General features: G+C 42.0%; 1 protein-coding gene across 2 annotated transcripts; it reads left to right on the top strand.

Moving 5' to 3' along the window:
* Positions 1–43,055: 43,055 nt before the first annotated feature.
* On the top strand, positions 43,056–61,745 carry Eri1 (exoribonuclease 1). 2 transcript variants are annotated; one of them, XM_051170065.1, is made up of 7 exons: positions 43,056–43,299; positions 46,941–47,119; positions 50,020–50,230; positions 53,103–53,186; positions 55,151–55,260; positions 56,984–57,098; positions 61,503–61,745. In XM_051170065.1, exons 1-7 carry the CDS (start codon positions 43,204–43,206, stop codon positions 61,743–61,745), a joined length of 1,038 nt encoding a protein of 345 aa, XP_051026022.1. In that variant the 5' UTR covers positions 43,056–43,203. The 2 variants fall into 2 exon arrangements, with proteins under 2 accessions (XP_051026022.1, XP_051026023.1); XM_051170066.1 differs by lacking the exon at positions 43,056–43,299 and adding an exon at positions 43,503–43,657.
* The last annotated feature ends 10,344 nt before the right edge of the window (positions 61,746–72,089 follow it).

Here is a 72,089-nt window from a genome sequence, read left to right as displayed (position 1 = left end):
AATGACCAAAATACTGAAAAAGAGATGCCCAGGAACTTCCAAAGAGGATTGAGGACTTAACTGAGATCTGAATTAGAGAGCGTTTCTGCTACATCCTGCCGAAGAAGAGTCTGGCTGCATTCAGCTGGCACCCTGAAACCTTAGGCGAGGCTGAATTCCACAATAATGAACAACTTTGTTTGGCAGAGGAAAATTGAAAACAATATAATATTCAGGCTGTGGTGTGGTTACTGCCTACTGATTTTAGTCAGATAGACTAAAAAGACACCTACTGGTTGTAGACATATATATATATATATGAGATTGAGCAATGATACAACTAGAAATGTCCTCCAAAGTCAAAGTTCCATGCACTAAAGGCTCCAATTTTTTTTTTTTTAAAGCAAACTAATTTGGGACAAAGAAAGCCTGGACTAAGAATGCTACTACAGCACAATGAATGAGAGACCTGTTTTCCTCCTATGGCTGGAATTTTTGAACTAAATAAAAAGGGGCAGGTGGGACCGCCAAGGGAGCACTTGATGCTTTGCTTCTGACTAAAGATGTGATGTGACCAGCTGTCCTTCTGCTCCAGCTTCTGTGCCCTCCTCATCACAACGCGCTGTGCCCAGTCTCAAAGTGTGACCCAAAGCAAAGAAAGAAACTTCTGAGACACAGTCAATGGGATGTAAGCTAAAGTGCTGCCTTGCCACTTGAGTCTAACTCCCGAGGGACCTTCCAGTTTGTTTCTGTGTCTGCTTGCTGAATGGCAACGATTCCGAGAATTCAGTCACATAGAGTCACATGGAAGGAACCGAGTACCCACATGAAAGATATCTTAGCAGCACCATTATTTGAGCAGGAACTTGAACTCATTAAGTGCATAAAGACATCAATTTATATTGTATGATCCCCTCAAAGGCTGGTTTTGGTCGATCACAATATTAACCTTGCCTGACTAATCCATTCTTACCTCTGATCTTTCCCTTCGGTTATGCTCAAAGGGCTTTTTATTATCTGGACATGTTTGGATTGGGTTTTGTGTTTCTGTTTAGAAGAAATGTGGTACCAGATCCTCTTCTGAACCCCACTTCTTAATTGCAGGGTGGCTTTTTGGCTGTACTGTTTATTCAGTTCATTCCTCACCCTCAAAGCCATCACACTGAAAGCCATCACTCTGAAAGATTGGATCTTGTTTGGTTAAGTGCTTAACCGGTGATTCTGATTGGATGGTTTTACCCATTTTCTTTATTCACTAAAATAATATGCTGTTTCACCACTGTAAATGTCTCTCCATTTAAGGATTGAGTATAATTGCCCGTGTGCCTATTCTGATCCTAGCTAATAACTTAATGCTTCCTGATTACTTACTAAAAGGTCTAGCAGCCAATTATGTTAAGTAATATTATAAGGTAAGAAAATGGATAAATTAGGCAAAAGTGCCTCATCGTTGTTTGGGAGGGGAATCATATTTCTGGATCAGAGCACTCATATTTCCTAGTCCCATAGTTCAACAGGGATTAGAAACTTGAGGAGCCAGTGATAAACGTTAATGAGACAATAAGGAATCTGACTTGGTATTTCGCAAAGCATTGTCTATTTAGAGCAAGTAATATCTTGCTTTATAAGGATCACACCCTTGTCATCATCGTATTCACAAGTAACTTAACATTAATGAAGAGTCAAGTGTGTTCATGAGCAAGCTCCAGGCCGAGTGTACGCCAACTGAACGCTCTGCCAAGCAGCTGGCCTTCCTTCTTTTTCCTCCCTTCTTTCCTTTTCCTTCCTTCCAGCCTTCTTCCTTCCTTCCTTCTTTTCTATGTGTGCACATGTGTGTGTGTGAGAGAGAGAGACAGACAGACAGACAGAGACAGAGAGAGACAGAGAGAGAGAGAGAGAGAGAGAGACTAGGTGCAGGTATATGTAATGTACTGCTAGCAGAGACTAGAGAACAACCTCAACTAGGGAAGTTTATGGTTACTTTTGTTTATGTTGTTGCTTAGATAAGATTTCTCAATGGTGCAGATCTCACTCACCAGTTTGGTTATCTGGTGTTCCGTATGGTTTAGAGAGTGATCTATGATAGCCATACTTTTCATTTTCAGTGGGTGAGTTTAACAAGTATAGAGTAAGCCAAAGTGGGAGAATAAATGATATGTAGATAGTTATATAGAGAGGCAGCAGAACAGTACCATGCCTGCCACTCAAAATACCCAGCAGAAGTCTGCTGAGGAGCTCCCTTCAAGGCCACCAGGTGACGTTCCTGATGGAGTCCTAGACAAAGCAAGTTTCCCCTTGGGGAAAGCTTCCAATACAAGAGCAAATAACAGCAGGAAGGGTAACATCACCAAATCAGGATCTTAGAGGCACGCAGAAGAAACTGACTGGGGAAGCCCTGTTAAAACGGTCAGCTGGAGCTCTCTGAGAGTTCCAGACAGAGCACAGTGTCCCACTGGGCGAGGGTCCAAGTGAAAGAACAAATGGCAACAAACACAGAAAACCTCACCGAATCGGGCATCTCACAGAAGCTGACTCGGCAGATTGAGTCAGTCAGCTGGAGCTGCTTTTTGAGCTTTTTATCCGTGAATGAGCTTCGTGTGTCTGAACTTTCATTTTCTCTTTCCCTCAGCAAACAGTTTTATAACATGGCATAAACAGTAATGTCTGTTGCAGATATTCTATGCTCCAGCTGCTCTCAAGGACAGCGGTTTGACTCCTGAGTCATTTGCTGTTCCATTTCCTCCCCGTCACAGAGTTAATGGGACCAGACCATGCCCAGATAAGGGACCTTGGAGGACGCTTTGAAACAAACATGCTTGGGTCTAAAATGAGATGGGATTCTGAGAATACCCTGTTTCTATAACCAGCTTTTTGGTGAACTCAAACAGCCCACGATAATTTGCCAATATAATATACATTACAACTGGCTAGCTGGCTAGCTGCAGTCTCCCACTTCCCACTTCTGGGATTACAAATGCCTGGCTTTTCTTACAAAGCTTCTGGGCATTGAACTTGGGTCTTTACGTTTCAAGACAAGTCTTTACCTACTGAACCACCTCTCCAGCCCACGCTCTTTTCTTTTCATGGTCTTCTTACTCACAGCCTATGTGAAGAAGCCTCCCAGTGCTACCTGCTTTGTCAGCCTTGATGTAGGACACCAATACCACACAGGCAGCTCTTTTAATCTACTAATCCTACTGCTCACGTTTTTCCTATCTCTGTTTCATGGGGCACTGAAAGTAGATAAATCATTAAGACAATATCTCTGTTTGCAAAGAACTTGAAGTCTCATGAAGGAGAAACATACACTTCAGTTTAACAGAGTAAGGAAGACTAAGAAAAAGTTATATTCCGGGTGCTATGCAAGGACTGTTAAGTTTGGAGTCCATAAACATCTTCAGAGGGAAAGTGGTGCCTAAGCTTGACCACAAAATGCTCAACAGTATTCGAACAAAAAAGCTGGAGGAAGGAAATGTTGGGATCTGGTGAGTGGGTTGATATAAAAGCATTATGGCAGAAGGCAGGAAGGTCAGGACTTAGAAGAGGCATCCAAGGGTGGGTCTGAATTATTCATTTCTATTAGAATTTAAGTTCTCTGAGTGCAGGAACATGATCTGTTTTGTCCATTAATGCACCTTCACTTCTGAACATAATTCTTGGCACGTAAATGTAAACAGTGGAAGCTGGGGCATAAATCTCACCAGATGTATAGCTTTGAGGCCACAGTTTGACAACTGTTAAGGAGTGGCAGTGAGACCAGGCCGAGCCTAATGCAATCATCCAGGTAGTAAATTCAGTACGATCTCCAAGTAGTTATAAGAGCAGGATCAGGGAAAATGGACATATTTGAGAATCAACAGTGGGAGAGAAAAGATTCCTTCCTCCCTCCCTCCCTCCCTCCCTTCCTTCCTTCCTTTATGTAAACCAGATTGGTCTTGAACTCATAGAGATCCACCGGCTTCTGCCTCCCAGGTGCTGGGCTAAAGCTGTATGCCACCACGTCTGCCCCTGGCAGTTGGATTTTTATCATGATTCCCTTCACTTTGCCCTCAGCATTGCCTACCTTTGTCCTTTGGGAACTCTCAATGCAGGTAATGTTCAGCTCACATTTGTATGGGTCTATTCATCCAAGTTACCTTTATATAATACTGAGATTATGATTTATGGCATCGTAATTTAAAATAGTTATATAGTCAGAGTAATTGTCCTATAATTGTATGTTAGTCACTTATTGGCTTTCCCATAACTCTATTTTTTTTTTTTTTTTGTATTTGCCATTTTTTACTTCTTTCTTTAATTTTATTTGATTTTGTTATCTTTTGGTTTTTCGAGACAGGGTTTCTCGGCGTAGCCTTGGCTGTCCTGGACTCACTTTGTAGATCAGGCTGGCCTCAAACTCAGTGATCGGCCTGCCTCTGCCTCCCGAGTGCTGGGATTAAAGGTGTGCGACACCACGCCCAGCAGTTATTTCGTTTACCAAAAACATCATGACAATATACACAAGTGTTCTCCTATACTTGTTTTGTCAAGTATAAAAATATAAAGAGGAGAAAGAAAAGTAGACTATCATATTTTGACCCAAGAGTGGCCATTATAGCCATGATGTAGTTTTTATATACATTTACAGAAATCATATTAAAGAGATCTGTTTGTATGACTTTGTATCAACTTGTTTTTCTCCATTTAACATAGGATTGTAAATATTTTCTCCCATTACTGTAAATATTCTCTTATTAGCTACAACATTACCCAATACATGATTACATAATTTTTAAAAACATTTGTTTATTTTGTTACATATATTTATGTATGCATATATACATGTATGTGTGTATATGTGTGATTTGCCTGCATGTATGCATGTGGAACACATGTTGGGAGAGGCAAAAAGTGTATGTAGATTCCTGGAACTGGAGTTGCAGTGGTTGTGAGCTGCCATGTGGGTGCTGAGAATGGATCTCAGGACCTTTACAAGAATGGAATATCTCAACTGCTGAGCCATCTCTCTGGACCCAAGCCACATCACTTTGTAAGGCGTGTGGGGAATTTCTAATTTTTCTATTATTAAAAATATTATGGTCTATTTCTTTGGCTCAAAGACTTTATTATTCGATACTTCTGAGTATTAGAATCACCAGACTAAAAAACAAAAAACAAAAAACAAAAAAAAAAAACCCCAAATACTTTAAGGATCTCAATGCCACCTTCCAGTCATCCAGCAATTAGTATTTTGTATTTGTTTTTTATGTCATCATCACCATTGTTATCATTTTAATACTAGGGGTTGAACTTAGGGTCTTTTGCATGCTACAAAACTGACTCTAATAGAAATCTACATTCCCAGGCCATAGTTAGTGCATGTGAGAACACTTCTCTTACAATGTTCTTAAAGCACAGATCTAATGATTATTTTGTTTTTAAAAGGAGTGCTATTCAGCTCACCCTTTTAGTCTGTTCCACACCTGTTGATAATAAAAAATAAATAAAAACATGTTACTCTTTAAGGCATGAGAGAAGAGTGTGATTGGAGAAGTTCACATCAGGTAGTTAACAGCGGTAGCAGCAGGGAGGGGGCATGTTAAGGGGTCTAACAGCTTCAGCCACAGTAGTTCAGAAGTGAGTCCCATGTGTCTGTGTGTAATCTCTCACAGGCATGTGCTCACAGCGCTTCGCAGGAGTGCAAGATGAGCACAGACTGTGGCTCTCAGGCCATTTCTGATGACGACAGTGTGCAGCTGGCAGCTGTTTCTGGAGATGGCCACACAGTGTGTCTAATTCCTTGGAAAGGAATCCGACTTTCTCCCTGGCCTTCCTTCTACCCTTTATCTTTCATTCCTTTCAGTTCACTCAACTATGTCCGGATGGTGCCTCTTGCTATTAACTGGTCTTGTAAATCCAGAAGTAGAGTCTTCTATTAATACTAAAAAAAAAAAAAAGTGCTCTTCCTCACCATCTCTTCACACACTGAATCTCCCTCACTCTTTTCTCACTTTCTGGGATGGTGATGATAGGTGACAGATGTACTGGACCAGATATCTGAGGAGATTAAGGAACTTGTAATTGTAATCGTGACTATGTGGCTATTTTGTTTTAAGAATCTTTACTGTTACAAACACACACTTTTTCTTTTTAAAGTACTCTCTTCTTTTTTAAAGGATGTATTATATTTTTTTAATATGCTAGACCTTTTCCCTGTTTCTTCCACATGTGCATCTCGCTCTCTCTCTCTCTCTCTCTCTCTCTCTCTCTCTCTCTCTCTCTCTCTCTCTGTATTACATACTTATGATACTCTTCATTTGAAATTCTTTTTGTTTTAGACTGGGTCTCACATAGCCCAGGTAGCTCAATTATCTCAATAGGTAGTTGAGGGTGACCTTGGTCTCTTCTGCCTCTTCCCTCCAAATGCTGGGATTTAACAAACAAACGTTCTGCTTTGTAATTAACAAAAGGTGAGATAACTCAAGAGGGTGTTTGGAGGGAATGCAGGTGCAGCTCGGTGGTAGACGGGAGCCTGAGAGCATAGGACCGCAGCCTCATGCCCAGGCTCCCCTCCTCCATGAGCTTTCCTTAGGGAATCTGCCAAACAAAAGGTGGCTTCTTGAGTCTATCACATAATGAATTATTTATTATTAATAATAGCAAATACTTTCAAGTTACATTCTTATTTATTACAGTGTGTGAAATGCCAACAAGTGCTGCTCCCAATCTCAGCAGCTGATCGTCTGTAGGCAAAGTGTCTGAACAGCTAGGGGCACAGATGGGGGCATCTACTAGAAGTCAGTCATCTGAACTTAGGCTTCCATTTTTCAAGCCTGAAATGAGAAGACTGAACTCTGGCCTCTGAAATGAGGAGGTCAACTTAGCTCAAGATTTAGTCTACCCTCTTTTAGAGCTAATAATCTGGGCTAATCATATTTCAGCTCCTGTCCCTGGAGAAAACAAAAACAGGCTTATCCAGTTATTAGAGTCGATCTTTTTTGTTTGTTTTTGATAAATTTTTTTCTTCGTCCAAAATAACAACAACACTAATAAAAGAGCTAGCAACAACATAAAAACATAAATCAATATAATGTTATTAAGCAACACATTGGGGATTTTAAAACAAAAGGAAAACAAGCGAGATATACATTCATGAATTATTCTGTACTATCTTTGGGCTGGGGGACAATGTCTATGCCAAACACTGCAGTGGCCCAAGAAAAAAGTAGAATTGATGAGCCACCAAACTCATATTTTCATCAGTTGATAGCAAACCAAAGAGCTTTCTTAGCCTTGCCTTAAGAAAATATTTTCATATTTAAACAATTTGTTTTTAACTCATCAATTACTTGTTTTGCACCACTGAGGGTCAATTTAATCCAGGTCATTGCACGTACTAGGCAAGCATTCTGCTACTGAGCTATACTGTCTTAGGATTACTATCTCTGTGATGAAACACTATGACCAAAAACATTATAGTCCATCATTGAAGGAAGTCAGGACAGGAACTCAAGCAGGCCAGGAACGTCAAGGCAGGAGCTGATGCAGAGGCCATTGAGGGGCTAAACTACTTACTGGCTTGCTTCATATGGCTTGTTCAGCCTGCTTTCTTACAGAACCTAGGACCACCAGTCCAGGGATAGAACCACCTACAATGGCCTAGGCTCTTATACGTTGATCACTAATTAAGAAAGTGCCCTACAGACTTGCCTACAACCTTATCCGATGGAGACATTTTCTCAGTTGAGGCTCCTTCTTCTTAGAGGACTTTAGCTTGTGTCAAGTTGACATAAAACTATCCAGCACATATATATCTTTTAAGTTGCTGGGGCTGGCCTTGAACTCCTTCTGTAGACCAGAATTTATAATGTCCCAGCCTCAGGCACCCAGTGCAGGGGTTATAGACCTATGGAACAAGGTTAAGCTTCTCCCACAGATTCTGATTTGTTTTCTAGGGTTGTTATGGCGACTATAACAAACAAAATTATGTAGAAACTTAAAAATGTGCCAGCAATGATGCTGAGGACCTGCAGTCTCAGCTCCTCAGAGGCTGAAGTAGGAAGATCTCTTGAGCCCAGGAATTCTCACCCATTGTAGGTAATGTAATCAAATTCCATCTCAATATCAGTGGCAAAGTAAGAGAACAGAGATAAAGCAAAATCATCAATGAGGAATGGAAACATGCTCTTTTCAGTTCATAAGGACTGGAGTCTAACATCAGGGTGCCTGATGCTCCTAGTGTAAGTCTGTTCCAGGCCTGAGCCTCACGAGGCTGCTAGGAGCCTTCAGGGCGCATTAGCTTGGAGTTGCATCACCCATTCTCTGCTTGTCGTTACATGACTTTACTCTGTGTTCATGTGTGTTTCAGTGTCAAATTTCCCTGCCCTTTCTCTTCCAGAGACTGCAGGTATGAGATTTAGGGCCCACCCAAAGCCAGTATGATCTCATCTGCAAAGAGGTATTGCCCATTTCCCAAAAGATCCCATTCACCTGTGTTGAGTTAGGACTTGAACAGATCTTTACAGGGCCTTGATTCCACTCACGGGAAGACTTTCTCAAAGCCTGAGGGATGCCCTGGAAGTTCTGTCTCATCCAGTTGCTCTGCCCCGAGAGGACCCATCCCTCCCCCATCCACTTCTCTGTACCCACTGTGCTAGAAGCAGGCTGTTTGGGGATGGGAACAAAGGTGGGGGTAAGGACAAGAGTGGGGGTGGGGCTCATCTTCTCACAAACACTCTGGATTGCCCTGGGGCATATTAATAAATAACAGTAACTGGATCGACAAGTTATGTGTAGAAGAAATAGAAAATATGCTGTCAGCATTTATTGCGAACCAAAGTTCCCTGGAAAAATACCAGGCTCATTATCGTGAGCAGCTCCTCTTGGCTGTCTGTGTACAAGGTTTTGGCGCGGGAACCTAGCTCCATCCATCCACTCTCTGGATGCTTCTTTGAAGGAGCTGCCATTTTTGCCTTTTGATTTTGACTAAAGCACATAGTGGAGCTGTTTTCTGTGCAGAACCCCAGAGAAGATGGTGAAATAACAGAGAGGCTGGTCCAGTGAGTTCCTGCTCCAAGTTCTTGGACTAGTGTTAAGCTCATGTGCATAAATGAGTTGGAGTCTATATCAGTCTGTCTGTCTGTCTTTCTTTCCTTTCTTCTTTGTTCCTTTTGTCTTCTTTCTTTTTGGTGATGGTAGGGGCAAGAGGTGATTATTACAACAAAATAATTGAGGCAGGACATTTCTAAAGAAAAGAGATATTTTTGTTGCTTGAAGGAAGTCCCGGTAGCATACAGCAGGCTCCCACAATCCATTTGTCCACGATGGCTGCATCGCAGTATTGTGAGAGCAGAGTGTATCTTATGTGTGCAGTCTCTCTTCCTCTCCTTAGAAAGCCACTTGAAATCAATTACGGTGGCTCCACTCTAGTGACCTCATCTAATCTAAGCACTTTTAGAAAACTCTCATAAGAGCTAGGGAGATGGCTCAGTGGGTGAAAGCGTTAGCCACACAAGCCTCGCAAACTGAGTTCGGGTGCCCAGAACCCACGTAAAAAGCCAGATGCAGTAGCACAACGCCTGCCACTCTAGTGTGACTCTATGGGGCGATGTTAGTGGAGACAGGAGAATCCCCAGAAGCCCATGGGCTAGCTAGCCTGGCTAATGCAGCGAAGAAGGGACCCTGTCTCTAACACAAGGTAGAAAGGTAAAGATCAACACTGGAGGGTTGACCTCTGACCTCCACATGCATGCAGTGGCATGAACACACCTTCACCTACACCCACAAACAAGCACATACTATACACATAAACACACACTATGCAAAGCACTCATAGTGGATCCTATTTGTATTGTTTCCACTTTTAAAAACACCATTAACCAAACATTAAGGATTAAAGTTTTGTTCAAGGGGATAAGATATTCAACCTATAGCAGAGCCAGAGGGTGTTGGGAAGAAACTCAAGCCTCTCAAGGCTCAGGCAAGTTTTGGACCCTGGTCTCTGGAACTGAGCACCAGAGATAGGTGTCTCTCTCCATTTCTCCTTGGAACACAGATTGGCTGTGGGTTAAAGAGGCCCGAAGGGGAGCCTGCATCATAGGGTGTGGCAGAGGGGTTTCAGCAAGGCCGTAGATAGAACAGATGCAGCCCTTGGTGTGTAGGTATGGGGACACTGGCAATCACAGCAGGGTACAAGTGCCACCTTAAAGAACTCCTGGGCTGAGGACTGACATAAGAAAGCTAAAGTGGATGAGCATGAATGGATTCATCTCTGAGCAAATGGGAGTCAATTCTGTTCCAGAAACAGATATGAGAATTTTTAAATATTTTTTATGGGCATTGGTGTTTTGCCTGCATGTACATCTGTTTGTGGGTGCCAGATCGCCTTGAACAGGAGTTATAGACAATTTTTGAGCTGCCATGTGGGAGTTGGGAATTGAACCCAGGTCCTCTGGAAGAACAGCCAGTGCTCTTAACCGCTGAGCCATCTTTCCAGCCCCCAAAGTAGTTTTTTTTTTTTTAATTGAGATTATAATTTTGAGATGATAATTGCAGCTTTTTCCTTTAATCCTTTTACTTCCTCTAGGCCAGTGGTTCTCAACCTGCGGGTTGTGATCCCTTTGGCAAAATTTCTATCTCCAAAAATATTTATATTACGATTCATAACAGTAGCAAATTCACAGTTATGAAACAACAACGAAAATAGTTTTATGGTTGGGGGCATGACAACATGAGGAACTGTATTCAAAGGTTACAGCATTTGGAAGGTTGAGAAGCACTGCATCCTCCTTGCTGTCTTCTAAATTTATCTCCCCTCTCTCTCTCTCTCTCTCTCTCTCTCTCTCTCTCTCTCTCTCTCTCTCTCTCTCTTTGTGTGTGTGTGTGTTTTTATATTTATATATATACATATACATATATGTGTGTGTACACACACACACACACATATATATAATACAACCTGTTCAGTCTGTATAATGTTATTTGTATGTATATACTTTCAGACCTGGTTGTTTAGTGTGTTCTTCCCAAGAGAAGACTATTTCTCCAGACCTCAGCATTCCTTAGTTGTCTATAATTTTTCTATGTGGAGTCGAGGCCTCATGAATTTGTCCCCACCCACTTAGCATGTCTACTGGTGTTGTCCTTGTTCAGTTCATATTTAGGTAGCCATGATGGTGAGCCTTCATAGGGGTAGCGTCTGACATTCATAGGAAACACAATCTCACAAACTTCCTGTCCCTCTGGCTCTTATAACCTGTTCACTCCCCCATACAAAATGACCCCAGAGCCATAGGTGCAAGAATTATGTTGCAGATATATATGCCAATTTAAAAAAATAACTATCACTATTTATTTTATTGTGATCAAATAAGTATAATACAAAATAAAAAACTGATGCACCTCAGAAGCAGAAGTAGGCAAATTGCAAGTTTGAGGTCAGCCTGAGCTACAAAGAAAGTCACAGGCCAGCTTGAGAACCCATCCTAAAACAACTATAAATACCAACCAACAAAATCCAAATGCCTGAGATAAAGCAACTTCTAAAGAAAAACAAGATTATCCAGGCTCACACAATTGGATGTTCAGTCTATAACCGGCTGGCCCTGCTGCTTTCGGGCTGTGGTTGGGCAGCACATTATAGCGAGAGTGTTCTGGGAAAAGATGTTTATCTTGTATCTGGGTAGGAAAAAGAGAAAGAAAAGAGCATCAATATAGCTTTCCAAGGGCATGACCCAGTTATCTAAGACCTCCAACTATGGCCGCCTCCTCCTCCTCCTCCCTCTCCCCCTCCCCCGACCTCCTCCTCCTCTTCCTCCTTCTGTCCTGGAACTCACAATGTAGACCAGGCTAGCCTGAAACGCACAGAGATCCACCTGCCTCTACCTCCTCCAAGGGCTAGGTCTAAAGGTGTATGCCATCACACCTGGCTTGCATCTACTTCTTAAAGTCCCTCATCTCCGTTTGTGCTAGGCTGGGGGCTAAGCTTTTAATAAACAAAGGACCAGCTTGCCTACATCACAGTAGGTGCTGTTTCCTCACTGACTGAAAATAGGCATGAAGTCTGCTTCTGCAGAGGATGGACAAGTGACCCTCTCCTCTACACCCTGCAAACAGAATCAGTGGGCCACTGCACCTAGTGCGGGGAAAGCTGACAGCCCTTTCTGTTAATAACCAAGTTGGTGGATGGCAAGCCTGTTCTATATTTGGGGTGTGTGTGTATGCATGTTTTCCTTTTCTTTAGGAATAGATCCTATTCTCCATAGAATGAACATCATCAGATTTACTTGTTTATGTTCTATCAATAGAATCCATAAATGGATCATCTGGCTGATGGAATATTGAGAGGCTGAGATCTCTATGTGCAGAAAAACAGCTGGAAAGCTTTGACATCAATGACAGGATTTCATTACTCTCCCTTGCCAATGAGAAGTGTGAAGATGTACGCCCATCAGCTGTCGATTGCTCGGGATGCTTTCTGCTTAGATTCTACCCCTTGATGCAATTTCACTGTCAAATTGAAAGGAAAATGACCAGAATGTTAACGGGAACAAATGTGCTTTTAAACTACCTAATAAAACAAGTAAGTAGTTGAAATATGACTGCCAGACTTCAATGAGGATGGTAGGCATTGCTTCTGTGATATTCAATGAAATGTTAAAACAAAAACAAAAACAAAAACAAAACCAGGGGGCTGGGGAAGACCCAGTCAGTAAGCTGCTTGCCATGCAAGCATGAAGACAAGGGTTCCAGCACACGCCTGTAATCCCTGCACTGGGTCAGAAGCATTCCAGGGCTTGCTGGCCAGCCAGGGCAGCCAACTCAGTGGAATCCAGGTTCAATCAGACACTCTGTCTCAAAATAAGGTGAAAAAGAATTCAAGTCAACACCCAGCTTTGACCTCTTACCTGCATGTGCACCCTCACACATATACACACCCACACACACTCATAAAATAATAGTAATAACACAATCCAAAGTAGCTACATATAAAATACAACAAAGAGCAACAAAAATGCATTATAGGCATAATTACAGTCTGCTGCAGTAGCTAGATAGGCCAAGTACACTTGACGCAAATTCACAGAACAATTCGTTCCTTAATTACTTTTCTCCCCTGAACAAATAAAACCAAACAAAACAAGAAAAAAAAATCAATGAAATTATAATCTATCTCCTATCAATGGCTACAAAAAGTTAATACATGTTTGCTTGTGGTAGTCTGCTGAGCTAGTCAAACACACGTGTAGCCTGGTATACAAATCAGAGTGCTAGAGTTCTTCTGGTTAGCTTGCTATTACACAGGGTCTTACTATGTAGTTCTGGCTGGCCTACAGCTTACCATGTAGTCCAGGCTGTCCTTGAACTCACAAAAAGCTACCTGATTCTACCTCCAGACCACTGAGATTTAAGATGTGTGGCCCCATGCCCAGATGGTAATCCAAATGGAGATGTAAACCTCTAGCCTTCAACTGGCCCTGGGATGGACCACATACATGCAACTTGGGTTGTTTAATCTGTTGTTGCTGAAACTCTAAAAATAAACACCCTTTCCTGTCAGGGCTCTGGGATTTGTTATAGTTGAATTACGCACATTGTTTTCATTCCTTGGTGTCTAAAGTACGGAAGGCTACAATCTGCAACTCTTCGCATGTTTTTATTCACATGTAGACTAATCCCTGCAAGCTAGGCTGGTCCTAGAGAAACATGGACAAAAGATCAGGCCTCCACTGGATTCAGAGACATTTGAAAGTTCTGGAGGAAGCTAGGTGCTGTAGTGACAAATTGACATCTTTACTTGGGCCCAAGGAAGGCAGGATGCAGCTCAAAGACATTGAAGAAACGCCTGGAAGACGGCCACGTTTTCATGGTGATGTTTTGAACTATGTTAACTCAGAGCAAAACATTTAAATGCATATCCTTTTCTGCATACCAGAAGAAAATAACTGCATTTTAGATCCAATTCTTATTCTTATTTCATACAGCTATATCTTCCATACACGTGCACTATGCATAGAATGTAGGTGCATGCTGGGCGTGGTGGCACACGCCTGTAATCCCAGCACTTGGGAGGCAGAGACAGGCAGATCTCTGTGAGATTGAGGCCAGCCTGGTCTACTAAGTGAGTCCAGGACAGCCAGGGCTAAAACAGAGACACCCAGTCTCGAAAAACCAAATAACTAAATAAAATAAAATAAAAATGTAGGTGCACATATAAATGTGTGTGTTGTATATAATTGCACAATATTCAATTTATTCTGAAATTTTGTACCTCAGACTTGATATTTAGAAAATAGATGCACACTTTATACTTCAAAGCTTACCTTAAATTTTTATGTTAGATATACAGTTACGGTTCATGATTCTCCTGGGCCTAACCTAAAAAGTAAGGCTTTGGTATCTTCTAAATGAAGAGTGTGTCCTAGTTAACTCTGACTGGGAGCCTGACACAGCCTTGAGTCATCCTAGAGAGGAGCTGGCTAGCTCAGCTCAGCCTGTGGTCATGGCTTGGTGGGGGAGGGGGTTGTCTTGAGTTACTTGATGGTAGAAAAGGCCCAGCTCACAGTGAGTAGCACCACTTCTGGGGCAGGTGCTAGTATAAGAAAACTAGTTAAGCATGAGCCTATGAGCGAGCCATCAAGCAACAGTCCTCTGTGGTTTCTACTGTAATTCCTTGGCTGTAAGGGAATTCTCTGGCGAGATGTAATACTGTGTGCAATAGCAAGCAGACCCGCATGGAATTTCTGCCTTAAATTCCCTTGGTGATGGACTATGACCTGGGGCTGTGAGCTAAAATAAACCTTTCCTCTTCTATGTTCTAGGTTAAAGTATTTTGTTGTAGCAACAGCAAAGTAACTAATACAATAAGCATATTGTAGTTAATAGTTTTTTTAAGGCCCAACTTTTGAACCGGTTTTAAGTTCACAGAAAAATGAATAGGACCGTTTAGAGATTTGCCATATAGCCCGTCACTACACACACAGAGCTTCCTTCGTTATCAGTGACCCATCATCAACACTCTTCTCCTGAAAGGCACTGTGTTGCTACTGATGACTGACCACTGACACATCACAGCGTCCACAGTTTTACATTAGGGCTCACTCAATGTGGTGAACATTCTCCATGCATAATTGGGATGACGTGATACTTTGTTTTGCTTGGCTTACCGTATGAGCTGTATGTCATTTTTTTTTTTTTTTTTTTAAGTCACAGATTTGGAACAGTTTTCTGTATGAGCTGTTTGTCATTAAAAAAAAATTTCACAGATTTGGAATAGTTAACCTGCGAACACCAGACACATGTATCAGTCTGCATCTGTAGATGACGCTTTATTCATGACCCTACATATAGAAACAAACATGTATCTACCTGACTCTGTTACTCAAACCCCAACCCCACACCATGGTTTGAATAAAAATGGTCCCTATAAGCTCATAACATGTGGCACTATGAGGAGGTGTGGCCTTGGTGGAGGAAGTGTGACGATAGCAGGCAGGATTTGAGGTCTAGTCTCAAGCTACACCCATAGTCTCCTTCTGCTCCCTGCAGATCAAGATGTAGAGCTCTCAGCTCCTTCTCCGGCACCATGTCTGCCTGCTGCCATGCTTCCCACCATGGTGATAAGGGACTAAACCTCTGAACTGTAAGCCAGCCCCAATGGAATGCTCTGCTTTGTAAGTTGCTGTGGTCATAGTGTCTCTTTACAACAACAAAACCATAACTAAGACACTGTCTTTTTTAGATTTGCTTTCCTTTTATATGTATGGTTGTTTTTCTTGCATGTATGTTTCTGCACTGATTTCAAGCCTGGTTTCCTCAGAAGTTAGAAGAGAGATAGCATCAGATCCCCTGACACTGGGGTTGTAGAGGGTGCTGAATATCATTTCAACAGTTCAGGGATATCCATGCTAAGACTCACCATGTGGCAAATAAGCATATAAGAACATAGGGTATGTCATCAGGGATGTGCAAAGACATTGAGGCACTGCCACACCCTTAGTAAAGTGAGTAAAACTCAGGGTACCAAGTGAAGATATGCAACGATGGAACCCCACTAAATGCTATTGACAATGCACCCCACTGGCATGCTTACTTAGGAATACAATTTGGCAGTTTCTTATAAAACTAGCTGGACCCTTACCATGTGATTCAGTATTCATGCTCCTTGTATTTAACCAAATGAGCTGAAAATGTGTGTGTGTGTGTGTGTGTGTGTGTGCAAAACGTACACATAGGTGGTTATGGTATCTTTATTTCACAGCTGCCAATCTTGGGTGCAGCGAAGATGGCCTTGAATGAGTAAAAGGATAAACAAATTGAGCACATCCAGACTATAAAATGTTATTCAATAGTGAAGTGAAGTGCCCTGTCAGTCTGGGAGGAAACATTGAAGAAACTTAAACACATACTACCAATCTGAACGTGAAACAGTTCTATGTTGTATGCTTTCAATTACATGACATGTAGAACATGCCAAACTGTGAGACAGTATAAAGGTCAGATGTTCCCAGGCATTAAGGCAGATGATCCAAGATGGAAGCAAAATTTAGAAACTCTGGTAGTTTGTAATACAATCCTGTTTCAGGACATTTATTTGCCTTCTTTTTACAGGAGTCAAGCTAACTAACTACACAGAGCATTTGAAACACAAACACTCCCAGGAGTCAATACAATGCTTCAGAGTTTTGAGTTATTTTTGATGAGCATTAATTTGAGTTAATAGAAATAAATGGTTATCTCATTTTAAAAGATAATCTGTGTATATGTTAAAAGAACTTGAGCAATGGGCTCAGATAACCATCAATAGTGTGCTTGATTTATATTACATATACGCCTGAGGTTATTAGAATTTGGCAGAATCATGCTTTGCCAATAGGCCTACCCCAAACTGTGGTAACACATCACCATCTCCACCACCACCACCATCATCATCATCACCATCACCATCACCACCACCATCATCATCACTTTAGGGCCTGAATCCCTGGTATCATGGATATAAGGTAAATATTCTATCATTGAGCTACAGCCCTGACATCAAGCTACTATTTTTTCTTTTTTTCTTAAATGAAAACTGATTTTATTCATACAATATATTCAGATTATGTTTTCTTCTCCCCTAGTTCCTCCCAGATCTTCCCCACTTCCCTACGCATCCAAATCTATTCCCTTTCTTTCTCTTTTTCTCATTAGAGTACAAATAGACATTAAAAATAATAATGAAATAAAAACAAACAAACCAAAATAGGGCAAAACAAACAGGAAAAAAAGTCAAAGAAGAGCACAAGAAACACTGTACAGACACCGAGACACACCCATTCACACACACACACACACACACACACACACACACACACACACACACCATAAAAACAAAATCAGAAACCATAATAAATATAAGCAAAGGATCTATAAAGTTAAAAAAAAAAAAAAAGAAATAAAGAAAAAAAAAAGAAACCTCCAAAAGCATCATTGATTTTTCCTGCCCCGGTTGGCCATGTACTGCTAGGCCTGGGGCCTGCTTTCCTGCTCATAACTGGGTTTGTGTATCTAATGAGACTCTCTTGGAGAAAATTACTCTTTCCTTTGTGAGTGGTTATCAGTTGAAGACATCGCCTATATTAGGGATGATTGGTACAGTGCAGGCAACTCAGCTGGCCTGCCCTCAGGGACCTAGCAACATTTTATTATCACCTGCCACAGTCAGGTGCCACCGGTGTGGGCTGCCATATAAATGGACCTCTGCCATCCCAGCTCTCTTGCTCTCTCTCTCTCCCTCTCTCTGTTCTCAGCTTCTCTCTCTGTCTCTGTCTCTCTCTCTCTCTCTGTCCCTTTCTGTCCTCTCTGCACTTGTCTGCCTACATGTTCACTCATCTGCTTCTACCCCTGCTCCAGGTTGTCACTCCTTTCCCTTCCCCCAGTAAACCTCTTTATACCAGATCTGTTGCACGGCATATTTCCTCAGGGGCATACCTTGGCATGGTCCTGCCATGGTACCCCCTCACCACATTATATTTCATAACACGGTGGCTTGTGTCTACTTCTCTCAGCACTGAGACCCCATCTTATGCAGACCTATGCAGACTACCACAGTCTCTGTGGGTTCCTACGGGCACTGGTCCTGCTGTGTTTAGAAGGCCTTGTTTCCTTGGTGGCATCATCCTCTCTGGCTCTTTCAGTCTTCCTCTTTCAGAGTCCCCTGAAGGGAGGGATTTGATGGAGACTTCCCACTTAGGACTAAGCGTTTCAAAGTCTCTCACTCTCTAATTGTGGTTGTGTATTTGTTTACATCTACTGCAGGAGGGAGCTTCTCAGCCGAGTCAGACGCTGACCTAGGGCATTGCAGAATGTTGTTGTAAGGAGTAGTTTTGTTGCTACATTCCTTTAGCAGAACAGTATTTGGTTTCCCCTAGCTCCATGGCCTATCTAGTCTCAGGTTCTTGGCCAGCCCGGCAGTGTTGGCCATGGGTTCCATCCCATGGAATGGGCTTTAATTATAATGTGAGAGTGGTTGGATGTTCCCACAACATTTGTGCCACTATTGTACCAGCATATCATACAGGTAAATCATCACCGTAGATCACGGGGTTTGTAGCCAGGGTGGTGTTTACCATTCTCCTATGGTACTGTGCAGAGTACCTTCCAGTACCATGAGCACTAGTCTTTAGAGGTGAAGGCTCTAAGTAGGCACCAGCTTGACTTCTCCATGTTCAGTGAGTTATGTAGGTGTCATCTTCAGCAAAGGGGCCTTACAGTCAGCTTGTGGAGAGCCACCAATACCAGGCTAATATTTTAATCACTGTTCAAAAGTTCTGAAACAGAACATTACGTGCTTAACTTAACTCATTGAGATTTGAATAAAATAAAGGTAAACTAAGTTGCTAGAAACCAGACTGGCTTAGAAATCAAAGGTGCAGATTGACCACATACAAGGCATACCTCCCTGTGGCCCAGCCAGCTGGTAAGGAATGACGCAGTGAGTTAATGTACAGATAGAAGGTGCTATGTCTCCAGTAGTTTTCCGAGGCAGCTTGTAACTACACCTGGCTCTCCATCCTTAAGCCCCCAGATGTGAAGCATAACACAGATGCAAATGCACAGGCAGTGGTGAGCTCAGTGAAGGGAGCAGCATGAGAGGAAGGATTCTCAGTCTCCCCATCTCCAACCATCTGCCTATCTGCATGTCAGCTGGAGCACAACATCCCTCTGCAAGCAAGTGCCATTTGCCTGTGTGCAAATACACAATTCCCAGGCACACCCATCTGCAGTGTATCCACGAGTAAAGAGGACATGTGCAGGGTAGAAAGACTGCATCGAGAGGAAGGAGGTGAGACAGCTATTCCCAATTCTAGCTGCACACTGGGGCATCTAGGGAAGACTTCAAAAATATTGTTTGCTGGTCCTATTATGCTTTTTCATTTTTTTCTGCTAAAAAACCATTCTATTAGGGGTGTGTGTGTGTGTTTGGTGTGTGTACAGATGTATGTGGGTACCCAAAGCTGTACTCTGACCTCCAAACAACCACAACCTTGAACAAAGGCCTTGTTGATCTGTGTGGCCAAGGACTGTTACTTCAAAATATCTTATGTAATCATCCTTTTTACCTTTAAAACCTTTCCTCTCCTCAACCTTGTTGAACCTGCTCAGCAATTCACTATGCCATAAGTCTTCTCACTGTGATGATTTGCTGTTTTCCAGTAAATTGAATTACATTTATTTATTTATTTGTAAGGTGCTCAATCACACATGTTCACTCATGTGTATGTGCACACAGATGTCAGATGACAATTTATAAGAGCAGATTATCTCCAGTGGGTCCTGGAGACAGAATTCCTCTCATCAGGTTTGACAGCAGGTGCATCTACTCACTGAGCCATGGAACTGACCCTAAATCTAATTCTTAAAGGACAGTCCTCTCTGCTGTTTGGTTTGACAACAGTCATCTCAGCTTATTCGGGAGTGATGTCTACCCATGCTGGCCAAGGGGATGACTTTAGTGTCACATATCTGATTAGCATCACACATCTCACCAGAGTCTAGGGGAATAACGCACTGGGACAGTGTGTGCTTACCAAGTTCAAGGCTTTGCTTTCAGTTTCAGAAGCAAAAGGAAAACAAAGCAGCAACAATGACAAAAAAAAAAAAAAAAAAAAAAAAAAAAAAAACCCACCTCATTGTTCTAATGTAATGTGCATGCATGCATGCATGTATTGAGCAAGCAGACACAATGGAAGGATGTGTGTTTTTACAAAGTTGCATATGGATGTGGAATGTCAGAGGAAAGAAGTTGGGCAGAGATGATTTCTCAGTGCTTAAGGCTCTTGCCATGCAAGCAGCAAGTGTGAGAACAGAAACCACATGAATGCTGTGTGTGTGTGTTGCAGCTCACCTGTAATTCTGGTGCTTGGAAGGGAGATAGCCATCCTTGGAATAAGACGGAGTAGCTGTATCCCCATGCTCTGGTTAGAACGAGAGACCCTCGATGAATAAGACGGAGAACAAGGACACTCTAAGTCAACTTTGCATGTGCGCGCACGCGTGCGCGCACACACACACACACACACACAAGGTTGGGGCCACAGGTTCAGGTTTCAGTCTGAGCAGTCTGGTGTGCTGAGACACATACAGGGACAAGGGGAATGAGCTCCTTCCTGAGAGCGAGACCTGAATGTACTGAGGTACTAGACCTGCCCAAACTGTATCTATCAGGGATCACATCTGTAAACAACAGCATCCATCTGGACTAGCTAAGGATGGAGGAAAGCACTTAATAGAAGGATCTAGGGAGCCACAGCTCATGCAGAGATGCCTACAGAGCAGGCTCTGAGATGACCAAAGGAGTCTAAGAGGCAGGCAAAGGCACCAGCCACCAGCATGGTTATCAGTTCCTGTAGGGGGACCCTAGACCCATAGAATGCCTCTGCTGATGCTAGCATAATACAGGGGGTCCTGCCACAGCCATTACTGCAATGCTTTTAGTAATTTGATGCTGACTCCTTGTTGCCACTACATACCCATAGATGCTCACTCTACCATCCTGCTTCTCAGGGTGTGGCAGTATCCTCAAAGAACAAGTTCAGGATGGACTCATAGAAAAGAAGGCAAATCCTCTAAACGACTGACTCTCAAAAGTAGTCATCTGGTCCCCAGGAGGGTGACAATAAATGCCCTTGTCTCCCACCCATGCAGATCAGCACTTATCCCACTGGGAGACACAGCTGAGAAGGCTCGTTGGAAGAACAGGGATAGGTAAGCACGTGCTGCACTCCTGGCCAGCAATGGTGCCTATGACTGTGACCAGAGTTTCATGCCCTGTTTCTTAGCTAGAGGTTTATGGATGCCTAGTAGTTACGTGTTGTAGCAACTGTTCTACTGTCTAGTTTTAGAAGTGGCCTATCTATCTATATCTACTTTGAGTATAATACAACTGAACATGTGGAACAAATACTAGAGATCAGGCAGAACTGCCTACAATACAGTCACTCTGTTGAATGAGCCTCAAATGAACCCAATGGGCCTCCATATTACTATTATCATATTATATTACTATATTAATTTAAAATAATATTTAATTTATACTATATTGTAGCTATTATCATTATATTATTGACATACATAATAATGTTATTGACAGTTAACAATAATACTATTGACATACATATTATCTCTACAGAAACTGCCTGTCACTCCAAATGCATTTTTTACCTTCATTCTTGGCAAAGTGACAAACCAGTTAAAAACTGTTTCTAGTTTTCTTTTTTAGAAATATTGTATTGGTGTGTGTGTGTGTGTGTGTGTGTGTGTGTGTGTGTGTGTGTGTGCATCCTCATGTGAGCATGTATGTGCCATGCATGTGCATGTGTGCATGAGAGAGAGACACACACACACACAGAGAGAGAGAGAGAGACAGACAGACAGACAGACAGACAGACAGACAGACACATGGAGGTACCAGAGAACAGGCAAAGAAGGCGCTGTATCTTCTGGAGTCATAGTTCCAGTCAGTTGTGAGCCTCTTAACATGGTGCTGAGAATTGACCTTGGGTGCTATCCAACAGCAGCAAGCACTCTTATCCACTAAGCCATCGTTCCATCCTCATTCTAGTTTTAGTCTGTTATCTTCTTACCCAAATCTGCAGAAATAAGGATCCAGCAGAATGAATGGCAGGAGCAGAGATGAGAAATAAAGATGACGGGAAATAAATATACAAAGGCAATATCTGAGACCAGTAAGTCTTGCATAAGCTGTGGACTTATGGCAAGCAAATGTATAAAGATGCACAGCATCATATATACTACTTGTGGGGTGATAGGGAGAGCAAGGGGCATGACCAAGGTCACCAAAGAGCTAAGTCAGGCAAAGAGAACACAGAATATCTCAGACACTGCTTCTAAGGACTGAAGCCACAACCCAGGGGGAAAGAGCCTGGCCATCAGAAACCACAACCATGACTCCTTCAGGGTGTTGGCTCCAGCCCTAGACTGGCCTTGCCAAATCTGCTCCTGGACAAGAACACAGAACTATAGTTCTCTTTGTCCTTTCCCCACGGCCTATGAGAAATCCAAGTTGGCCTGGCTCCCCACGATGGCTGTGGAGCTAGGCTTTCATTGGTAGAATATAAAAGCGAGTGATTATGACATATTGATCTTACTTCCCTAAGTGTCTTTGAAACTTGGAGTTTTAATTTCCCAAAAATGATTTCAGCTTAATCAAGGAATTTGGGGTTATATACCAAGTGATCTGTTGCAGGATATTTGATCACACTGTTAACCCCGAGATTGTGTATTGGAAAAAATCTGCTTCTAGTTGTGGTGTGGTTCAGCCCTAACACACACCTTTAATCCAAGAGCTTTCTGTAAACAGGATTAAATAAAGTTAACAATCCTAGGTCAAGAGGTAGAGCAAGCAACCAGTTGACAGGGAGTGAACACAGGGGGAAAAATATAGAGAATAAGAAGTCCAGAGGGCGGGTAGAAACACAGGAAGTAGGAAGGAGGGGCACTGAGTTTGAAGGGTTTTTAAGACAGCATGGAGAAGGAGAAGGAGCCTTTTTCTTCTAGGACATCACTTGAGTAGGAAGGTCAGCTGGGTGCTTTCTCTGCCTCTCTGAGCTAGTAGGTTGTCATCCCAGCATCTGGCTCCTGAGTCTTTATTGGTAAAATCAAACACTTGGGCTCTTTTTTTTTAAAAAAAAAAAACATCAACAGCTATCTGTAAGTAGAAATGGAAAAAATATGTATATGCATACATAAGTACATCTTCATGAGTGCGAAAAAGAAGTGATCACAGTATTAAGAGTATTAATTTATTAATTAGGTTTTAAGAGTACTTGTAATTCAAAGGCCAGTAGAGTCTGTTTCTGTATCACATTTCAGATGTTGAAGACACTTCCGACTATCATGATGCTTTTCAGTAGTATGATAGGAAGATGGTTATTTGATGAGCTTCTAGATCATTCTATTTTAGCCTATATAGTGGTAGTCCACATATTTGCTTTATATGCACTTAAGGGAATATGCCTCAATATAAGTGGTACCTTTTGTAGTCTTATGCATTTATATGTTTAAAAGATAGTTGAAAGAAGGGTCCATAAGATTTATTAGACTGTCGCAGAGAACTCTGTCCCATAAAAAGTTAAGAGTCTTGTCTTGGGGATGGTAGAGCTTCAGAACAATGAGCTCAATAAATCCTCACCCCAAGTGGAACCCCATACCAAGAGACACCTACGTAAGAGAGAAGCACTCTGGGGAGTCTCCCAGAATGGAACCCCATACCAAGAGACACCTACGTAAAAGAGAAGCACTCTGGGGAGTCTCGGAGCCCTGCACCGTGTGACCTTTTTGTTATAGAAGTACAGTATTCTAACAACATAAACAGTTTTAAATTGTTTTATTTTTTTTTTTTAAGATTTGTTTATTATGTATATAGTGCTCTGTCTGCCTGCAGGCCAGAAGGCACTAGTTTTATTATTTTTAAAGAATATTAACAGAATCAGCATTTTATATCTAAAATCTTACTGAGGAAAAATAACAAATAGACAAATTTACTTCAAGAAGATTTGTGTTATTTCATAAAAGTATTATTATTTAATCAACAAAATCCCTCTAGAATGATTAAAGGAATTTGATATTAAAAGAAAGGGTCAATAAGATGTCATTTGAATTTTTAGCTGTTTAATAAATACTATTCTTAATATATGTTATGAACATACCTATGTTTAGGAGCTTAAATATAGTAGAAACAAAACACTAATATAATGAATCAATTTCACTTTTAATGCATTAAAGACAAGAATTACAACATTAAATCTGTAGCATACTATTCATTTATGCTGTTACAATGAGTTTAAATTTTAATTTAGATCCTAATAAACATTAGATCTTAAAATTACTACATAAGATATTCTTGAATTAACGTTTCTACATTATGCTTTTGCTGCATAATTAATTTCAATCAATAGGAGAAGTTACAAGTAAATGAGAAGATCTGAATATCTGCACATTTTAAATATTACTAAACATTGTATAAAATATAGTGAGTGCCAAGCCACTTCACATATGGAAGTGACTACTTTATTTTGTGACCTATAAATAAAATTCCCTTAAAGCCGTCTAGATGTTATTGTTTAGACTTTTTATTGTTTGGATCTTAAACACTCCCCAAAGGCTTTTTGTGTTGAGGGCCTGATCCCCAGCTAGAGGAAGGTGAGGTTTAATGGAAGGAAGTGTGCTCACTGTATCAGGATGGATTTGCCATGTCACATTGCCCCATGTTCATGATTCACTCTCTTTATTAATATTTAGGAGGCGAGATTTAATGGAAGGAAGTTAGGTCCTTTTCAGTGTTCTTTCGAAGGAGGTCTTGTGACGCAGCTCTTACTCTACCTCCCCCCATCACCGCTCTGATTCCCAGAGACTACAGGGCGAGTGTCCCCTCTCCACCATCCTTACTATGATGTTGTGACCCACACAGGCCAGATAGCAACATGGAGCAGCTGGCCAAAGTGAGAAATTGCCGAATTCATGAACAAAAACAAAAAGTTTCTCACCCCCAGTCACTTCTCTTACGTATTTTGTCGCAATGACAGAAAGCAAACACCATAGGCTCGTCAGTAAAATGGCTTTGCGGATTAAATAAGCAACTGGAACAGCGGTGTCTGGAAAAGAAGGCTTGGTTTGAAGTAGAGTATTAATGTTCACTAAAGAAAGACCCAAGCTTTGTCCTCAACTCTTTGGCAGTATGTCCTGCCAAATCATTTGTTTTCTTACTAGAGGGCTTTGGACCACAATAGACAGTCTGCACTAACAATGTAATGTAGTGCAAGCTTAGGGTCATGCACATCAGGTGAACTTCTGTAGGGTGTGGTGGCTAAGGTTAGCTATGCAGGTAGACAGCTATATCTATGGAACTGTGCTCCCTTGCAAGGCCGCCAAGGCTCGGGCAAGCTTTCCCAGTTATCACACACTGTTGGGAGGAATCAGTGGCATTTGGACTTCAACTGGGAAAACCTTGCATTTGGAAGTCTGGGGACTTTGTCCGTGTTCCTTTTGTACTTTGTCTATAATACAACCTAATGTGAGTGTGTCCACTTGGTGTTCCTGGGAATGTATTAACTTGTAGCTGGTGTCAGGAGGGAAGAGGGTCCTGGGCACTTCTGGATGTCACACCTGACTACCTGAGAAATCACGGAGTGCCTCTGACTCCATGTAAGAAAGGAGCTGCTGACTCTCCACTCTCTCCTATCTGCTTTCCTTCACGTCATCTCTCACACTCCCTTGCTCCAGGGGAAGATGAGGGGAAGGATGAAGGAGGAAAAGGAAGCATTTCCCTTCCCACTCCATAGAATGGAAGAACCAGTGACCACATAGAGCAGTAGGCCAGCAGCACCCGAGGCTCTCAGAGCACGGGGTTTTCAGACACTTGGTGGCTCAGGTGCAGGGAAGGTAAGAGCTGTTGGCCTCTGGAGAGTGCCATTCTTTCTCTTTTTTGTCCTACATTGGACAATATTCTCTAAATTAATTTTCACCCTGCTTTCAGTTTTCCGGAAAATAGAGTGACTGATAAAGATTTCCTAGGAGAATAATAATTCTGTCCTTTTTTTTTTTTTAATCATATAGAGCTATTTTGATCACCCACTACCTAGTGGTTGCTAGGTTGCTCGATAGTTAATAAAGAGTCACTCATTTCATAGTATTAAGATCCCAAAAAGAAAAGCATGACCCTAGGAAACACATGCAGAAGAGGGAAGGTCTTTATTAAAAGGAACAACGGGAAGATAATATTTAAAAGTGTGTTTACTATATCAAGACGAATTTTAAACACAAGGCCAGGTTGCCCCTTATTTATGATATTTACTTTCTGTAGCCATAAAGCCATATGCAGCAGCCACTGTCTGCAATCAAGTTTCATTTCTGCCATTTGGTCTTTCCGAACTCACTTCCTTATGTGTAAAATGGGAATAAAAACAGGCCTCAGAGCCTTGGGAGACAAATCAGTATGATACTTGCCACACAAACATTAAGGACCAAAGTTCCATTCCCAGAACCTTCATAGAAGCCGGGCATGGGGGCTGGAGAGATGGCTCAGCTGTTAAGAGCACATTTTGTACTTCTAGGGGACCTGAGTTTGGTTCCCAGAACCCAAGTCAGGTGACTCACAACTGCCCTTAACTCCAGCTCCAGGACACACACACACACACACACACACACACACACACACACACACACACACACACACACCACAAAGGTTAGTTTTATGTCAACTTGACACAGGCTAAAGTCATCTGAGAGGAGGGAGCCGCCACTAAGAAAATGCCTCCATAAGATGGGACTGTACGCACACTTGTAGCATATTCATCTCAATTAATGATTAATGGCGAAGGGCCAGGCCCACTGTGAGTGGTGCCATCCCTGGGCTGGAGGTCCTTGGTTCTCTATGAAAGCAGGCTGAAAAAGCCATGGTGAACAAGCCCGTAAGCAGCGTTCCTCCGTGTCCTCTGCATCAGCCTCTGCCCTGCTTGCGTTCCTGTCCTGACTTCTTCCAATGATGCGCAGTGATGTGGAAGTGTAAGCCAATGAATCCTTAACTCCTCAATTTGCTCCTAGTCAGGATGTCTCATTAGAGCAATAGTAACCCTAACTAGGGTGTGGTGGATAACGTTAATCTTTAAAAAAAAAAAAAAAAAAAAGCAGGACATGGGAACACACATCTGTAAACACAGTGCAGGGAAGTGGGGAGAAAAGCAAACAGGCCCCAAAGCTCACGTCCAGATAACCTAGAAGACTTGATGAGCCTCAGGTTCAGCATGAGACCCTCTCTCAAAAAATAAGTTAGGAAGCAATTGAGGAAGATAACAAATGTCAATCTCTGCTTTCCACTCATGTGCATCCACTCATGCGTGTACACATACATGTGAAACATAAGTACACATGAACACATAACACACATATTCTCTCTCTCCTTCCCTCTCTCTCCCCCTCCCTCTCTTCTCTTAAAAGAGACTTACCTCATTTGGTGAGGATTAGATGGTCTAATAATCCATACATTACCAGAATGTATCACAAGCAAGATTGATGAAAAAGGAAGCCTATTTTATTTCTCATCCATTTAAAATGTATTCAGTAGAAGAAGATCTATCTCTGTCCATAAATGAAAAGGGTTCACTAATACTTCTTCTAAAGGAGATTAAACACCAAAAAGTAAAAATAAAAACCCATGATATTAGGATGTTGTGGCTCATATAACAATAAAAGTTCTTGATTTCACCCAGTTTCCCGGTGCTGGGATCTTCTGACGAGAAGCCAATGTAAGAAGACAAACCTCTATTTTCTTCTCTTCCTACTTTATCTCCCCAATCCTGTTCTCCCAACCTGGTGATTATAATGTATCAGCTGAAAGGTAAGGACATGGGTGGGCAGAAAAGAAAGGTAAGAGTAGGGTAGGCAGAAAGGGAAGGTAAGGATGGGGTGGGCAGAAAGGGAAGGTAAGGGTGGGGTGGGCAGAAAGGGAAGGTAAGGGTGGGGTGGGCAGAAAGGAAAGGTAAGGGTGGGGTGGGCAGAAAGGGAAGGTAAGGGTGGGGTGGGCAGAAAGGGAAGGTAAGGGTGGGGTGGGCAGAAAGGGAAGGTAAGGGTGGGGTGGGCAGAAAGGGAAGGTAAGGGTGGGGTGGGCAGAAAGGGAAGGTAAGGGTGGGGTGGGCAGAAAGGGAAGGTAAGGGTGGGGTGGGCAGAAAGGGAAGGTAAGGGTGGGGTAGGCAGAAAGGGAAGGTAAGGGTGGGGTGGGCAGAAAGGGAAGGTAAGGGCGGGGTGGGCAGAAAGGAAGGGTAAGGATACGAGTGGGTAGAAAAGATCTGCTTTAACTGGTTCTTTGGAAAATGGCCTCCCTTCTGGGCTTGACAGACATCTATGTGTACCTTTATCATCTCATCTCCCCACCATGAGGCTAACTGCGCTGGTCATACTGAGAGCTGTGTGGTTTTTCCTGGTTGCTGATTAGCTGTTGCTCCATTAGCCTTATGTTTGTGCATGCCATGCACATGTGTGTGTCTGTTCAGTTCCACTCCATGTGGCATCCCCATGGAAGGCCAGGAAGGCCCAGCCCTTGCCTGAGGTTTCCCGGAAGCTCTAAAGCGACCTCTTTTCTCCTGGTGCAGGATGGGTTCTTAGCCCCGACAGACTTTGGAGGAGAAACATGACCTCACAGCATCTGCAAATCTCTTTCAAATGGCTAACGGCATCTTTGCCCCTCTAGATTTCCCATGTGTGAAATATAGATCACTGTGCTCCGGCACGGTAGGGAACACAAACCAAGCTCTCCAAGACCCCAAATGAAACTTTTCTTGGCCTGAGGTAAAGAAGGAAGCATTCCTACCAACCCACTGTGCCCAATGTAGAAAACACATTTTCTTAATTAAAAAAAAAATAAAAAGTCTCTCTCCTTTTCAGTGATTTTATAGTTATGCTAACTCTTCTGCCAACAGTAGACTGGCCAGTATGGCTTGATCTTAGAAGTTTATGATGGAGCTAAAAGGCAATTTCCCAGAGACACATACTGGATGACTTCTGCGCCTGTGGTGTAAACAAACCTCCTGTACGCCACCACTCACATAAAAGCACAGCACATATCATTAGGTACACCGCATAATGCTTGATGGTGGTAACAAATGACAGTTGCTGGCTTGTGTTTACTCAACTTGGTTTCATATCATTATTGTAGAACGTACTCCTGCTTATTAAAATATCCCATGCTTCACTGGCAGCAGCTGCATGCGCCTCATGTCAGCCACATGTCTATATGGAATGGCTGGCCTGTGTCATCCAGCTGTGTGTAAGTATATACTGTGATGCTTTATGAAACTGCCTGAGGACAGATTTCTGAGAAAGCAGCCATGTGGTTAAGTAATGTGTGACTTCACTTGACTTTGGCTAAAGGAGTCAAAGCTTCTGTATCTTGTTCTCTTTTCTTTCTTCCTTCCTTCCTTCCTTTCTTTCTCTTTTCTTTTCCTTTCTGGCCAGCAGATACTTCACCATGTAGTTGAGGATGAGTTTGATGGGTTTTTGTTGTTGGTTTGTTTTTTTGAGACAAGGTCTCACTGTGTACCTCTGGCTGTCCTACCTCACTACCTAGACCAAGATGGCCTCAAACTCCCAGGGATCTGTCTGCCTCTTCCAATATCTGGGACAAGGCACGTGCCACCATACCTGGCTGAGGGTGACTTTGAATGGCTCCTCCTACCTCCAGCTCCACAGTGATAGGATTAAAGGTGTGCACCACCATGCCTAGTTAAAGATGTGATGGAGGACAAACTCAGGGCTTCATGCATGTTAGACAAACTTTCTTCCAACCAGCAACATTTCCAGCCCACCAATCCAATTTCACTTTTAAGCTTCCTGAGGTGACTGCTCTGCAACTCAACTTGTTTTGTGACATCTATTGTCTTCAAGCTCTGGTTGATCAAACTGTGAAAAGAGCTGGATGTTTACATGTTTTCTACAAGAGAACCCGGAGTAATGCTTACTAACCGCTATTAACACTGCCGGACACAAAACAGGACATGAGAGTGGATCGGAACAGCTACCATGGTGGCACCATGGTGGACTGGCTTTCCAGCTTTTTTCCACTGTATGAGAGATTTTCATCTATTTGGAGTGGACTAGCTTGGTTGGATTTAAGCAAACCACTACACTTGTGACCCCCTCACTGCTGGTCAGTGATGGTGTGAAAAAGTGTGCGAGGCAGCAGTTCTGGTCTCTATGGGACACGAACGGGTATAGAATCAAGACACTCCACAGGAGAAAAAGAGAGTTAAGATTAACATCCAATTCACTTGGCAATAGAGTGTTATCAGTTCTTTCAGCAAATATAATAGGGTAACTGAAGGGTACTGGCTACGCAGAATTATTTTTCATGGATGAATTTTCTAACATAAGTAAAATCTGAAATATTTTGTGAACTGACAAAGACATGATTTGTTTTTACAATGTATGTATGTATGTATGTATGTATGTATGTATGTATGTATGTATGTCTGTCTTTTTTCAAGAAAGGGTCTCTCTGTAGCCTTGACTGTCCTGGACTCACTTTGTAGATCAAGCTGTCCTCAAACTCACAGAGATTCACCTGCCTCTGCCTGCTGAGTTCTAGGATTACAGGCTTGCAGCCACTGTGCCCTATGGCAGTATCTTTCTTTATGCTTCCTTTTCCATACAAAGATGAGCAATTTGCTGAATTTGGAGGGAACAAACTTCCCTGCCAGCTGTAAGAGACTGAACACCTGGATCTCTTGGAGCCTTGCTTTCTCCTCCATGGAGGGGGCGGCACAGCCTCAGTCTCATCAGTTCACACAGCTATTCAAGAATTGGGGCTGGGAGGTGGGGAGTGGAATCTGAAGAAATGACTCAGTAGTTAAATGCACCTGCTACTCTTGGAGGGGACCCATGTTCGATTCCCACCAACCACATGTCAGGCCAGAACCTCCATAAAATCAAGTCCAGGACATCTGATACCCTCTTCTTTTGGTTTCCACATTTCCATGATGTGTGTGTGTGTATGTGTGTGTATATACACACATACACACATATACATATGTACATATACACACATACATATGTACATATATATGCAGGCAAAATATTCATATACATAAAATAAATACATATTTTAAAAATAATTCAGTGAGCAAGTATATACAAAGTGGTAACAACATTAATTTATTATGAAGGTACAGTACAACATGAAGACAAGAGAATAAGAAAGGCTAAATATAAGGGGATGAGGAAGGTCTGATGCAGGTGATGGACATGAGTTATGAAATAGGACACAGATAATGGTTTTCTCAATGCTAATTCTTCCATGGTTTTTGTGGTATTGGGTGGTGGATAGTACATCACATATATTCAATACTGAAAGTGTCAAACTGAATGCGAAGCTTCCCAGCTTCCTCTCCGAATGCCGACTCTGTGAGTTGTGTAGACTTTGGATTTGTTAATTTTGCAACATTTTTATTTATCTGTGAGTTTTATAATAAGCTTTATTAAAATTAAAGTAAAATTATAATAGCTACAAGAATTATGTTAAAAATAAAAATACCTAATTAGTGAGGCAGAGCAACCAACTTTGTGCTGTGTTTGGATTTGGATTGAAGAGAAGGCACACCTCCCCATGCCCCCAGGAACCAAGATGATTCTGTCTAATATTAGAAGCTACATTGCCAAATATTGATGAGAAGGTGAATAGAGCCTCGTGATTTTATTTACTTCAGTAAAATACATTCTAATGACTTCCATCAACATATATTTCAAAAGAAAAATTACCCCAGTGCCTACAACATTGAGATCATAATTTATTTAGAGACTGAAAGCTACATTTCTAGGAGCTTGACTATGACTGTTTTAACAATTGAGTACCTGTAATTTAACATGGGGAACAAGAAATGATGTAACCTTTGTCAATTTGATCTCTAGTAAGAATAGAGATCGACTCAGGATAGTAGACATGTTAGAGTAAGCAGACAAACAATTACATTGAGAAGAAGGAAAGTGAGAGTTTAAATTTGTATTTCAGTTTTTCACTGTGGGAGACTACAGAAGGAAACCAATTTATGATGCTGGATTGTGATTTATGACATAAGTGTGAAGATACAGTTTACTGATAAAGGTAGAGTTGGCTTTGCAGAGTATATGTATAACCGCACCTTCTGTTCATGAGTGAGCTTAGAGGCAACGGTTCTGTCACCCTCCAGTAGGAGTGCACTGGGGAAGCCAAGAAAACACATTCTGACCTTGAAACATTTTTGCACATTGTACAACAAAGTAAGGAAATGATAAACACACACACACACACACACACACACACACACACACACACACACACACGAACATACAAAGCAGACCCAAGAACCAGCTTGAAGGGGATAGCTTAGGTTGTCTAAGCAGAAGGGAGAGGGGGAAAAGCGAAAGGATAGTAGTGAGAGTTTATACCAGCAGTCCATACTGCTATAATCAAATCACTGAGGTGGAAAGACTCATCTTTGTTATAGATTGCTAACTATAGAAGGAATGATGGAAAGGGAAGAGTAATTTATTGAATGGCTCGCATAATGACAGCCTATTGGGACAGGGATTGTCAATAGATGCTAAAGCTTGTAGGTTGAAATTTGGTAAAGTACTGGCATGGTTTCTATACACTTCTCCCTTAAATATCAGTTTCAAATGGTATGATTCTGTTACAGTGCAGCAACTTGACAGACAACAGCTTGACCAAGCAATATGGGTTGTTATTGTGTCATAAGCTGTGTTCCCCCAAAACTCCTATGTCGATGGACTAACGCTCACTACTTCTGAATTTCACTATGTTGGAGGGACCATCATAGCGGGGAATAGAACCCAAGGCTGTACCACTGAGTTACATCTCAGCCCAGAGTTGATGAAGTTAAAATGGGGTAAGTAACGTGACCCATGTACGAGTGTATGACTCATGTATGCGTACTAGGTAAATAATCCAGATATGGGCATATTCCCTTCATTACTTTGGCCTTGTGGCCAAAGAAACTTATAAAGAAGAGAGTTTATTGGGGCTTACAATTACAGAGGGTGAGTCATCCATGACAATCATGGTGGGGTGTATGGCAAACAGGTAGTCAGGCATGGCACTGAAGCAGCAGCCGAGAGCTTCCATCTGATCCATAAGCATAAAACAGAGAGAGCTAACTGGAAATGGCATGAGCTTTTGAAACCTCAAAGCCTGACTCCAGTGAAACCAACAAGGCCACACCTCCTGATCCTTCCCAAACAGTTCCACCAACTGGGGACCAAGTGACTAGCCTTCATATCCAGTCTGAAATCCTGCAGTATAAGATAAAAATTAAAATTCTTCGCCTTCAGTAGTGTGACCACTGACCACCCAGTGATAGCTCCAATCCAATGGCCACACAGATGGCCCTGGTTAGCCTAAATGAGTCACAGAACAAAACCAAAAGTCATGGCAAAAAGACTGGTAGAAGTAGGACAGAGGTTGGCGGGGATGGGAAGGAGCTATGAAAGGATGGAGACAGCCATCAAAGTGCACTGCACACATGCATGGAATTGCCAAATAACAAAGTCAATGTTTGAAAGATACTCCTTCGAGAAAAAAAATTCCAAGGCTCCTCAGAATGAGAAATAGAAATCTACATTCTTAGATTCTCACATGATCCTTATTCACACTAAAATGCACAAGCCACTTTCATGTGGTTTTCATAATACTCAGGCCACAGATTTTGATCAACAAAGAACCTCCTATAAAACACACACACACACACACACAGCAGCCAGATGTATGGTGCACATCTGTAGTCTCAACCAGTCAATAGAGAAGGGTTGGTTATAAGTTTGAAGCCAGCTTGTCTTGTATAGTAAATCTGAGACCAGCCTCAGTGACATAGTTATACACTGACTCAAGAACAAAAACAAAACAAAACACTAAATTATAAAATCCTGAATTTAAATCTAATTATTTTTAATTGCTCAGAATAATTACTTGGGAATATTTTAATGTACTCAGAAGTATTTGATCAACTCTGTTTTAATTACACTTAATAGGTAACTTAGTTGAGTTTAAAATTCTTGGCTTACAAACATTCCCTTTATAATGTTGTGAACACTCTTTCTCCATTGATTGATGAAAATTAGTATTTCAGAGACATTGGGGAGCAGTCCTTGTTTTGTTATTTTAAAGGCAAGGTCTTACTGTGTAACCTACATAGGAACTCTACACAGACCAGGCTGGCTCTAGCGATCCCTCTATGTGTACTTCCTGAGTGCTGAAATGAAAGATGTGTGTCACCATGCCCAGTGACAGTCTAATTTTTGTTCTCCTAGAGTCCTAGCATTTTTTTATACCTAGGGATTCTATGACCTTGTATCATTTTAATTTTAAAATGTGCCAAGACCCATACTAACCTTCCTCTGGCTGCTTTTCTTGTCACAGTGATCAAACTGCCTGAAAAGAACCAACTTGGGGGGTGGGATGGGCTCACGGTTTGAGAGGGTACAGTCTATCTTGAGGACCAGTAGGTGGAATGCATGGTGTTCTTCACGTCTTGTGGAAACAGGAAGCAGGGACCAAACACAAGCTAAGGTGTGCCATGAAGTGTCAAGGCCTGTCCCAGTGAGCCACTTCCTTCCTTGAGGCTCCATTTGAAGTTTCATGACCAAACAAAGCAGAGTCTCCCAGTATACTGGGAAATAAGTATACAAGCTCACGAGCTTATGGGTAGCATTTCACATCAACCCCAAACACGCACTGCTTCCCTGCACAGGATGGTTTTCTTCCACTGACTTCAGTTACTGCTCCGTGCCAGACTCTCTCAAGCTGTCTCACCTTGACTTAAATGTTTCTGCATTCTCTTCAAATAGGTCCTGGTCTCTTGTGCCCGGAAACCCCTTTCCTCATTATTATATTTTGCCATAGTTTCATAAAAGTGCCAATTTATAATTACATAATTTAAAAGCAAAGTGAGGGGTATGTAACATTTTTGGGAACAATATTTTTCTATTCTGTAATTCTTTTAATTATATAATGAATCATATATACAAAAGCTTTAAAAAATATGACAACGATGATGATATAAGTCCTTTTCATATCTGTCATCCAGAATAAAAAATAGAGCTCAGTGTTTTAGAAGCCCCCTGCATGCCTCCCATTTGCCAGCTTTTAAGAACGTTTTCATTTGAAGATTTACATTTGAATCTAGTTTTGAAAATGTTCTGTTTTGAAAAGTTAAGAAACAAACACAAAAGAAGAACTGCCTTGTCAGGGAGAATTGTCATGTTTGATGAAGGCTCCGAGAACTGTCACATCTGAGTGACAGTATGGCCCTGAGTCATGGTCTGGAATCTTCTTCTTTAATAGCTTACGGCTCTTTTGCAAGTCTATGGGCAAAGCCATGAGTCCTAGAAAGTCAGTGCCTTAGGGATGTCTGCCAGAACTATGGAATGGAGCGGCAGACACGGGCCAGGCAAAATGGGTCACAATATATTCACTCCTTCTTAGTTTCCCATGCTTTGCCTTCACCTTCTGAGTCACTCAAAGCAGAATATGTCTGGGGTAGAATGAGCATCTTCAAAGATATGTTTGTGGGACTCAAAGGGAAGAAGAAGAATCCCATCAGGTCTTGCTCAGGACAAAGTAAGTGCATGTTAACAACCAAAATCACCGTCACCAGCCTCCTCTGTGCTCACATGTTCAACAGCATATCCCAGAGCATCGGGCATCTCCGCAGTGATGCTGTGGAGCGACGTGCCTGTTCTAGCCTGATAAACACCACAGCCAAAAGCAACCTGGGGAGGAATGCATTTACTTCAGCTCACAGGTGACAACCCACCACAGGGGGAAGCTGGGGCAGGAACTCAGTCAGGATCTCAGAGGCAAGAACTGAAGCAGAGAGCACAGAGGAACCCTGCATACTGGCTTGCACTCTAATGCTTGCTTAGCTTCTTTTTTTTTTTTTTATATACAACTCAGGACCACTTGCACAGTGGGGGCACCATCCACAGCAGACTGTGCCCTCACATATGAAAGTGCCTCACAGGCGTGCCCACAGGCTGATCGGATGGAGGCACATCCTCGCCTGAGGGTCTCTCTTCCCAGGTGACAAGCTGACAAAACCCACCTAGCACCTTCCTGTAGCTAAAGCTTGTGTTTCAGGATAGGGTGATGTGGAGAAGGCTAAAGAGAAACTTGGTGCCAGACATTCCTTGACTTTTTTTTTTTTTAAACTGGGGTATTCTTTTTCCCTATAGTATTACTAAATTATATGAGATACTCAGGCACTTAATTATAAAGTAGGCTCTGGTTAGATGGTTTTGCTAGCTGTAGGTTAATAAAGTCTTTTAAGCAGGTTTACAGAAGCTAGATTAAACTATGATGTTCGGTAGGCATTACTGACTGATGCCAGTTTCACTTTATGGTGGCTTCGGGAGTCCTTTAAGAGTCAGTGAACAAGCTGGACATGGTGGCTCATACTCGTAACGCGAGTACTTAAAGGCAGAGGCACGAGGTTTATGAGTGTCTGGCCAGCCTGCACTACACAGTCCGACGCTGTTCTTAAAACAGTTAAGCAAGCTGTATATTCTCTTTATAGATGGCCAGAGGCCCTAAGGGAAGAGTCGCTGCTCCATCTTCTTCTCCCTGGAGGGTAAAGTCCTGCTGCTCCATACTGGGAACTAAACTTGGTAAGAGCTTTGCAAGGGCAGGGCTCAAGGAATCCATTAATTCCCCTCAGTGAGAATAAGTGCCAGATGCCTAGCAGGTCAGCAAGGGTCTGGGACTCCTGTTCCTTCGGAGACGACTTTCACCCGAGTCTTCCAAGTCTTAGCTCCCCTCCATTTATCTGCAGTCCTAGGCTCATCTTAAAACCCTGGAGACTCCTCTGAGGATCTTGCTGTATGACGCGGCTGGGCTGGCTTTTCCTACTGTTAGCTTGTGATTTTGTTTTCTTGGGCCTGTTAAACATACTACTGACATAATTTTTTTTTTTTTCTCTAACTTCCAAAATGCGGTTGTGGTCTCCTGTCCTTTAGTCTAGCCTTTGTGGAATTAGATTTTAAAACATAGTATCTATTTTTATGGTGCTTAAGAGAGAGGAAAGAAAAATGTACAAATGCAATTCACCAATTTCATGAGAAAATTCAAACACTGGGCTTCTTTTCTAAAGTCTTGTTGTCCTGGGAAGCACTCTTTTTGACTCCTCTGTCTTTACAGAATTCATCCTGTTCTTCCAAGATTTTTAATGTAATAGAAAACGTATTTGATCGTATTTTGTTCATGTATGCCTCTTGTCAAGCAAAATAAGAGTGTCAAAAGTATAGGGAAAAGGTTTTATTCCCATCCTAAACATCATCCATCACAATTCACAGTAAAAAGAAAGAATAAATTTGCTCTCTAAAGGAAGAATATAAAATAACTGATAAACCTTTTAAAAATGTGAATACTTTCATATACATTTTCCACTGGCTACACCTACTAACAATTTCTTGGCGGGCGGGGGGGGGTATAGAAGATTGACCCTAGGGCTTCTTGCTTACTAAGCAAATGGTCTATGACTGTACTTATCAAGTTTCAATTACTATCACCTCAAACGGAAACTGAAAGTCTGTTTTTGGTTTTGGTTTTTCACAAGCCAGGGCTTCTCTGTGTAGCCTTGGCTGTCCTGGACTCGCTCTGTAGACCAGGCTGGCCTTGAACTCATGGCAATAGGCCTGCCTCTGCCTTGGCATTAAAGGTGTGCATGCACCACCACATCCTGCTGTGTTAGAACTTTCAATGAGGAAAACTGATTATTAATCAAACGCAGGAAGTTTAGAGTTGACTGCCCTCTGCTGGGACTTCAAAAAATTAACTTTCTGACTGGCACAACCTGCTATCTGGTAGTGTTAAACTTCAACACAACACAACTTCCTCCTTTTTTTTTCTTTCTTTTTAAAACAAAACAAAACAAAACAAGACTTGTTTTGTGTGTGTGAATTTTACATCATGCACCCTAATTCCACTCATTTCCCTATCCCTTCATGTCAGTCCTCTGCCCTTGCAACATCCCCCCAATAAGATAGAATTTTAAAAAAATTAATTAAAATAAAAAAATAAGTCTTGTTGTGAAATCTGTAGTATGTCACACAGTATACCCGTTTGTCCACACATCTTTACTTTCAAAAGGGTCAATGGTCTAGTTTGAGGCCTTTGGCTTCTGCTATTCCATCAATACTGGATCCTCACTGGGACTTCTCTCAGATAGTCTGTTGTAGCTCTGTGTCATGGAGATCCTGAGGCTTTGGATCTGCAGGAACAGGCCTTTCACACACCAGCAGATCATAGATGGGTAGATGTTGGGATGGGCCAACTCAAAGCACTGGATCTGGGCCTGGAAGGTAGCTGAGTTGGTCAGCCTGCTAGGTCTCCTGCACCCACACCACCAGGGTAAACCTTCTAGCACTGCCCCAGTTAGCTCACCCAATGCTGCAGCCAGAAAGGGGCAGGACCAGCTCTCCAGCTCTCATGTCCTGTGGTAAGCTCACCTGCACCTTCACCACCATGGCCAGCTCCACTGTGCTGCCCTTGAGGTGCAGGGCCCAATCTTCCAAGTGCTGTAGCCAGTGAGAGGCAAGGATGGCACTCCAGCTCTCATGACCTCAAGGCCAGTTCTCCCCTTCAAGGATCAAAGGAGGAGGAGTATGAGGGGACAAAGATAGCTTTCTCTTTCTTTCTTTTTTGTTTTGTTTTGTTCTTTAGACATGGTCTATATAGCCTAGGCTAGCCTGGAACTCACTATGTAGACTAGACTAGGCTCTGAATTCCCAGGAACTCCCCATCTTTGCCTCCTTCCCCACCTTGCATACTGATATTTAAAGATGTGAGCCACTTATATTTTCTTAATTTTCTAAGTGCACCTGCATAGAATTTGCAGTCAGAGAAAACCTATAATTTTCCAAGTAGTTTGATGTTTCTTACACACACACACACACACACACACACACACAACTTCATGACACAATATCCACAAGGGTACAGGAGTGGCATACAAACCTTAGTGGTATCCAACAGCTCTCTAATTCCACTGAAGACCCACTCATCAAGAGGGAAAGTATGCCTGGTACTGCAAACCCAGACAACTACTCAGGACTAGTAAAGTGATGGGGCTTGGAAGAGAAACTGCAACTGCCACTTTTCTAAGCCAGCACAATTCCTAGCTACATCCTAAATATTTATCCTTATACCCACTGATAAGTATAGGTCTCACACCTCCTCAAAGAAAGGAGGTCTGCTTCCAACAGAGAAAACTGCAACCAATCAAAACGCAGAGAACAAGTGACTTTAGGGTCCCCAGCTTAACAGATAGATATACCATGCAACTCCTGCACCTATGGCTGGGGATTCAGAGCAGAAGAGGGGATGGAAAGGTTTTTAGGACCCATAGGATCAGGAAGTTTGCTGTGAGATTTCATCTCCTAGAAATGTCAAAGAGGCTAGACCCACAAAGCCTCATTGGCACATGGCTGCCTAAGTAAGTCTTGAACAAGGATGACAGTAATAAATATGGTAACATGGAATAAAAAAATCTCATGGAGTCTCGATTCTAGATGAGGAACCACAGGCAAATGAGGAATACTGAGACCAGGAGAAATAGTCTTCTCCTTGGGAAAGTTGGTTATCGAACACCAAGTGGTCAACCCTGAAATGGTATTTAAAATGTAGCTTTAGCAGACTGAGCATATTGAATGTATATATTTAGGAATACTACACACCACCACCACCACCATCATCATCAACAACAACAATTAAAGAAACAGAGCCATAATTTAAGAGGAAGGTGGAGGAAGGAAGAGCGGGGTGGGGGGAGGGGAGGGAGGAAAGGGGGAGTGACATAATTATATTGTAATTTCAAAAATTAAAAAGATGAAAAAAAAAGCCTTTTTAAAAAAATTTCATTCATAAGAATAAGGTTTGGTGGCTTATTTTGATTGCTGACTTGGTAGGACCTAGAATTACCCATGGGAGAATCCTCTAGGTGTGCCTGTGAGGGATGGTGTAGGTTAGGTTAACTGAGGTAGAAGAGTCACCCTAAGTGTGCCACTTCAAAGGCTTGTTCCTGGACTGCATGAAAAGAAAGAATCAGGCAAGCACCTGACTCAATGTACTCTTCCTAGAGATGCACTAAGACCAGCTGCCTCAGGCTCATGCTGTCACTTTGACTATCCTGACGTGGTGGACCACAGCCTCAAACTGTGAGGCCAGAGAATCCCTTCCTTCCCGAAATTGCTTTCACCAAGGTTTGGATTTTTTTGCTGGTTTTTTTTGTTTGTTTGTTTTTTGTTTTTGTTTTTTGGGTTTTTTTTAATCACAGCAACAGAAAAAGGTAACTAAGACCTGCCTCTACTTGTGAAGGCAAAGGGAGAGAGACCGTTTTAAAATGGAAGAGGAATCCTTGTACCAGGGAGGCTGAAGCAGCCTGGGCTACATACATAGTGAGATTCTGTCTCAAAACCAAAACAAGCAAAAACTGGAAAGGAAGTTCTGAGAAGCGAGGACTCTGTTATGCATTTTGGCCTCAAAAAAGTGGGAGTCCTGCTACAGGTAGCACTGTGGACTTATTCAAGACAGCCACCCTCCCTTGCACATGCATAAACACCCATCACTGCTTCTAGGATGTGGCTTTCCCCATCTTTTAAATTCCATTTAGTCTTTTTCACTCAATATGGTCTCATGATTGCCTTTCTTATGGGACCAAATACTTGAAGTAAGTCAACAGAACATCTCCCAGTTATTGTTTGGCTCAATTAAAAAAAAAAAGGCACAAAAAAATTTTAATAAATAAGAAAAATAGCAGGCAGAAACAGCCAAGTAATAAGGTAGAAATTTGTGGCTCCCTTCCCCCACCGAGCCATATCAACAACCCCAAGGTAGGGATTTGTAGAATCAGATTAGGGGTCTTTCTAAATGTCACTCTGGAGTCCATTTGGCTCCCTGGTCTTTGGGACATCTGTGGAAAGAATTCAGAGGAAACAAAGTATAGTGTAGAGAGATGTTGTTGATGATTTGTGGTGTCACTGTCAGATCCCCTGGAGCTAGAGCTACAGGCACCTTCGAGCCATCCAATGTGGGTGCTTGAAAGCAAATTTCAGTCTTTTGCAAGAGCAATATATGCTCCCAACCACTGAGCTGTCTCCCTCAGCCCAGGATGATTAAAGAGTAAATGGAGCATTCTCAAGGTGTGTGGTCAATATCCAAAGGCACCATTATGTAGGACGTACTATTAATGGGTGAGATTGGATAAAGGCCAAAGAGACCACAGTGCAAAACTGTTTTTGCTATGTTTTATACTATTTCTAGTCTCTAGAATGGGCAGCTTTTCTAGGGGACTTGTTTTCCCTGCCCCCTTGCCCTGGTGATTGACAGGCCTATTTGGATTAAGAGACAACAATGAAGTGCTGTTGTTCTTTACCCTAAGGCCTCAGGCTAGGTAGATAGTAATCTAGAGACACAATTCAGGTTCCTCTCTTCTGACTAGAAACCACAGTCCTGTAGTTTCAGTTTCTGATCTTAAAAGCAGCTGATTATGAAGTGGGGAGGCGTCTATCCTCAATGACCTTCAAGCCAGCTAGCTGAGTAGCTACCTAATAGTCTGGGGACTAGAAAAGAAGGAAGGACATGAAAGGCAGAAGCACAATGTGAATATCTATTATGAGCCCCAAATAGAAAAGAATTAGAGAAACGCTACACTTCAGGAACCAATGAAGAGCCTAGAAATATGGCTTTGAAGTTAAGGGCACTTGCTGCTCTGCAGGGGAAGAGTATTCAGCTTGCTGCACCCATATGACAGTTGACAACCACCTGTGACTCCAATCCCAAGGGTTCTCACACCTCTTTTTGGGCTTCTGTTGGCCTTTCACACGCACGCAGTGTACACAGATGTACATGTGGGCAAAATACTCATGCACATAGAAGAAAATAAAATATTTTAAAAAGAAACAAGCAGTATTTGGGACTGGAGAGGTGGCTTTTCCAGAGGCCTTGGTCTAATCTTCAGTGTAAAAAAAAAAAATCAAATATGAGGCTTTGCTATGAATACTGTGAAACTTGTGTTTAGGACAAAGAATTAAAATCTTTTCGTTTCCCCCCACCTTGTAAAACTTTTCTGCAAAGGTTTCAATTCTCCAGATTGAGAAGAAACATTGTTTAAGAGAACTGCTCTCTTATTCTAGGAATCTGACCGCCTGGTGACCTTTCCCCTTCCTCCATTTCTTTTCAGACTAGTCAATTGAACAAGACTGTGAGATGGGTTCTCAAGCAAGGAGGAAGAGACACAACCACTACCTAAGTTAGAATAAACCCCAAGCGCACTTCTTGTCTTTTGTGTATTCACTCTTGTGAGCTTACCCACTTGATCAAGGGTAAAGCTTGCCTTGCGGGACACTTCCGTTGGAGTGGTGGTTTCTTCTTTGTCTCTCAAAAGCATTTGCAACTCCAGCATCCACATGGCAGTGCCCAACTGATCCTAACTCCCATCCCAGGGGACCCAATGCCCTCTTGTACTCCCTCCCTCGGGTACTGCACACACGCAGTGCAGACAAGCGTGCAGGTTAAAACACCCATGAACGCAAAGGAGGCGGGGGTGGGGGTGGGGTGAGGAATAATGAATAAAACTTTCCCTGAATGAAGTGATTGAAAAAGTAACCGAATGCCAAACAGCAACAGCAAGAGGGAAATCCTGTAGACTTAAGAGTGTAAATGGCCGAGAGAAAACCGGCGCTGTCTAGACATGAGGAATGCATCTGCAGAAGGGCAAAGCCAACACCGGCCGTTTTCAAAGCAGTATGAAAACAAATGAATTTTTAAACTACTGGGGTAAAGTCCTTACAACCTGCAGCAAACACTAATTAGGGCAGCTTCACATGCGCGTCCTAGGCAATGGGCACAGCACAGTTAATACTACCATCTTTGAAACTGCGGGATATCTGCGCCCACTTACCCACAGCGCTCTACACTCCGGCTCTTTCCCGCCGCGGTCTCTACAGCGCGCGCGTGCCTCCCGCCCACTGCGCCTGCGCGGCGTGACGACGCCCCACGCTCCCGGAAGTAGGAGGCGTCCGGCGGAGTTTGTGTAGCCGCCGCCGCGGGAACGCGAGCGCGGTAGTTTTTCGAGGGAGAAAGGCAGCTTCGCGGCGGCTCCGTGGAGTGACAGCGAGCGTCAGGGGCCATTTCCCGCCGCGAGAGGAGGCATGGAGGACGAGCGGGACCGGCATCGTGGCGGCGACGCGGCGCAGCAGAAGACGCCGCGGCCGGAGTGTGAGGAGTCCCGGCCGCTGAGCGTGGAGGTGAGTGAGGATGCTCGCGCGGGGCTGCCTCGCTCGCTCCCTAGCCCGCCTCATCCCTGTCGGGGCGAGCACCCTCTGCTTGAGGGAGGAGGAGGAGGTTGGGCGGGAAGTTCCGAGTGAGAATGCTGCGTAAACATTCGGCCGGCGCGTTGCCGTTCCGTCAGCTTCGCGGCGCTGATTGGCTGAGTTAGCTCCTGCGCCTTCCCAGCCCCAGACCGACCCACTGCCATCTGCACCCGTTTCCGAGGTCTCTCCGTCTTTCCCCGGTCCCTTACTGTCTCACCCAGAACCCAGCCAGGAACCGCTTTCTAAGTAATTTGGTACCCGGCTGGTACATTCTCACGACAGCGGCAAGATTGTAAGACGCTCTCCAGACTTACTCATCTTGATGGATTAGTGTTAGCTAGCGAGGCCGGTTTGTTGAGCGAGATTCTAAAACCCGTTGATGTTTCATAATAGGAGTTGAGCACTAGAAATCCAGGGTATTCGCAGGGCTAGAGAGATGGCTCGGTCGTGAAAGGCTAGGCTCAAAACTAAAATGTCAGGAGAGGCTTCCTATTGCTTTTGTTCTTCCTATTTACACCTCCGTGTAGTGGTCAAAATAGCCCTAAAATTTTCTTTTTTTAATGTGTATGTGTGCAAATGGGTGCCACATGTGTGCAGATGCCTGCAAAGACCTGAAGAGGAGGTTAGATATGGATGTTGGGGACCGAACTCGATCCTATTGGAAGAGCAGAAATTGCTCTTAATGGTTAAGTATCTCTCAGGTCTCTAGAGTGATCTTTTAGCAGTCTAAGTGTGTCTGGCTTGCTCCGCTCATTCAGTGCCTTCTTCAGGTTGCCCCTGCCGCCTTTGCACATTTCGAATTGCATATCTTTTCTTTGCTGCCCACTCTGCCTTTCTTGTGTCCTTTTGTAGAGGAGGGTTTTCTTCCTAAAGGATCTTGGGTTCCCAGTGTCCTGGGCGTGCTTCTCTGGATCTTTACAGCTTCATTTTATTCCCTTAATTACGTTGGTAGTTAAGGCTGAAAGAAGCTCTCCCATTTGCCTTCTCTGGAAAGACACCTCTTTCATTCTAATACATGCTGTCAATAACACCATCTAAGCCTGTTTTAAAGCTAATTTGCTAAGCTGCTTTTTATAAGAGAAGTCGAATATTCTTGTCTTTCAAATTCCTGAAACGTTGAGATAGAGTGCTTTGGAGAGCTGGGTCTGGGTTTAGATTGATTTCTAGAGGGTTTTATTTGCTAAAAAACCTTGTTAAGTGCTCTTAATACTTGCATCATTTCTCCCCCCATGATTTCAGCCACACAAAGTTTCTTCTTGTTTTTGAGATTTAAGTAGTAAAATTTTATCTCTAATTTCAGCGGTTGATGTCACCCAATAGAAGGAAAGAAGAAGCATTTTAATGTTTGGACACTTTTGTTTCAGTGTGCAGATGCAAAGCTTTTCTTTTTGTAAATAGGTAGGCATAGTTTTTGGCAGTAAGATTGTGGAAACAAGGTTTTGTTTGCAAGTGGTTGCTTTCTAGTTACTTTATAAAACTTTGAACCAAGTAGGCTGTGTTCCTTTTAAAAAGGCTTTCAAAGGGGAAGATAGAGAACCCCTTTCTACTAGAAAAAGAAGAGCAGTTTTATGAGATACTTTTATTTTTATTCAGGAAAGTGTGCAGACTTGTCCTTAAGTTCCACACTAAAGTATTTCTCTACTGTGTAGCAAATAAGCGTAGAAGCTCATGATCCTTTTCAATAGTGTAAAAGGATGTCTTGCTTATAATAATAGAAACTTAATTGGGTACCTAAAAATTACAGAATGTCAAGATTCCATGAAAATGAGTCTTCCCGTGCTGTGACTCCATCTCCATCTCTTCTGGCCAGGCCCTTGTGTGACCTGACAGATGGATATAGAGGCTGGAGTACATGTTAGTGCTAATCTTGGGTGTTAATCTAGTAAAGGAATGTGTATTTGCAGATAATCCTGCTTGTAGGGTTTTGAATATCTCCTGTTCCTTTGTAGGTTTATTCTCCCCACCACCACCACCCCCAACACACACACCTTGAGAACTTGTAGTGTATACCTGAAATTTGGGAAGAAACAGTTTTCACAAAATCAAGGCTGGAGTTGGGCCTTGACAGTGGAAGTAAATGTAGAATCATCATTTATATGTCGAGAATAGCTGTGTTTGTGTGGCAAGTTTTTGAAGCTATAGATTTTAGATAAAAATTCTTCTAAGTATATCAGAGAATGGATTTAGTCAAGAGAATTTGTATATATTAACTAAAATGTCAATTTTGGTTAAAAAGTATTCTTTAATGTTGACAGTTTTGTTACATGAGCAAAGAATAAAGATGAAGCTTAAAACTCATTGTGAGTTTAAATATAAAGAATAAATTATCCTGATAATGTCTAAGGAGGAATTTAAGTATTCCTGAAAGCTAATTATTTGGTCAAAGTGCAGTGTAATCTTAAAAACATTTGTATAAGCGTGTGTTAATTTATAAAGTAAGGTCTTTGTTTCGTAATGTGCATTTTTGACAAGGTTATTCCTGCTCATGAACAATTCATGCATTGAAATTTCTCAAAGCAGTGAGCACTAGCACAGCGCCTAGCAGTACGCTACAGGGTTTGCCACAGTGATCTGAAAGCTGAGAGTGGGAGCTAATCCTTGGTCCTTCCAGATCATTTGTAAGCCAGGGATTCCTCTTTATTCCATAAGTAATAAAGTTCACTTGGGGACTGTGTAGTGAATTATGACCAAGTAAATACACATTAATATGTTAATAGTAAACTTTTTTGACAGTTCTGAAAACATAACTTATATTTGTAGCACTGCATATAGAAAATAATTAAGTTTAAAAATTCCATAGAAATTAGTGTGTTTGCTTTAGGTCTGCATAAGAGGAAAATAGAATGGAGTCGTGTGACAGGAAGGCAACATTGTAGATTCGAATAACTGATACAATAGGTGTCCTAAATTGTGAGCTTTGAAACAGAGGCATTTGTTTGCTTCAAGAGCTAGGAAGTCTTAGGACTGGACTACCACGTTATCTTTTCCTTTAAGGCTGGTTCTGTTACTTTGTAAAATAAAGCCAGGCTAAAAAGTTCTCAGGAAGTTACTGATTCATATGTGCACAGTGATGTAAATGGTCACTTAAATGGCCTATTCCTAAGTTTGGGGGCGTTGTTTGTGATCAGCTTTACAGGATGATGATCATAAGGAAAATCACCGTTTACTAGTAGCTAGTCCGCTCATACAATCTCATACTTAGAATAAATACTACCTAAATACTGTTTATTATTACCAAATACCATCTGGGACAATTATATTTGTATAGGTGAGGGAACTGCAGATCAGAGGCTAATAGCCCAAGGCCATGCTGCTAGTAAATAGTCAGCTGCTACCTGCAATGGCTCTGAGTCTAGTATCTGTCCTCTTTTTACTTAGCTTCAAAGGAATCTCATGACTCAGACTAGTGTGGAGCCAATTATATTGGAAGCACATCTTTCATCTTCCTGCCCTCCTCCACTGGCACCATGGGGAAACCTCTCACTGTACTTGTGGAATGTAGAACCTTTAGGAGTTTGCATCTTTAAAAATTTATTTGCACTAATTATAAATCACCTCTCTCCCCCTTTTCATAGAAAAAGCAGCGATGTAGACTTGATGGCAAAGAAACAGATGGATCTAAGTTCATTACCTCCAACGGAAGTGACTTCAGTGACCCAGTTTACAAAGAGATTGCAATGGCAAATGGTTGTATTAACAGAATGAGTAAGGAGGAACTCAGAGCTAAACTTTCAGAATTTAAGCTTGAAACAAGGTAATTATAACTAATTTTTAACTTGTTACTTAAATACTTAAAAATTTCCTTCCATGAGATAATTCAGATCATGGCTGTAATTTATATTCTTTAGCGTCAATCTTGGCATGCAATTCCATTGCACTCCTTTAGATGTTAAAAGAAGGTCTCCGAATCAAAGTTTGTGAATATTTTAGAAATATACCATCAGTGTATAGCTGTATAGTCATATCTGTTGTAGCAAGTGTGTTTACTTAAGTTTTACTTGTGATAGAAGGTCTCATGTAGTCTGAGCTGGCCTCGAGCACACAGCCTTCCTTGTCGGCCTCCTGGGTGCAGTATGACAGGCTTGCTTCACCATGCTGGTCTTGGAAATTTTGCTTTATAGTTGCTTATTTGGTTGGCACGATAGAAGACATTTCTCCTTAGTTACTTATGATTTTATGAAGGAGGCTTGTCTGAAATCAGGTAGAAATCATTCACTTATGGTCAGTCACTGTTTTAGTTTCTAAAGTAACTGACAGTGTCCATCACGTTCACCTGTATTGAGTGAGAAAGTGTACCGTAGTTTTCAAAACTCTGCCCACTTACTTTTTTAAAAGTTTGAGGTATGTGGCAAGAATGGCTTTTAGCATCCAAAAATATGCATAGTGTTTAATAAACATCAAGGAAAAGCAAACTGGCTGTATATAATAGTTGAAAACATTGTTTCAGGGCAGTCAGAATTCTTCCTTCTAAGTGACGGCCTCCACTCGTTTCCAGATAGAACTGTGCCACTTTTCAAAAGAACACCTACCTGTTTGCCCTTCCGGATCATCTCTATCGTAATTTTAAAGAATGTTTTTACTGTATTTTCTCTTGATTCTTTCTGTTATGAAAGTACACAACCTGTGGCCTACAGAAGATTGTCTGAGAAAATTTTTGTTCTTCCCAGGTGTGAAGATCAGTTGCTTACTCCTGGCTTGCATGGGAGCTAGAGGTCTAGATGTGTGTTTATACATTTATTCAACAAGCCTGTATTGAACTCTAAGCACTACACTAGACACTGGTGCTATAAAGGTATAAACCCAGATACATTCCCCCCACTCTGCAAATCTCAGTCTTGTGAAAACACACAAATGTCACAATTAGTGTTGTCAGGGTATTGGGGTTCTGGCCAAGCACAGCTGAGGGTACAAAGCAGTGTGTCTGTAACAGGAATTCAGAAATGCGATGGTTAAACTATACCAAATAGGAAAAGGAAGGAGCATATTTCAGGCAAAAAGAAGGTAAAAACTAAACAAAAAAACCTTGTAATTTCTATTCTATTTGTGTGTTTTCCATCAGATGTTCTTTCTTTGTTGTACAATTAAAAGAATTCAAAGGCATGCCACATTATTTAGACTATGGCACACAATGCTGTAGAATCATAGCTTATGGTGTAGCAGCATGCTGTGGGGAGAAGGAATGTTTGACAGTGATACTGAAAATGGTAAGTTGAAGCAAGTGAAGGAACCCTATGCTCAAGTCTTCTTTTACCTTGAAACAGAAGGAAGCCACTGAAGATGATCTACACACTTCTTTTTGTTTGTTTGTTTTGTTTTGTTTTAATTAATTTATTGGTTCTTTGAGACAAGAGTTTCTCTGTATAGCCCTGGCTGTCCTGGACTCTGTAGACCAGGCTGGCCTCAAATCAAATCCTCCTGCCTCTGCCTCCCAAGTGCTGGGATTAAAGGCGTGCGCCACCATGCCTGCCTTAGTGCTCAGTTCTTAAGTGAGGTGAAGCAGTGTGCTGTTGGCTATGATCATGGCAGCCTCTGCCATAGCCCGAGAAACTAAGAGAAGTCATAGTAGAAAGATTGAGGACAACCTGTTGAGATATGCAGAGCAAGGTCGATGTGAGAGAGGAGAGCTTATACTCTGGGCAGTTAGTTCAGTGTTTGTGCCACCATCAGATTTGTACTGCCATTTCTTTAGAGAAACAGTAAGTAAATAAAATGAGATAAAAGAAATTAATTAAAATAATTTGGTTACATCTCACCGGTGACTCAGTATCATGAACAGGGTTGAGGGGCTTTTCTAGGTTTGGTAAGGTTTAGAGATAACACTAAAACAAAGCATGGTAGTATACACCTTCAGTCTGAGCACCTGGGAGACTGCAGAAGCAGGAGGATGTCTGCATGTAAAGCCAGCCTGGGCTGTCCAGTGCTGGGGCTGCATAGGAGACTGTCTCAAAAGAAAGAAAACAATAAAATATTTTATCTTAAAGCAAGCAACTGGTTGGTTGTTGTTTTCATAGGTAGGATTCTTATTCAGTGCTTATGTGGCAGTTTAAGAAGGAAAGCAAAGAGCTTAAAACATATAAGTGTTAAGTCACTGATTGGCGATGTGACCAAGAAATCGAACAACCTAGGTTTAGTCAGATTCTTACTAAGTATGATAGTGATCCCTTAGAGCATGCTCTAGGGTGGGATGGCCTCCCTTACTTTTAAAGTAGCCGTAAGACATTGAACTTTGGGCCATAATGCTTTCATACTCTTAAGAATTTTTTATTTGTTTAGTTGTCTAACCCTTTGAATGCCAGAAGAAAGAGTACAGAGTGTTTGATTCATCCAAATTTTCTTACTCAACATTACAGTTTGTCCTGTTAGCTTCAGTTCTTATATCATGTATGACTTACCATACAGGGCAGTGTTAGGTGTACCTGCAAGGCTATGGCTTAAAATACTAGGACAATGAAGAAAATACCTTGTGAAGGAAGATTTTGTCATATTAAAAGCATTTTGTTTTCATTGGCTTTTTCCTAACTTAGCTTTGAGTTTTTCTTTCCTTATATTTGTTTGGCTAGCATTTGTCAGTTACGCTGTGGCTGCAGCTGTGTGCCGGCCTTCAGGAGTTGTGACTTGACTAACATTTATCTGATCTTATGTTTTTTTTTTTAGAGGAGTCAAGGATGTTCTAAAGAAGAGACTGAAAAACTACTACAAGAAGCAGAAGTTGATGTTGAAAGAAAGCAGTTGTGTGGACAGTTACTACGACTACATCTGTATTATTGACTTCGAAGCTACGTGTGAAGAGGGAAACCCAGCCGAGTTCATCCATGAAATCATTGAGTTTCCTGTTGTTCTCTTGAATACACACACCTTAGAAATCGTAAGTGAATTGCTGCCTTTTCATTTTATTTTTAGTAGCAACTATTCTGGTGGTCATTAGTAAGCCAGGAGCTCTTGTTTGCTGTTTTAGCTAGACAACAGAACTGTAAAAGGAGATTTTTGCATATTGTGGTAAGCTCTGTATCTGCATGGCTAATAGGAAAACCATATTGAAGCAATTCCAGGAACTGCTTTTCTTCTTTTCCAGACCTAAAATTGTGGGTTGTTGTTGTTGTTGTTTTTGCTTTTTTTTTTTTTTTTTTTTTTTTCTGTTATTTAGAACATCTGAGTAGATACCATTCTCTAGGGAAGTGGTGCCTGGTGCTGGTCCCAGAGAGAAGAATCTAGTTCTGTGAGGGGCCCTGGCATCAACATAGTTTCTTCAAGTTCCTTAGGTGGTTCTGATGTGCAGTGAGAGTAGAGGATAGTTTCTAGCAATTAAGTGCTTAATTCATGGAGGAAACAGCTAAACCTTAATTTCCAAGCCACACATATGTCCTAGGTAATTATTGGCACTGCATTGTTAGTTCATGACATCGTAGAATGAACTCCTCGAAATAATACTTTTTACCTTATAAAACTGAGTAAGGAGATATCAAAATGCCTCATCAATCTATTTGTTAAGTACAGCAAGGCCTTGAACGTGGTAATACGTAGCTTTTCTGTTCAAAGCCTCTGTAGTTTCGTTCTTCTCCCCCTCCGTTGGAGGACAGCTTTAAGGAGTTAGTCTCCCCTCGCCCCATGTGATACAGGGTCTCTTACTCTTTGTGCCACCTGCATAATCCAGCCCATTTCTAAATCTGCTTTCTCCAAAACAGATTTGTAGTCAGATGAAAAGGAAAAATGGCAGCTGTGAAGGCAGATGCCTTGGATAACTCATGATGTCATTTCTTCTCTCAGTTCAGGGCACTGATTTGGCACTGTCTTTCCCTCATTGAGACATTAGGATCTGTTGCCGTCTGATGTGTTCTCATCACACGCTGTCCCCCCACAAGAAAACCGTCATTTTATTCCACTGTACTGCCGGCCACCCTCTTATTTATGGAAAAACTCTTCATATTCGTCACATCCGCTTTTCTGTCTTTATTGGTTTCCTTCCTCTCCTCTCTTATGCTCACTGCAATCGATTTTAAGCTGTGTGTTCTCTTTTAAAAGTTTATAAAGGTGCATGTGTTGTGCCCATGAGGGAAGGTCAGGGGACAACTTGGTGAGTTGATTCTCTGCTCCACTCGTTGAGGCACGATCTTACTGTTTCTGTGGCCTGCTTAATTCTTCATCTAGTTGGTCAGTATTTCCATCCTGGTTACCAGCCAGCTTCAACATAGTGGCCCAAGGAACCCTTTCAAAACCTTGCCTTGACTCCTGATTTAACTTTAAATAAAAAAATGTATTCTAAATATTGCATGCATGGTCTCTCCTCCTCTTCCCTCGGGTTGTCTCCTGTTTTTCTATACTCATTTTTGCACTCAGTCCATTCCGGCTATACCAATTTGCTTCTCTTTTCTCAAGAATGCCAACCATTCTCCAGCAGATATCCAGCTAGTCCCCTCCCAGAGCCCCACAGAGCTGTAGGTCTCACCTTTAAGTAAAGCTCATCTGTTTATCCCATTTAGGGATGGAGCCATTGTTTGTGGACCTTCTTCCTCAGGCCACTCTTTCTTTAAAAGGCCTGTATAACATGTTGTTGGAAGTAGTCCCACATCCCACCCTCACCCCCACCTCACCCTCTAAGATGGGGTTTTACTATGTAGCCTTGGCTCTGGACCTCACTATATACATTGTTCTGGATTTGAACTTAGAGATCCCTCTGCCTCCATCTCCTCAGTACTGGGATTCAAGGTGCTCACCACCAAGCAGACTCTGTGTAACTTTATGTCATTGTTTGTTGTGGTGTATTTAGTATTATCTGATTGTAATGCCAAAGGCAGTTACGCCTTTGACAGATTTTTATTTAAAGTTACAAACAGTGGGGCTGGCAAGATTGCTCAAGGGGTACTTGTTGCCTAGGCTGAGGGCCTGCATGGTAGGAGAAGACAAATGACTCCCAAGTTGTCCTTTGACCTCTACATTTGTGATGTGGTACTTGCACGTCCACACATATGTTCACAAATAAATAAATTTAAGATGTTTAAAAAATTAATAAATTAAAGGTGAGTGTGCCTGTTTGCTCCTTTAATCCCAACACTCTGGAGGCAGAGACAGGTAGAGCTAACCTTGTCTACATGATGAGTTCAGGGTTAGCCAAGGCTACATAGTGAGTCCTTGCCTTGGACAACACAAAACCCCCAAGTAATGATTAAGTTATAAACAATGTATTGATACCTCACAAGAACGTTTATAGACTTTGTATATTTATAACATCCAACTAACTAAAATAATTGCTGAAAAACCAAACTGGTAAATGAAGAACATTTAACTTTTGAAATTAAAATGTTCTTTGCTGAGTTTTTTTTCCTTTTTTCCTTTCAATTTTCATTAAACATCTGCTTAACAGATTGTTGTATGCTAAGATCAGTGTATACTAATCTCTTATTCCTGCAGAGATGACTCAGTGGTTACAAGCACTGGCTGTTCTTCAAGAGGATCCAGGTTCTATTCCTAGCATCCACGTGGCCACTATCAACATTTTATGTGGCAAAAAAAAATGTTTACCTCAGCTTTGGTTTGAAGGCTTGCTTTCAGACACTTTTGTTTTTAAAACCCAAAATAAGCCGTGTCTTCACATTTAAATATCAGAGCGTTTTTTGTTGGAGGATGTTCTCCTTAGGAACTCTGCAGTGATCTGCTCTGAGTAGCTATACAGTTCTGATGTGGTTGGATTTGTTGTGTCTGTGTCCTGTACTGTCACTTTCACTCCTGTCCTTGCCCTACAGGAAGACACATTTCAGCAGTATGTGAGGCCAGAGGTTAATGGGAAGCTTTCAGATTTCTGCATCAGTCTTACCGGAATTACTCAGGTGATTATTCTGTGTTTTAATTTCTGTTGGTTTTATTGGTGGTTTATTTCAAATTTTAAATTTTAAATCAGTGATTTACTTTGTGGGTAGTTTAAAAAATATTGTTATGAACAATTTAATGTGCTGTTTTCCTTGCTTGGTAAAAATCTTTCATATTGTAATTAAAACAACAACAAAGGGGGTTGTAGATGTGGTTCAGGGGTTTAGAGCACTGGCTGTTTTTCCAGAGGATGCAGGTTTGATTCCCAGCAGCCACCTACGTGGTTACGTACAACTGTAACTCCAGACCCAGGATCCAATGCCCTCTTCTGGCCTCTATAGGCACTGTTCCATGATAAAGATTTAAAAACAAAACAAACCAAAAAGCTGATGCAATGGCGTGTGCTATAGGCTCACGTGCTGAGAGAGTAGTGGGTGCAATAATGAACCTGGAGGCTTTCGTGAGCACAGATGTTTGAGATCAGTTTGGGCAGCACTGGAAGGCCCGTACCTCAGAAACAGTAGTCAGAGCCAAAGAGTCAGCACTACACTTGGTAGCATTTTTGTTACCCACCCCCTAAAGTTGTAATGATGCAATCATGATTTCCTGGTGTAAAAGGAGCATTAGTCGTATCCGTGTCGGCTGTGCTCTGCTCACAGACAGGCTTTAGAACATGCCTGTTTACAGTTGGTGGTCAGTCTCTGGGTTTGTCTGTTTTAGTTGTAGGCATTTGTTAATTTATTTGCTTCCTTCATTAGTTTGTTCATCTTCTCCACACATAGTTTCATGCCTACTGTCTAGTCAGTTTCTCCTTCAGTTGTCTGTAAGTCAGGGGATCACACAGAATAAGCCAGTGGTCACAGTTTGGGTAGGAAGAGTGACAGGTCAGTGCTTTCTTAGATTGTGCAGACATCCGTGCAGAGGGCTTACATCTGTGTTGGAAGATCAGGCTGCCTTTGTCTTCATTATGATGAGCTTGGGCTGAATCTCTATACATCATGGGCAGAAAGGAAGGCAGACCTCAGTGTAGGTCGGCTCAAATCTGTGGGCTCTCGAGAATCTGCGTGAGCTGGACAGAAGCAAGCAAATCATGAAGGGTTCTATGATCCTGAAAGCAAGAATAAGATACAAACAAAATGCATCAGGCTGACATTTTAGAAAGTCCAGCCCCGTGACAGTGTGGTCTGCTGTGCCACACACATACTGTGGCACAGTGTAGTGTGGAGAAGTATAAGGTTTGAGACGGGGAAAATTCTTAGGGGCTGTAGCTTAGGTAAAATATTTGCCCACTGTCCAAAGAGTCAGTTTATCACCGAGAGAGCCACTGGGGTTGATCTGTGCTTTAGTTTGTTTTCCATTGCTGGAAGTGTAGTTGTTGTAACACTGCAACCACAAGCAACGTGGGAGGAAAGGGTTTATTTCAGCTTATACTTTGAGCTCACAGTTCATTCTTGACAGAAGTCAGGACAGAAATGGTGGCAGACGCTGGAGGACTTGTGCTTACTGCCTCACTCACTCACTTGCTCTCTGGCTCTTGCTCAGCCTGCTTTCTTATACAGCAGGCTCCCTAGGCACCTGCACAGGGATGGTTCTGCCCGCAGTGGTTGTGGCCTTCCTGCATCAGCAGTCAGGACACTTCCCGGACAGGCTGCCCACAGGTCATTCTGATCCAGGCAGTTCTTCCGTTGAGGTTCACTCTTCCCAGGTAACTCTGGGTCACCTGTGTCAAGGTGACAAGCCACAACTATCTTAAATCTTAATTTTGGGAGAATTACACACTCACTTGAAGGCCATCCCTATTTCTTGGCTATTAAATGATTTCTTAATTGTCTCAGGTGAAATTTAGGTGGTAAGTAGATCTAAGTGATGGAGACCACAGTAAGTTGAACAGTTCACAAACTGTGTGCTTCCCTCCAGTTTATGTCGGGGTTTGCTGTAGGGCTCCAAGTGGTAACTGCGCTAACTTCACTCTCTGTATCCTCAGGATCAGGTCGACAGAGCTGATGCTTTCCCTCAGGTCCTGAAAAAAGTAATTGAATGGATGAAGTCAAAGGAATTAGGAACCAAGTACAAATACTGCATATTAACAGATGGGTAAGTCGGGAAGTACTTTTCAAATCCTCTTTAACAATGAAGAGCTTTGCCTATATCCCTATGTCCATTGTGACATTTGCTTGGAAGCCCATGTCCGTCATGGCATTTGTTTGCTCACAGAGACCTTCAGCTGTGTCACATTCTCATCGCCACACAGTCTACACACATTCATGCTTCCCCCGCCATTACTCAGGCTGCCCATTCATTTGGAGGACTTACCCTTTGTCTGCCCCAGTTCATGTTTTCTTCCTTATGGGAAGCTCTGTATCTTAGCACCTGTGCTTTTGTTTCACCCTGGCATCATCACTCACAGTGGTCTTTGCATCTCTTGCAGCCATTAAGATGTCCATCTACCATGCTGACTTAACTGTCTGATGGGTGATCTTTTTGTAAGGAAGTTGGAATCCTTTCAGAGCATGTCCTCTTATTACCCAATAGACTTCCGTAACACTTCCTGTGGTGCCAAGTCCAGAGTTACTTGTTCAATGGAAAGGAAATGAGAGCGGGGTGTCAGGACACTGCACCTGGGGATGGAGGCAGGAGGGTCAGGGGTTCAAGAGCAGCCTACATAGTGAATTTGAGGCAAGCCTGGGCTGTATGTTGAGACCCTATCTCAAAAATCTACCTATAATCCATCCCCCGAAAAAGAGGAGAAATGAAAGCCTTACATAGGAAAGTCTGGAGGGTTAAGAGAAGGGTTATAGGTGGTCCAAGGTCACTGTACCACAGCGCCATTAAAGGTGAAGGAAAAAGCCGTGAACAGCTTCTGTTGTGTTCATGTCGTGGGGGTGTGCTCCTATGTCAGGGTGTTGCTCACACAGACAGGGCATGCACATGGGACTTAACCACATCATCATTGATATTAGACATCTAGAAAAGTGTTGACGGGGCTCTTTAGAAAACTTACTGATTTAAACATGAACAGTGTGCCTGCTAACACTGAAAGCCATTTCTTTATATCACAGTAGAGGTAATTCTTTAAAATCTTAAATTCTGGGATGGATCATTGAAAATCGATATGATGGATTGTTGTTGTTGTTGTTTTAATTAGAGTTGTAGCAAAAATAGTAACTGATGCCTCCAGAAATAATTTAGGCAGCTCAGGCATGGGATCCTAGGGCGCGCAGTTGTTTTTAATTTTGTAATAGCTGAGTTGAGGGCTTATAAAATTTCTCCCTGAAGTTGCTGTTATTATGACTCTTTGCCCAAGAAAAGCCACATTTAAATTAGCTCAATTTCTACATTGCACACTCAATACTAACCTAGATTGGTTTTATTATGAGACAAGGTCTCACTTTGTAGCTCTGGCTGGTCTGTGTGCTGCAGCCTTCAAAGTAGTGGAGAAATAGCAGGCCAAGTTGTATTTTAACCCTTAAAATTTGTTTTTGAGTTAGTAGAGAACATAACTAAAATGATTAATTTGATATAACGTGTAATCCTAGCAGTTACACAGAAGAACTCAGCAAGGTAGAAATTTGGACAAGAATTGTAACCAGAAAAGCAATCAAGATGAGCCTAGTAAGAATTGATTTGTGAAAGAAAATACTATACTTTTTTCCTTTTTAATGCTTAAAAGTATTTTCTAGGAACCAAGCTTTCTAAGCTTAGTACTTTGTGTGAATATGAGAAAGTTAATGTAAATAAAGCACCAACAGAACAACTTAAGATATTTTTTGTAGTAATAGCATAGCATTTGCATTACACATTTTTTTCTCTCTTTAAGTTCCTGGGATATGAGTAAGTTCTTAAACATCCAGTGCCAACTTAGCAGACTCAAGTACCCTCCTTTTGCTAAAAAGTGGATCAATATTCGAAAGTCATATGGAAACTTTTACAAGGTAAACATTTTGTTTGTATTAGTTGTACTCTTAATTGTGTTTGTCCTATTTTACATATATATTTGGCTATAGTTTTGTATAGGTATTAAATTTTTGAGACTTAATTTTTTTTATTATTATGTGTGTGTTTTGCCTGCCATGTATGTATGTGCACCATATGTTTGCCTGTTGCTTTTAGAGGAGATGTCAGATTCGCTGGAATTGGAGTGAGAGATGATTTTTTTTTTTTTTTACTTAGTTAATTTATTCAGATTACATCTCAATTGTTATCCCATCCCTTTTATCCTCCCGATCCTCCCACCATTGCACTTTCACGCTATTCTCTTCCTCTATGTCTGTGATTGAGGGGAACCTCCTCCCCCACTATATGGTCATAGGCTATCAAGTCTCATCCTGGTAGCCTGTTTATCCTTTCTCTGAGTGCCGCCAGGCCTCCCCACCAAGGGGAAGTGGTCAAATACGGGGCACTAGAGTTCATGGCAGAGTCAGCTGTGAAGAATGTCCTGTCCGTTGGCTAGATCTGAGTAGAGGTTTGATGTTTACTGCATGTATTGTCCTCAGTTGGTGCAGTAATTTGAGTAGAACCCCTGGGCCCAGATCCACCCGTCCTGATGTTCTCCTTGTAGGTTTCTAGGACCCTCTGGATCCTTCCATTTCCCCATCTTCCCATACTTCTCTCACCTAGAGTCCCATTAGGATGTTCTTCACATCTATCCCAATTTCCTGGTTCTGGGTTAACTCACCTAGCATTTCTAGTTCCATCCATTTGTCAACACATTTTGGGATTTCCTTGTTTTTTATAGCTGAGTAGTATTCCACAGTGTAAATATACCACAGTTTCTTTATCCATTCTTCTACTGAGGGACACTTAGGCTGTTTCCATGTTCTGGCTATTATGAATACGGCCGCTATGAACATGGTTGAGCATATGTCCTTGTTGTGTGCTGGAGCATCTTCTGGGTATATTCCAAGGAGTGGAATAGCTGGGTCTTGTTTTCTCAGTTTTCTGAGAAAGCGCCAGATAGATTTCCAAAGTGGTTGTACAAGTTTCCACTCCCACCAGCAATGAAGGAGTGTTCCCTTTTCTCCACATCCTTGCCAGCATGTGTTGTCACTTGAGTTTTTGATCTTAGAAAAATGCAAGTATGTCCATATTTATCACCATGCACAAAACTCAAATCCAAATGGATTATAGACCTCAATATAAGACCAGAGACACTAACTCGGTTAGAAGAAAAAGTGGGGAAGAGCCTGGAACACATTGGCCCAGGAGACAACTTCCTGAACAGAACACCAACAGCCCAGGCCTTAACATCAACAATCAATAAATGGGGCCTCATGAGGCTGAGAAGCTTCTGTAAGGCACTGTCAACAGAACAAAGCGACAGCCCACAGACTGGGAAAAGATCTTCACCAACCCTACATCTGACAAAGGTCTAATATCCAAAATAAATAAAGAACTCAGGAAATTAAACACCACCAAAACCAATAACCCAATTGAGAAATGGGGCTCAGAACTAAAGAGAGAATTCTCAACAGAGGAATATCGAATGGCTGAGAAACACTTAAAGAAATGCTCAACTTCTTTTGTCATCAGGGAAATGCAAATCAAAACAACTCTGAGATTCCATCTTACACCCATCAGAATGACTAAGATCAAAAACTCAAGAGTGAGAGATGATTGTGAACCACCATGTGGGTGCTGGGAACCCAGTCTGGGTGCTCTGCAAGAGCAACAAATTAAACAGCTGAGCTGTCATGCCTTCCCCTGTAATTTTCTTTAAAGGTGTTTTTTTTTCTTTTTACAGAAATGAAGCCATTTCATTGTTTCTGATCAGAACTTCAGCTCCTCTTCCCACCTTTACTCTCAATTAATGGATTACTTTTACTGGGCAGAGATTCATACATAGATTGCTTGTGGGACAAATGCTATTGGAGTTTATTGCGTTTTGTTTTTGTGTTACGAGACCTTTGCATTTTTCAGTTGCATGTGTATGTTGTATTTGAATTTGACACACCTGTTGAATTGCTACAGTGAAGAGTATTTTAGCTCTACTAACACTCCTGCCCCCAGATGCCTGTCCCCCTTGCATCCTCATAATCAAGTCATTGTCGGATGCTTATGGCCTGTGACTATGGAGACTACACACAAACCCACTTTCTCTCCCTCTTCCAGTGGTGTGAAGGCCACACCATGTAGCTCATGCTGAGCTACAGCTATTGCAGAGTGCTGAGATGGTAGGCCTGTCCGAGACCCCTGTCTGGCAAGAGATCTGCTACTCAGTGAGGCAAACTGACACTGCTCAGTACTCACAGTCTGTGGCTTTCAGGCGTACTTTCTTGGAGCCGTTACTCTTGTAGTTTTAACTTGTTTGTCCTTCAGTCTTCTGAAACCCCACTGGGAGTTTTCCTTTGCTTTCTGTCATGTCTCAGATCCTGTGTCATCTTTCTCCCTTTGCAACATCTTTTGATGAAGTATGTCCTAAAGTAGTTTCATTTTTTAAAGTGCTTTTTCTTTAAAACTGTATTGAAAATGACACTTGGCAGCAGCAGTGCAGGGAGAGTGGTTTTTTCTACTTTAAGGGTTTTCTGAACAGTGTTGCTGCAAACATTCTTGCGTGTGTCTCTGGTGCCTTTGTGTATTCACTTCCTTGGGGTATAAACCTGGGCATGGGACTGGGGGTCACAAAATACGTGCATCATTAACATTGCTAGGCAACCCAAGGACAGGTCTCCAAAGGGCTCCTTCCACTAGGCTGCCTCGTTAGCAGTAAGTTACCAGGCACTTGGGAGAGTGTGCTGCCAATTGTCCACCCTTTTTTCTTTTAAATCAGGTCCCAGCTTTTTGTTGCTACTTTAACATGGCTTGGTTGTGGCTTTTTAGTCCTTTGATTATGTTTTATAATTTCCCTGTTTTTGTGGATATTTCTTGCCACACATTTTGGGAATTTAAAGTATACACACATATATATTTTAAATGTTACAGAACATTCAAGATATATCTGAAAGGGAAAAAGTGAGCCATGACGCAGCTCCAGCCCTCATGAATTCAGTCAGTCTGGTTTCAGTGACAGCCTCCTCGCTTTACTGTTTTGGATTACAAAACAGCAGCTCACCGCCTGAGACCACTGAGGATTGCTTCGGTCTTAGCATGCCTCCCTGTCCCACAGCTTGGAAATGTCTCCCTTTTCCTCATTGTGGGCTCACCTTCTCAGCATTACCCATTGTCAGTTCACTCCCCACTGGTCAGTACCTCGGTTAGGACTGGGAGATGGGCATCCAGCTCTCTAGCCCACGGGCACACCGACCCACACCTATGTACCAGTTTCTAAGAAACATATTTCTTTTTCCTGAGATTATGACTGATGATTTAGCTGGGTGTGGTAGTCTGCCCTGGTGCCTGGTGTCTTTTAGGGATTGTACATGAGCCTAAGCCCCCTGGCTTTCAGGGTCTCCATTAGAAGTCAGATATTACTCTAGTTGTGTGCATTTATATGTGACGTGGTCTTTGCCTGCAGCTTTCAATGTCCTTTCTTAGTTCTGTACATTTGTTTTGATTCTTACAGTGCCATGGGGAGTCTGTGTTCTGGTCCTGTGTGTGTAGTGTTCTACATGCCTCTTGAATCTTGATGGGCATCTCTTTAGATTTAAGAAATTCTTTTATGATTTTGTTAAAAACGTTTTCTGTGCCTTTGACCTAGGTTTATTCTCCTTTCTTTGTACCTATTATTTGTAGGTTTGGTCTTTTTGTAGTCTCTCATCCCCAATTTCCTGGATATTTTGTGCCTGGGTTTTTTGTTTGTCTTGTTTATTTGTTTGTTTGTTTTTAAGGTTTAACCTTTTCTTTGATTATCTTTTCTTTTTTACTGTTTTCATGGCCTGAAATTCTTTTCTCCACTTTGGTTCCTCTGAGCTTTTTATTTTGACTTACTGAGCTTTTCATTTCAATTTTTTAAATTAATTTTTCCTTTAGTCTTTTTAGAGTCAGGATCTTACTATGTAGCTCTGGCTGTTTAGGAATGCACTATGTAGACCAGAATGGCCTTGAACTCACCGAGAAGCCTCTGCCTTCAGAGTGCTGGCCTTAAAGGCACGTTCCGCCATGCCCGGCACTGACTTCTTAGTCATTCTATTCCTCTTTTAGATTCTATTTTCATGTCTTGAATCGTTTTTATTATTTAATCCATCTGTTAATGTTTTCCTGGTCTTCATTCAGCCGTTCACTCATTTCTTTGTTAAAGTTCTTGAGCATATTCATAATTGCTATGTTGAGGGTTTTGTTTTATGCCTCAGCTAAATTGCTTTCCTCTGGGAAAACTAGAATAGGTGCTAGTTTTGTTTTTTTCTTTTTCAATTTAAATGTTCAGAGTACCTAAATTACTTACTAAGCTGTTTATTTTCCAGGTTCCCAGAAGCCAAACCAAATTGACAATAATGCTTGAAAAATTAGGGATGGATTATGATGGGCGGCCTCACAGTGGTCTTGATGACTCTAAGAATATTGCTAGAATAGCAGTTCGGATGCTTCAGGATGGATGCGAACTTCGAATCAATGAAAAAATACACGGAGGACAGTTGATGAGCGTGTCCTGTTCCTTACCAGTAGAGGGTGCTCCAGCTCCACAAATGCCACACAGTAGAAAGTAACTGCAGTTTTATCTGGATCAGTTGTTGCTACAATGAAGTAGCAGATGAATGAATCTGAGTAGTGCAACCTTCAAGCACCTTAAACATTTAAGATCTTACTACAATTACGATAGGTGGGTATGTACGCAAGCATTTTGTGGGAGAGGACACACCAAACTCTTCGCCACCAGCACTTTTGATATGAGCAGTATTTGTTACACAGTAACCGTTCTTGCTTAGAACTGAATTTTATAATGTAAGGTGTCCAAGATGTGTTCCTTTGGTTTTAAGATGGGAAGTTTTATTGGTTTATTCCTTGAATGTCATGTCTTACTAAATTTGAGATGAATTTCTACATTAACACCATTAAATTAAATATGTTTTTGACAGTGTAAAAAGGATTGGAAGGTAGTGTTTATCTTTCCATTGAATTTTATCTAAAACATGGTCCTTTTTACTTTTTTTAAGTCTGTAGGTGAAGTTGAGGGTTATTATTGAGTTTGTTCCAGAAATGCCATGTGGGTACCAGATCCTACAGGTTCTGTACTTCAAACGGCATGTTTGTATATAACACACGTATATTCTCCCATATATTTCAGTGATCTCTAGATAGCTTATACTTAATAAAATATAAACAGATGATTGTACTGTTTAGGGATTGATGACAAGTTAGTGTAGACAACACCATAGTAGGCCTCACAACATAGCACATGATTTAAGTTGCTCAGCCAGCACGAGCTGCAACCAAACCAAGGATCTGAGGTGGTGGAGACGACAGCAGTGTCTCACAGTCCTGTGCACCACACACGGTCCATTCAGCATAGTGCTTGCTGAGCAGCAAATTCAGGTGTTTCTTTTTGGAACATTGCCTGCATATAGTCAGGCCGTGTAGTTGTTTCTAAAGGTGTCTACCACCAAGCTTGACAGCCTGAGTTTGATCCCTAGGACCCAATTGGTGGACTGAGAATGACGTCAAGGTGTCCTCCTACCCTCTACATGTACACTGTTGGACCACCCACACATACACATGCATGTGCATCCAAAGCAGAAGCAGGATGCAATAAAGTGCTGGGACGCAGCTGCCAGGTTCATCTCATAACTGGAAACCTCATAATAGATTGTAGGGTCTAGTTAGAAGTCTAGTTGCTGATGTGATCAATGACATACAAGAGCCGGCCCAGTGGCACATATGTGTAATGCCAGTACTCAGGAGTTATGGCAGGGGTCAATCTGAAGCCACCCTGGACCACATAATGAGATCCTGGCTCCAAAAGGTGTCAGTAGAAAATACAAGTGAAATTATGAAAGGCATAGTGTACAAATCAGTGAGAGTTTTAAAAGATTTGTGTATTGGCTTCCCTCTCCATTGTGAATGTGTATTTGTCCCGCTCCGAGGTTGACTTACGTCTCTTGATGAACATTGACATCAGTGTTCAGTGCTGTGAGGTTAAATGTTTTGTGCCATAGCTAGTTAAGTACCTGGCTTGTCTTAGTGAGTGACCTGCTTCTAAAATCAACCTGTGCTTTAGAGATAGTGATGTAAACAAACCTATCTAGAGGCTGAAAGTGTGGACTTTTGCAATGAAAGCCCTCTCAAGCTTTTCATGAACCAATTTTATTCACATTTGCTTGGTTTTTGTTGTTTGTTTGTTTTTAACCTTTAGTAATAATTGTGATGCCACATTATTTCTATGGTTAATATAATCAAGTAGATTTCATTGTGTTTTCCAACCCTGTGCATAGGAGAAAAACAGTAAATGTTCTTGGTGGCGTGAGAACTTGCCCCACGAGCTGTGGCTTCTTGAGCCGGTGAGCTTCTGTCTTGAAGCAGAGGGCTAGGAAGTAGCCCATCACTGTGAGTGCGAGCGGCCTGCTAGGCTCAGTCTCCAGGTGACTTTCCCATAGCAGCCACGTTGACACAGGGGCAGGGTCATGCCCTAGAAACATGATTGCTTGTTACCACATTGCGTAGTTGCTGCTGAACAGCTGAAACTACACTTGGAACATTGGAGAAAAGCAGGAAACACTAATGTGTTCCTAGCTTTTCAGCTATTGTTGTTTTGAATCAGGCAGCTTACATTTCTTCTTGACAAGTAATCAGGTACTTACCTTTTTCTTTTTCTTTGTGGATCTCTATAAGTTCAAGACCAGCATGGTCTACAGAGCTCCAGGACAGCCTGGGCTACACAGGCTGGTCTCGAAAAAACAAACAAACAAACAAAAACAAAAAGAATTTCAACAATACAAGTTTTTAGAATTCTTTTGGCTCTAAGTACTTTGCCATCTCTACTCACATTTTGAGTCTCTGCCAGACCCCTCGGATCTGATTCAGGCTTCTGCCGAGATGACTTTTCTCTATAGAATCGGGTAAGCCTTGGGAGGAGAGTGCTGAAGGGGGACTGGTGTCGGGTATAAAGATACTGGATTCTTGTTAGCACTATAATGAGCTACACCGATACTATTATTAAGTTACTTAAAGCCTTTATTTTCTCCGTAATCATCAGTTGCCATGTTGATTTCCTTGCTTTCCTTTCACTTGTTTGGACACATTGAAATTTTTTCCCCCTGTATTAAAGTCAAGTCCACACCAACTGGTATATATACTCAGCTATGTTTTGTCTGATTTTTGTCTCCTGTTTGTATTAAATGCTGACGTCAACTCTGAAAATAATTTATTTTCTTTCTCTTCACTTCTCCCTCTGAATGGAGCAAGCAAAAGAATGGAGTGTTTTTCTCTTTCTAAACATTTGTTTTTATGTGCATGTGTGCCGTTGTGAGTGTGTACATCAGGTGCCCTTAGATTCCTGTGGAGGCCTGAGGGTGTCAGAAGCCCTGGACCTGGAGTTACAGGTGGTTGTAAACCCCTACTGTGGCCGTGGGGAACCTGAATCATGCAAGAGCAGCTGTCACTCAACCCTGAGCCCTCTCTCCAGCCCCAGAGAAAGGTTTTCTGACTTCCTGTTTCCTTTCTTTTTACCATTTAGAGGCCTGCTTGGCTGCAGTAGGGTTTTCGCAGCTGGGGTGACAGGAAAGACCGTGGGAGTCATGCTAATGTGGTACTTAGTAAATGAAGAGTCCTTTGTTTCAACAGTAATTTCTGGAAAGGTGAAAGCACCTTAGTTCATCTTCCTGAATATTACCTTACACGTCTAATGACTTGGAGAGGGTGGGAAGGTAGCAGGAAGTGTAATTTGGAGAAGGTAGGTAGTAAGATTTTTGGAGAAGAAGGACTCCATGTGGTCAGTACAAGAAGGAGCACCAGAGAAGTCACCCACCTCAGAAGGGAGCTGGCCCCATGGCCTTTGTGACATCTGAAGACTTGTGAGGTGTTTTAGAGAAGACTGGGGTCCGTGGTGATGGGCCGTGCACCCCTTAACTTATCCCAGCAGTGCGTGTCGCCACGCTTTGCACGCATGGTTGATCCCAGTGTTAATAAGCGAGTATCTTGTCCTTAGTGCTGAACTGCTTCAGCTTTCCCTGCCCCCATACAGGACCACCTCACCCCAGAGCAGGGGATCAGCACGCTGTACCCACGATCCAGATTTGGTGGCCACGTAGCAAGCTGAAAGCCAAAGAGCACTTGTGTGTTTGTGCGTTTGCTTTTTACACAGTGTGTCTGTGTAGTCTAGACCGGCTTCAAGTTCTTCAGCGCTGGGACTACTGGTGAGTGCTACCGTGCCTTCAGTGTGACTTGTAGCATGGCGATTCCGTGAAATGAAATGATAATGTTGTAAATAAAACTGTGGAACAGCTCCCGTTCGCAGCGCTTTGCCTGTGCTCTGTGTTTTCCTGCTACAGCAGCAGAGGTGAGTGTTCATTCTAGAAACCTCGCTGGCAGTCTGCTTAGTCCTCTACAGAAGGATGTTGACCTCTCCCTGAGAAAGCATTATTAAGCTCCCTTGATAAATTAAAAACAACAAAACAAAGCTGACTGCTAATGTGAGAGCCCTAGGACAGAAATGCTACAGCACAGCCGTAGCTACAGTGAGCACTGTTGTAGGAGTTTGAGTCTAACTTCAGGTGTGTCACGCTGTGAGTCTTTGAGGAAACAGGGACCTTTTTTTTTTTTTTTAAGTTATTCCAGTATTATTGGGAGGAATGTTGGTATCGTATGTCTACTAAGACAGAGGCTAAAAGGCTTAAGGTTGGCATTGGGGGATAGGGAACCCGTGGATGCCTAATTGTCATGATACGACAGTCCTGTGTGCCCTGCTGTCCTAGTGGCATAGAGCCTGTACTTGTCACACGCTTGAAGTTATCGCTAGAGTCTTACACTCAGGTGAATGCTGTGGAAATATCTATATGCAGTCGTGTTGGGGGAAGGTGTCTGCTTCTGTTCAGTACAGATACATTTCTTTCTTAAAGATGTGTTTTATGTGTGTTGGCGTGCCCTTGGGCCAGAAGGGGCCATTAGATTCCCTGGAACTGGAGCTACAGGTGGTTGTGAGCTGCTGTATGGGTGTTGGGAACTGAACCTGGGTCCTGTACAAAAACAGCAAGTATTCTTAGCTGCTGAGCCATGTCTACAGCCCAGTGTATTTCTTTTTAAGCCTTGGTTTCAGTCTGGTTTACTGAAGCTGTAGGTACAGACCCTTTGGGTTCAGAGAACCGTCAGTTATTTCTCTGGTTTTTGTGTCAAGACTCGGGTGAGCGAATGGGTTCTGAAGCTTCACATACAGTCTGCTTTTACACCTCCAAGGGGGTGTCCTCAAGGGAAGTCTCTTTTGGGTGTTGGTTGGGTTTTTTGTTTGTTGAATGAATATTGACCAATCCAGATTCATGTAATCTGATTAATAACAATTTCAGATACAAGTCCTTTCCTGCTTGATCAAGAGAACAAAGTAAGTTTTATAAGCTTGCTATGTGACAGTGTCCATAGCAGGGGGCTGTTCTTGCTTGCTGACCCTCTACTCCTTTGAACTTGGCTTATTTTCTTCACTGATTTTTCTTAGTCAGTGGGGCCACTTGACTTTAGTCCTGAAATACTATTGAGACTCCTGGTCTTTTCTCCCCTGGTCTAGTATACAGCCTTGGCATATCACATCCTCAACCATTGCTAGATTTAATTGACTTTTGTCTCACTGCCTTAAGTCCACTTTATGATGCTGACACAGAGTACCACAAACTTTCAAAAGAGCAGTTTGGTTTCTTGATATTTTGAAGGCTGGGAAGAGCAATGCCTAGGTGGTACATTTAGCAAGGGCCTTCCTTCTTGCTATGACAGCATGATGCAGAGAAAATGGTAGCAAGAAAATTGAAGGAGCACACCAGCTTTAACCTCTCTACCCATAAAGCTACTAATCCATCACGAGGGCCCACCCTCTTGACCTCATCTGACCTCAGTTACCTCCCAAAGGCGCTACGTCTCAATACCATCAACATAGGCGTTTGTGGTGGTCCCAAGACATGAGCCATGGCCTATACATTCAAGTCATAGTGCTGCGTTCTACTTTGATTTCTCTGTTGCTGGGATAAATACCTTGGCCAAAATTAACCTGGGAGCAGAGGAGGTATTTTATCTTACAAGTGAGAAGTCAGGGCAGGATCCAAGTAAGGAAGTGTGAGGAGAGCTGCTTAGTGGAAGCACCTCCCACAGGGGGCCACACCCTCCTACATCTTTTACCAATCAAGGAAATGCCTCAGAGATGCCCGCAGGCCAGTCTGATCCAGATACTTTCCCCTTGAGACTCCCTCAGGTAACTGTGGGCTGTGTCAAGGTGACAGCTGAAGCCAAGAGACACTGCCCATTCCTACCTGTTGGACTCATAAATCTCTCTAAAGCATTGCTTTGCACTTCTTTCTCAGAAGCTTACATTTCTCACATGATAAAAGCTGCTTCCTGGCATCTAGAACCTCCTGTTTTGTTTCTTATATTTTCCAGTTTTGATTGCAGCCATTTGCCCTAGGCTAATTGCTATCTCCACCTTATGTATGTCAGGTGATTGATGCTTTCCTACTTCTGTCCCCAGAAAGTAGTCTATCAAGCTTGGTCTCCTGCTTCTGGTTTTTAAGAACTTGTTTGAGCCTAGCCTTCCCTGAGCCTGACTTGACTTTAACAATGTCTTCTGTGCCCACAGGGCCCTTGATTGGCCACGGGACCCTTGATTGGTGCTGCCAAGGATCATGTTCACTGCCTGTGTATGTTCTTGGATATTGTGTCCTCAGACCCCAACATGCAATATGTAATTGAATAATAGTCATAATACGTACATTCCTTAAGGCCAGTTTTCTCTTCTTAAACTGGAAAAGGTGGATGGCTTAAATCCTGATACTTGAAGAAAGAGTGGCTACCTAGATAAAGTTTTCATTTTCTTGTTCCTATGAGTCCTGAATCAGAAATACTAAATTCCTATCAATACCTAGTTTTCCCTGTAGGTGCCAGAAAAAGCAAACAAATGCTGTTCATTCCTACTCTGTCTCTGCACTGCTAATTTTAAAACTATCCAAGTATCTTTAACCTTGAAAAGGTCATTCATTGCTTGCCTTCTGTTTTAGAGCAATAATTCTTCAACTTTGGTTTGCATAAATACTTTTTAAAAAAAGAGTTAGAAGGAAACTTATTCCGTTGCACAATCTTGTTTGGTTACAGTTTTTGAGACAAAGTTTCACTGTGCAGTCCTGGCTGGCCTGGAACTTCCTATGTAGTTCAAAGTGGCCTTGAACTCTCTGGAAATCCACCTGCCTCTGTCTCTTCAGTGATGGAATTAAAGGTTTGACCTTGTTAGTAGATAAAATATTCACCTTACTTTAAATACATTTTAAAATAGTCATCATTCTTTATGTCTGATGGACTCTAAATGCTATAGAGATTAATTCCATTATCCATATAGCAAATACATAGAGAGGGGCTGGCGAAATGGTTAATGGTTAAGAGTACATAGGACTCTTGAAGAGAACCCGAGTTCAGTCATCAGCAACCATGTTGAGTTGCACACAAATACCTGTAAGTCCAGCCATAAGGAATCTAGACACCATCTTCTGGTCTTCATGGGCCACTGCATTCACATGCACTGGCATATGCATAATTTTTTAAAAAACATAGCTTTTTCCCCTTAAATTACAGTTATTTTAACTCCCTTTGCAAGCTTTTCTAATACAGTAAAATGCCCATGTTGAACCCAAAAGATTGATGGAAATGTAGGGTTGTATTAGTGCAGATGAAGGAAACTTTGTTTTTTACATTGTGCTGGCATACAAAGGGTAAAATCAGCAAAGCATAAAAATTTACATCCCTCCACTTAGGAAGTCCCTGATGCAGTCACTGCACTGTGGCTTTCACTGCAGGGTTCAGCTCTTGTGTTTGAGGATGGTGGCGGGGCTGGAGGACAGGAGACATTCCCATTGGGCCAACTGGCTTTGCCCTTATATTGTATTGCGTACTTCTGTGCTTGAAAGCTACAGAAGTATTTAAACATTTTTATATTAAGGAAATGTAAAATGTAGAATACTCCTTTTTGGGGTGATCCTGGGGACCGGACCCAGGGTCTCATGTATGCTGCTAATCTAGTCTATGTCTAATTTTTAAAACCTGTATCCATATAAGTGTGAATACAGTCCCTACATAAAGAAGAGGAGGAATGGAGATAACTTTCAGGACAGTTTTGTCCAGTTTCTTAAATTCTGTGCCAAAGATGACATTGTGGTCTGTGTTTTAAAAAGTCATCAGCTAATAATGGTCTTCTTGGTCTTTTGTTGGTGTTAAAAACAATTAGTTGTAGGTTATATGGCTAGAGCATTTGTTACTTAGAATTATATATTCTCAGATTTGGGAATGCAAATCCAAGTGGTTTTACCAAGACTTCAGTGTGTACTAATTAGACCTACTGGTCTTTAATTAGGGAAACTGCATAACCCAGTGTATTCAAAAAGAATTGGAATAGTCCAACTTGTTACTTTCAAAATGCTTTTTGTATATGTATAATATTTTTTATGTAATTAGCACTTTAGTTTATTATACTATATACTTCAGATTTTCTGTATGGTAAATATCCATCATATTACAAGTTCAAGTGGACATCATTAACTCAACCAAATCAGACTAACTTTGTCAGAAAAAAAAATGACTTTTGAATTAAATGCTAATGATTCGGAAATCATGAAAACCATCAAAAAACAATATAGATTATCATTGAAAGGAGCAAGAGAGATATCTCAGTGGTTAAGAGCACATGTTGCTTTTGCAGAGGACCTGGTTTTGAGCCTCAGGACTGACATAGTACGTCACCACTATCCATAACTCCTGTTCCAGGTACTCGGTGTTCTTTTCTGACTGCCTAAGGTACCAGGCACATATGTGGACACATACGTACATGGAGACAGAACACTCATTCATGTGAAAGAAATACATCTTTTAAAAAAGAAAGTTATACAAAGCAGTGAGGATTTAAACTCAGGTAGATTTAACAGAGAAGACCCAAGGTTTGTTTCTCCAACTGGTAACAAGTCCGTACTTTGGATGCAGTTGTCATGTAGTCCGCAGGTAGCTGGGCCCAAGGGCCCTGAGTGAGATGTCTTCTTTCAGTAACAGTGCATGTTTTGAACTGAGATGTTCAGTAGAATCAGGAAGTAAATGAAAACGGTTTTACTAATCAGTCAGATGCAGTTTGATGCTGGAAGCTGATCTGACTGCTGCTGTCTAGTGTGTTTTCTACTAGTAGACAGTAGTAATCCTTCCATAAGAATAAGTAAACTGGGATTTGTGGTGGGGAAAAATGTTTTACAGTATGATTCAGAAGCGTTTTGTGTGTAGATTTTATTCAGTTCATCGTGAAAATTTAGTCTAGAAAAATATTCCATGCTACAATGAAAATAATAAACCACCAGAATATAGTTTGATGGTCCAAAGATACTATTTTAATTATTGTTCTAAGAATAATTTTTATGATTTTCCCCCTTGAGATTTTATACATTCACTCAATGTATTTTGATCATATTCACCTGGCAGCTTCTCTTGTTTCTTGGACCCAGCCCCTCCCAACTTCCTGCCTCTTACTGTCTTTTTAATACCCACCCACGTCCAATCTGTGCTGCTCATATTCATGTGGGCATCAACCATTAAGAATGAGGTTGGTGTTAGGCGGTGGTGGCGTACACCTGTAATCCCAGCACTCAGGGAGGCAGAGGCAGGCAGATCTTTGTAAGTTCAAGGCCAGCCTGGTCTACAAAGCGAGTCCAAGACACCCAAGGCTACACAGAGAAACCCTGTCTGGGAGGCGGGGAATGAGTTTGGGGTTGTTTGAATTGTGTCCTTAGTTGTACTGGGACATTGTTCTAACTGCTTTTTATTACTATTATATTTTATTTATATTGTCATGGTGGAGGCGAATAAAGTGTGGACATCAGGACAGTTTGGGAGAGCTATTTCTCTACCTGCACCATGTGGGACCCAAAGATCAAGCTCAGGTCATTAGGCTTGGTAGCAAGAGCCTTTGCCTCTGAACCATCTCCTCAACCCTGGTCAGTTTTTAAGTAGTTGACAATTTTACTCAAGTAAAACACGGTAGCGTTCAGTATTTCTTATAGGTGTCTGTTGCCAGGCTGGTGGAACTTCACCCAGAGTGATGTGTAAAGGTGCGCAAGGAGAAAAGAAGACCAACCCTTGGAAGTTGTCCTCCACATGCCAAGCCCCAACACACATAATAAGCAAATAGTTTATTACATAAAATAAGGGAATTATGTCTTTAGGAGGCTGGGGAAGATGGCTGAGATAGTAAAGTGCTGAGGAAGACCTAAGTATGATCCCCAGTAAGAGAAGCTGGTCACGTGCTTCTAATCTCAGCACTCAGGAATAGGATGGTTCCTGGGCTCTCTGACCAGCCAGTCATTCTAGCCTATTTATCAGGCTACAGGACACTGAGTCCTAATCTTGAAAAGAGGGGAACACCAGCCTTCAAGTGACAACACCTGAAACCACCCTGGCCCTGGTCTCTTTACACATAAGAACACACTAGAGTGATGCACTTAATAAAGGTGTGGTGGCACGTGCCTGTTACCTAGCATGGGAAGCCAAAGCCAGCCACTCATTACCATGAGTTCGAGACCAGTGTATGCTATAGCAAGTATCTGACCATACATAGCAAAACCCTATCTAAAGCAGCAAGCAAACAAAAAACTAAGGTGTATTTCTTAGTAAGCATATTAGAGGTGGAAGTGGCCAGCTTGTTAAATAAAAATCATAATTTCTTTTGCTTTTGCTCCATTTTTCTACATATCTTCATCTTAAATAAACATCTTAACAAATATCCCTATCTCTAATTCCTCTTATTAAAAGGAGTGTGTATATATGTGTGTGCTCACAACCATGTGAATAGGTGGGTGTGCATGCAGAGGCCATGGCAAGACATCTCACTAGAGCATGAAGCCACA

Source organism: Acomys russatus, chromosome 27, assembly GCF_903995435.1.
Source record: "Acomys russatus chromosome 27, mAcoRus1.1, whole genome shotgun sequence".
In the NCBI taxonomy this organism is placed as follows: Eukaryota; Metazoa; Chordata; class Mammalia; order Rodentia; family Muridae; genus Acomys; species Acomys russatus.
This window is presented reverse-complemented; position numbering and strand designations above follow the sequence as displayed.

Coding starts and splice junctions, on each gene's coding strand:
- Eri1 (XM_051170065.1), top strand. CDS start 43,204: ATGGAGGACGAGCGGGACCGGCATCGTGGCGGCGACGCGGCGCAGCAG. Junction 43,300..46,940: donor CCCGGCCGCTGAGCGTGGAG/GTGAGTGAGGAT, acceptor CCCTTTTCATAG/AAAAAGCAGCGATGTAGACT. Junction 53,187..55,150: donor GTCTTACCGGAATTACTCAG/GTGATTATTCTG, acceptor CTGTATCCTCAG/GATCAGGTCGACAGAGCTGA.